Raw genomic sequence first — 72089 nt, forward strand, 5'->3', positions numbered from 1 at the left:
ATATATATTTAATACATTTATATTTATTATTATTGCATTTTGGGAATTGTATTAATTGAACAAGATTTTCAATCTCCCATGAACTATTTGATTGTATTCTCATATTTTGGGGTCAATATATGTACGATTATTTTTATTTTCCACCACCAACTTAGATGAAAAAATAAATTGTTAACAGAAAAATTAATATTAAAATGATTCATACTTCAATTGATTATATACAAGTGGTACAAGTATCATGAAGAAGTTTAAATTGTAGATACAAATGGTAGTCTAAATTTTTTTTTATATGTCTAATCAATCTTTTGTATCCCAAACACCGAAATGATGCGAAGTTAAAAGCATGTGTCTTCCATGATCCATCCTGTAGATACACCACGGAAGGTAAAAGCAAATTAGAGTAAGACTATTTTTACAGACATAAGAAACAAAACAATCAAATTATGTAGAACTCACAACCATGAAAAGAAATGAACAAATTACGTAAAACAATCAAATTATGTACAAACCCTTAACAAAACATTGAGAAAACAAAACCTGCAAAATAGACAAAAAAAATGAAACCTAAACTAAGTGATAAGTCAATATTATATTATATATTTTACCCTATTCTAAGTATTAATTTAGTAATTATTTTAGTAGAATTTTGATACTTTGCTTTATATTTTCAATATAGGACATTCGACTTCCTCTGGAGCAAAACATGACCAAACGGACGAATTTTGGAGTTATTCAAATTGGAGAACGTTCGTGTGTCTCTTGGCTTGTTTGTGTCAGAATTTGAGATTTTTCTACAAAGCGGTTATTTTCTTCCGATTAAATAAAGGAGTAGTGCGCGTTTCTGGAAAGTGACGATTCTGGGCTTAAATTGCATTTTTGGAGCCCAAGATGACCTCAAATGAGTTTGTGGTCTTCTGGAGAAGTGTTTAGAATTGTCCAAACTTTAATTCAGCTATTTTGGGCCAGTTTTGGAGCTGATTTGGGTCCAACATGTGGCTGTGCAGATTTCTAGGTGAATTTACAAAGTTAATTTAGGATTGTGTTTCCTATTTTATTTCAAGTTTTTAGGTTTTCTAGTTTTATTCGAAGACCTTTTACTAGGAGGATTTTAATTAGAGTTGTATAAATAAGCCTTTTGGCAAACCTAGGGTTTTTGGGTAGAGCGTATGCAACTTTTGGGAGAAGATTTTGGCTAGAGCTTAGAGATTTCAAGACTTATACTTTCAGGTGTTTTCATTCTTTTTCTAGTTTAATACAATTATGTTGGTTTTAATTATGAATATGCGTAACTAATCATTTTTGCTAGGGTGAGGCCATGATCCTTAGCAAGAATATGTAGTCGCTTTTTAATTTTCTTATGAATTTATGCATGCAAGTTTTGGATTGTTAATCACTGTGCTTTAAACTATCTATTTGTCTTAGTGATTCGTGACCCTTAGGATATTTAGAAAAATAATTTGATGCAATTTTGGTGGAGGGTTGTCTCTAAAATTGACTAAGGCTTCTGTGGTTAACATGTGTAACTATTTAGGATGGACGACACATCTTAGGAGTTATATGATTTTTCAAAAGGTTTTCACAAAACTTAATGAGTCTTGCATGTTTACATTCGATCAAGATGCCATAGATGGGTTGTATGTTAGATATACGTTCTATATTGGGGGTTCCAAGTAGGGCATACTTTAGGAAAACATAACCTTCAAAATTTGCATGTGTAATTCGTAAGGAATTAGAAGAACTACGTAGAATTGTTAGGGTGACGGCGGAACCCTAGTGCTTTTCCAAATTTGTTTCTCAAAACCTTTTCTCTTTGTTTTGTTTTGTTTTTAATTGGTTATTAGTTGCTTTCCCTAAATTACTTTTATTAAAATTCGTTTTAATACTTTTAAATTCAAAATCAACCTTTTCCAATTTTTACTTTCAGATAATTAACTAGGATTAGGGTTTTTCATAAATTGTTTTAAATAATCCCAGCAGAAAACGACCTTACTTGAGCTGTTTATACTACAACAACCTTGTTCTCTTGCAAGTATTTCGTGTGATTTTATCCCTACTTTGGCAGATGGTAAAATCCTTATCAAGAAATTGGCACCGTCACCAGGGATTGTTTTTAAACAATTTGTGTTAATCATAATTCTTTGTTAATTAATTCTGTTAATAAAAAAATTTTAATTTTCGTTTTTTTTTATATATTGCACATCCTGGGCAAATCCAGTTCATGGTCTGCACCAGATTTCAAAATCAGCAACTATTACAATTTAACCTAGAGCCAGAACGAATTTTACGATAAAGGTGCAAGGTGAAGATTTTAGCGTGGGAACCCTCGTTGGAGGACACTTTTTTGAAAAATCTGTTTTCTGGGTTTTTAGACAGCGAGGATACAATGGCTTTCGCCATACCAGCTGCTGGGCGTCCATTGAGGGATACATTAGCAGCCTGTGCTAATGAGTTACCAAGTTGCATTGTATATCCAAACGATACAAAGGCCTTCGCCATACCAGCTGATGGGCGTCCATTGAGGGATACATTAGCAGCTCGTGCTAATGAGTTACTAAGTTGCATTGTATATCCAAACGAGGAAGGCGACACATTCGAAATTAGACATCACATGTTGGAGATTTTGCCTACTTTTCATGGATTAGCTCATGGGGATCCTAATATGCATATCATAGAGTTTTTAATGGGGTGCAGAAATATTATAGTGAAGGGGTTTACTGCAGAGTCAATCAAACTTTGTTTGTTTCCTTATTCATTGAAGGATAAGGCAAGAACATGGCTGCTTACACTACCATCTGCCAGTATCACTTCTTGGGATCAGATGAGTAATAAATTCCTTAACAAATATTATCCAGCCTCTATAACTCTTGACATGAGGACTCAAATTTTATCTTTTGCCCAAAAACCTAATGAAGCGTTTCATGAGGCATGGGAGAGTTTTAAGAAGTTATTCAGAAAGTGTCCCCATGCAGACATTTATGGAGACACACGGATTGGGATATTCTTTAGAGGATTAAATTCAAACACCAAGAATCATGTTCATGGCTCATTAGGAGGTTCATATTCACCTAAAAATGCCTAAGAAGCCTATCAATTGTTTGACAACATGGCATCTGAATCTCAACAATGGAAGGGGATCAAACACAAAATATGGGCGTTTTTGAAATATTAATGGGGCCTCCACATGTATCTACTCAAATTGAAACGATTGAGAGAAAAAATAGAGAATTTTGATGCAAAAGTTGACATGATCTTGCAGAAAATTCAGCACCAATTCAACAAGTTGGTGTCCAGCAACCTGCAACAGCATGTTGTGCAATTTGTAGCCAACCCACACATGATTTTATGGGCTATCCACAGAGAGATGCATTATCCAGAATTTGTTGCAGAACAAGTTAATGCATTCAACAATTATCCAAGGCAAAGAAATGATGTTTATTCAAATTTTTATAATCTGGGTTGTGAGTAGCAAAGTTAAACCACCATTTCCACAACCAGTCTAGCAACCTACCACACCAGCCAAAGCTTCTTGGGAAATTGTAATTGACAAGTTGGCAGAGGCTACTCGCATCAGTTTTGAACAAAGCAATCAGAACCTGCAAAAGATACAACAGACTATGAATCAAAACATGCAGAATATGCAGGCTTCCATAACTAATTTGGAGAGGCAATTTGGGCAGCTAGCAAGCAATATCACAGAAAGAGAACAAGGAAAATTTCCCAACCAAACAATTCCAAATCCAAGAGGTGTAGAAGATTGTTGTGCAATAAAGACGTTGAGATTTGGAAAGAGTTACGGACAAAGAAAAAATTGACAGTGGGGACAAAGCTACAAAAAGTGCAGAAAAAGATGCAAAACTGTTTCTAGACAGATTTCAAACAACTCATAATCTGCCCCGGCCCAGAAATCAGAGGGTGTTTATGATCCTCCTCTTCCCTATCCTGAAAGGTTACAACCAAAGCTCAAAGATCAGCAATTAAGGGATTTCATATAGACCTTGGCTAAAGTTCAAATTAATTTTCCTTTGTTGGAGGCCATTAAAAAGATTCCTTCTCATGCCAAATTTTTGAAAGATGTTTGTGGTAAGAAAAGAAAGCTTGTTGAGTCAGAAAAAATTGTGCTAACAAAACAGTGCAGTGCGGTCTTATTGCTTAAATTGCCTTCAAAGAAGAAAGATCCAGGTAGTTTTACTATCTCTTGCACCATTGAAAATTGTGATTTTAGTAGTGCTTTAATTGATTTAGGTGCTAGTGTAAACTTAATGCCTTATTCTGTTTTTAAACGTTTAGGTGAAGGTGAGTTGAAGCCAACTTCCTGCATTATTCAATTGGCTGACCATTCAATTACCTATCCTAAAAGGGTCACTGAAGATGTAATTGTAAAGGTGGACAACTTTTTTTTGCCAGCGGATTTTATGGTTCTAGACATGGATGAGGATTTGAAAACACCTATCATTTTAGGCCACCCTTTCATGGCAACAGCCCGTACTTTTATTGACGTTGAAGCTGGAACTTTAACACTAAGGGTCCAAGATCAATCAGTGGTTTGTAATTTGTTTGAAGTAGCTAAACAGCCTACAGAAAAACAAGAATGCGTGCGTGTTGATGCATTAAATGGTTTACCTCGTGACAAATTTATGACCTGATCAACTGACCATCTGTCCATAAAGCCTCCAAATTTCATTCATGATTGCACTGGTCCAAAACCAAAGCAACAAAGAGTGCTGCATGGTGTCCAACCGAAAGACATTAAGAAAAAACATAGAATGTTGTTCCCAGGCAACCAAAATTTTAAGAAACTACAACCTGGTGAAAAGGCATGGCTGTTGATTCTAGGGAAACAAGAGTCTCGGTGGAAAGACCCTTATATGGTTAAGCAAGTTTTTCAAAACAGCAACGTGGACATTGAAACAGAGGGCAAGGGTTGTGTGCTCAAGGTTAAACAGTATTTACTAAAGCCATTCTTAAGGAAGTTTAGTTCAAGCGAGTCATTGACTCTGAAGGATCCAGCAACTTAATCACTGGCTTCTGTTCCGTCTAGCTACAGACATTAAATAAAGCGCTTATTGGGAGGCAACCCAATTTTCTAACGTTTCTTTACTTTCTGTCTCTTTTATTTCATTATTTTCAGCCTAGAAGCATTTAAATTCCTAATATGTTATATCATCACAAAAAGAAAAAAACAAAAAAAAAAAAAAAAAAAAAAAAACCAAAAAAACAAAAACAAAAACAAATTTTTTTTTTTAACTTGTTATATTTTTAATTTACCGATAGTATTTTCTACATCCTATCTCTGATTTCAACATTTGGGTTTTTGTAGATAGCAAACAAGACAAACAAGAACATCAACATCAACCATATCCGTGATTCACATAGCAGGGATGGGAGATTATACCTTTCTATTTTGCTACCCGGCCAATCTTCAGTTGAGAATAGAGCCAACTAGCACAGTCAACTGAGGAACTGGAGCTTAGCAAATGACATCAGAACCGAAGTTTGGGGGTGCCTGTGTTTTACTTACAGAACGGAGGAGTCTCAGATGATCGGCATTGGATTTACGAATTTTGGGGTCGTGGTGCGTCTCTCTCGTTGTTGATATGAGTATTCTCACAGAAAACAAATGCATGCATGTGTGAGCTCTTTAATTTTTCTAGGAAAATAATCTTAATGGACCTCAATGGCAACAAGGAAAGATTTTTACCTTTGGGATTCCAGGTTTTGCTACCGAGATCCAGTGCAAATGATGATTTCCATGAACGGGACCCGAGAGCAATGGAAGAAATGGCGAAGAGTTTCACAGATGAAGGCTAGGTTGTGTGAGGATGAGAGAGTTATGGCGATATTTTTCCTATTTTCAGAGAGCACGACACCACATTGCTGTGAACTGAGATGGAGGAGCGGCTCTGGTTCTCTATTGTAGAGAAATGAGGAAAAAGAGAGAAGGATGAGAGTAATGAAGAGAAGAACCTACGGCTTCTAAATGCACTCAGACATGAAAGAAATGAGTGAGACTTACGGCGTTTCATTTAGAATCCTAAGGAGCTCAAGCACGGATGCTTGCCACGTGTACAAATCTGGGATCTCTAATATCTATTTCGAGTTGGGTTTTTGAATTAAAGAGAGGAGAGTCGTTTGGCTTTAGGCTCGAGATGTAGGGAATCCAATGCTTTTCAGAAGTAGGTGCTCGAGTTTGGTGTGCGTGTAGTATACGTGTGCTGTCTGTATGGTTTGTGGCTTTTGTGTTATTATTAGACCTTTCTTTTGCAGGTTGGGCTCCACTCCAATTGCTACATAATAGGCCCCGTGTGCCATCTCACCGAGGCCCACATTTTGTCTTGCACAATGGATTTTAATTTCAAACTAGGTGCATTCTTTTATTTTCTTTTCTTTCTTTATTATTTATTTTGTCACTTTTCATTTCGTTTTTGTTGTTTGTCATTTGTATCTTTTAATTATTGTTAGGTTTAGTTATGTTTCGTTTTAATATTTAATTTTCTTTGTAAGGTTGTTTCTTTATTTTCTTTTCTTTTCTTTTATTTTATTTTCTTTTATTTTCCACACCTTGAGGACAATGTGTGATTTAAGTTTGAGGTGGGAATTAGAATATTTAATTTTTAATTTTTAAGTCAATAAAAAATTTTCAAATTTTAAGTTAATATCCATAGATTAATTTAAACGTTAGAACAAATGAACATGGTGAAGGTTAATCCCACAGTAGAGTCTTTTCTATTTATCGTTGCTTAGACACTAATTCATGAATTAACTTTGAAAATTTGCACATTCACATCAACATAGTTTGTGGGGAGTGAGATTTGAACACTTACTTTTAGTCTAAGTGTATTTTAATTTTTGTTCTTAGTAAAGTAAAGTTTAGTATGTGTTATGAATAAAGTAATAATTGTTCCACTCGAGGCTTTGCTTAGTAACCTGGCCAGTCCTGCCTAATCAGCAATGATTCTCGTTTCAAATGGTAGAGTTTTGGCATGGGACAAGGTGGTTAGTTGGTTTCGTAGCCTTTTCAGCTCGGGTTAATAAGTCCTTAGGGGTGTTCTACACCTAGCTCGCTACATGGGTTGGATCGAAAGCTTAAGTGAACTGACATTGCACGATCACTACTATTACTAACAAAAAAGAAAAAAGAAGGAAAAAAAAAAGATAGAGAGAAAAAAAAAATGATAGTCATGTTTCAAGTCAAGTTGTGTGAAGTGTTGAATAAAAGGACGATGGTAAGGGTTTTAGTCGAGTCTCCTTAGCTACGTTGATTCACTTTACACCAAAGGAAGTTTGTGAATTCTTTTTTAATTGATTCTAAATGGCTTAGATTCTGTAGTGGGATTAGCTGAAATTTTTGAAAAGATGTTTTGATTTTTAACGTTTTCTATGGATTGCAACTTTAAAGGTGAAATTTTTTGTCATTTAGTTTTAGTTAAGCTAGTTTGTTAGTTTTTATTTTTGTTTTTGAGTTTTGTTTTGCTTGAGGACAAGCAAAAAACTAAGTTTGAGGTTACTTTGATGAGTCAATATTATATTATATATTTTACCCTATTCTTAGTATTAATTTGGTAATTATTTTGGTAGAATTTTGATATTTTGCTTTATATTTTCAATATAGGACATACGAGTTCCTCTGGAGCAAAACATGATCAAACGGATGAATTTTGGAGTGATTCAAATTGAAGGACGTTTTTATGTCTCTTGGCTTGTTCGTGTCAAAATTTGGGACTTTTTTACCAAGCAGTTATTTTCTGGCGATTAAATAAACAAGTAGTGCGCATTGCTGGAAAGTGACGATTCTAGGTTTAAAATACGTTGTTGGAGCCCAAGATGACCTCAGACGGGTTTGTGGCCTTCTGGAGAAGTGTTCAGAATAGTTCAAACTTCAAATCCAGCTATTTTGGGTCAGTTTTGGAGCTGATTTGGGTCCAAAACGTGGCTGTGCAGATTTCTAGGCGAATTTACCAAGTTAATTTAGGATTATGTTTCCTATTTTATTTCAAGTTTTTAGGTTTCATAGTTTTATTCTAAGACCTTTTACTAGGAGGATTTTAATTAGAGTTGTATAAATAAGCCTTTTGGCAAACCTAGGGTTTTTGGGTAGAGCGTATGCAACTTTTGGGCGAAGATTTTGGCTAGAGCTTAGAGATTTCAAGACTTATACTTTCATGTGTTTTCATTCTTTTTCTAGTTTAATACAATTATGTTGATTTTAATTATGAATATGCATAACTAATCATTTTTGCTAGGGTGAGGCCATGATCCTTAGCAAGAATATGTAATCTCTTTTTAATTTTCTTATGAATTTATGCATGCAAGTTTTGGATTATTAATCATTGTGCTTTAAATTATCTATTTGTCTTAGTGAATCACGACCATTAGGATATTTAGAAAAGTAATTTGACGCAATTTTGGCGGAGGGTTGTCCCTAAAATTGACTAAGGTTTCTTGTGGTTAACATGTGTAACTACTTAGGATGGACGACACGTCTTAAGAGTTACATGGTTTTTCAAAAGGTTTTCACAAAACTTAATGAGTCTTGCATGTTCACATTCGATCTGGACACCACAGATGGGTTGCATGTTAGATATACGTTCTATATTGGGGTACGGGTTGCATATTAGATATACGATTTATATTGGGGGTTCCAAGTAGGGCATACTTTTGGAAAACCTAACCTTCAAAATATGCATGTGTAATTAATAAGGAATTAGAAGAACCATGTATGATTGTTAGGATGATGGCGGAACCCTAGTGTTTTTCCAAATTTGTTTCTCAAAATCTTTTCTCTTTGTCTTGTTTCCTTTTTAATTGGTTATTAGTTGCTTTTCCTAAATTACTTTTATTAAAATTCGTTTTTAATACTTTTAAATTCAAAAACAATCCTTTACTTTAAGATAATTAACTAGGATTAGGGTTTTTCATAAATTGTTTTAAATAATCCCAACGGAAAATGACCTTGCTTGAGCCGTTTATACTACAACAACCTTGTTCTCTTACAAGTATTTTGTGTGATTTTATCCCTATTTTGGCAGGTAGTAAAATCCCTATCATTAAGCCAATCGGGGTTTATCATGTAATTCGTCATTTGGATAACACACCTAATATTATACAAAAATAAAACAGAAAACAATGTATGAAGAACAAACCTAATGAATTTCACTTCAAATTTTTCACACCCCACCATCCAATTTACTTACAAAAAAAAACAAAAAAAAAAAAAGCAGTTTGGGAGAAAAACAAAAAATTCAATCAAACTAAATAAAGCTATTTTTTTTTCTCTGCTACAAACATTTTTAAATCGCTCTTTCGCTATCTTAGACTCATCAAAGTGAATATTGAAAGGTAGAAAATTAAGAAAAATAGAGATGAAGAGAAAACAATATTAGATCCGAAAAGGAAGGATAAAAATATGAAGGACCAAGAAAAATGGAGATGAAAAGAATATGAAGGAGCAGGAAAAATGGAAAAGAAGAATATGAAGAAACAAAAAAAAAAAAAAAAAAAAAAAAAAGGAGAGGTATGAATCAACAAGAAAATGGAGATGAGGAGAAGAATATGAAGGAACAACGAAAATAGGGATGAGGAGTTTGTGCCGTAAAGAAGATCAAGAGAAAAATTTAGGGAATGTGCATGTTGGTTATCCTAGAAATAGGGTTTTGATAACTGTCTTATTTATTTTGATTAATAATTAAAATAAATAGATAAATATAAGAAGATAAATGCTCCTAATGTAAACTATTAAATTAAAAAAAATTGAATAAGTTACTAATAACTAAATTTTGCAGATGTGGTTTTTTTGGCTCCTAAAAGTAGTAACATTAATAGCAGTAGTTATTGTTTTGCCTTTATTACAATTAATAGAGTCTATATTTATGCTCCTAATCAATATTAATAGGGACAAATTCTTATATCCACCCCTAATCCACCGCCCTTAATAATCACTATTCTTGCACCCTGGTCAAATTCCAAAAGTGCCATGATGAGTCAAACCAATATAAAACCACTCCTGAAAGTAGCAAGAGAATAACTCATGCTGAGCCAAAATGCTCCAAAACTCTTACTGCTCAACACCTTCTTTATATAGGCAAAATGTGAGTCAAAGTTCAAGCAATGAAAAAACTTGGCTACACCAACAACCTTGATGTGATATAAAATAGCACACAAACTTAAACCCTTTTTATGTAGTTGTAGTATGAATACGTAGGGATCGTTATAGGCCGGAGATTATAAAGGATGCTAATCTCTCAATTTTAAACTCTAAAACACTAAACTAGACTCAAAAATAGAAAATAAGACTCTAATGACTCAAAACAGCACAAAACAAGCAAATCGATTCAAAACAGAAACTAAGGGTGACTTTGGACAAATTCTAACTTATTTTGACTCAAAACACTAAAAGAAACAGATTTAAACATGTCATAGCTAAGTAAACACGAAATATAAAAGGGGAGATTAGTTTTGACGAATTTAAAACTTAAACAAACAAGTTACAAAAACTAAATAAAGGGTATGAATTTGGAATGAATTGATGGGTGATAGGCTAGCTAGAGGGTCCTTCTCCACACATGACACATATGCATACAAAACGATTTCCAATTATTATTCCAATAAACCATGAATGACAATGCCCCAAATTAATTGTGAACTGCACAAATTAACTCTCAGATTTTCCTAATTTCATTGAATTGGACTCAACGACGCAATCAAATTATTCTTATCAAGTTCCCTATATGAACAACATGATAGAGATACATACCAAAGATCATTAAGTTCTATGAAAATCATAAGCATTGACAAGGCATTCATAACTATGAAAAGCATGATACTCCTACCATGGATTTACTTAACACAATCATGACTAGTGACTTCCACTACTTAGAAATATAAGTTCATAACGATTAGGTGAAATTCCCTTATATTTTAGCATCAAATTCATGCATGCAAACTAAGTATCCATCCTTAATCAACATACACGAATAAGTTATCAATCAACCAGATAAGTAAATCACATTCATGTTTTACGAAACAATAAGTGGATGAAATCAATTCATATCACATATATGTTCATGGTTTTGAATTCTCCTCTAGCCAAAACGAGTTTAGCTCCTCATGTTCGCACTTAAACAAAGATAACTTAAATTAAACATTAAAAACAAAAGATAGAATACACCTAAGAACGTTCCAACAATCCAAACTTGAATGGCAGGGCACGGCTCCAAGGGTCTCCTCACCTTTCTCCTTGCAAGGCTGCGACACAAAGATGTTTGTCTCTGAAATTGGGTTATTGTGTGTGATGGATGGATGGTGCGAATTGTGGTGAGAGATGGATAAGTGGTCATTTTCTTTTGATGCGGCAAAAACATAAAAATAAAGGAAGAAAGGCACAACATTAATTAATTTTTTTGGGAAAGATTTGCACTCCAAATCCACAAGGAAAAAGGCTAATTAAAATCAGAATCCAAGAGGAAAAGGGAAAGAAAAGTGTGGCAGGATCTTAGAAGGAAAGGGAAAGAGAGTGCATGGCAAGGCATGGGTGTTCTAGAAGGAATAGGTGCGGATCCCCCTAGCAGCTGGAACTAAAGTAGTGTAGGATTAGGATTGGGCTAAGACAAAATAAGGTATTTTGGCTCATGTTCCTTCTTTCTTTGTTGAACTCCATATCTTCTTTGTCTTGAATTAATTCTTCCATCTCTTTAGCATATTCTTAGCCCTTCTTGAACTTCAAATTTGTCCATCCAACTTGCTCCATGCATGTGCTATCCATTCCAAACCCAAAACTGCTTTAAAATGCTCCGAATTGCCTTTTCTTGCCACTTTTGCCAATTGAACCTACAAACACACGAAAAATGCTTAAATCACTATAATAAATAGAAACTAACTCACTAAATGCAAGGAAATAGGCTAACAAAGTCGCATAAATATGCTCTTATCAAACCTTAGTCAACATATTAGTGAGTTGTCTTTAGTCAGAATCTTTTGGAGAATGATCTCCCATTCATCAACAACTTCACACACAAGGTGATAACACACATCTATGTGCTTAGTCCTCGCATGGTGAATCTGATACTTCTAATAAATGGCACTCTGACTATCACAATGCACCTTCACCTGCTTCTAACCAACCCCCAAATCTTTGATAAGTCCATGCATCCAAATGGCCTTTTTTTATAGCTTCAACAACTGCCATATATTCAGCCTCTGTAGTAGACAAGGCAACAGACGCCTGTAAAATGGACCTCCAACAAACTGGCCATTTAGCCATAGTAAACACATAGCATGTAGTAGACTTTTTTTTATCCAAGTCACCTGCATAATCAGAATCATCATAACCAACTTCAAAGTTACCAATACCAAGGTCGATCATCCCACTCAAAACATAAACCAACATCTCAAGTACTATAGAGATACCTCAATATCCACTTAGCTGTATGCCAATGCTCTTTACTAGGATTGAATATATTGACTCACAATAACAACTGCATAAGCAATAACTAGTCTAAAGCATACCATTACGTACATCAAACTACCAACCAAATTTGCATATGGTATACTTTTCATTTGCAGCTTCTCTTTATCAATTTTAGGACATTGTAGAGAACTTAATTTAAAATAAGAAGTCAAAAGGGTACTAACCGGTTTGGTTGAATCATGAACTCCAAATTTTCGGATTAACTTCTCAAGGTATTGCTTTTGATTAAAGCACACTAAACCTTTTTCTCTATCTCTAGTGATCTCCATGCCAATGATCTTCTTCTCTTCACCAAGATCCTTCATCTTAAACTCATTCTTCTTTTGCTTCTTCAATTTCTCAATCTCTTCGACATTCTTTGAGGCAATAACATATCATCAACATATATCAACAAATAAATGAAAGACCCATCTTGTAGCTTCTTGAAGCACACACAGTGATCATATTGACTTGTAGAATAGTTTTGGCCTCTCATAAATTTATCAAACCTAACAAACCATTGTCTTGGAGATTGCTTCAAATCATAAAGTGATTTCTTCAACTTGCAAAACAAATTCTCCTTCCCTTTCACTTTGTACCTATCTGGTTGACACATATGGATCTCTTCATTCAATTCACCATGTAGGAAAGCCGTCTTCACATAAAGTTGTAGAAGCTCAAGATCGTATTGTGCAACAAAAGCTCACATAACACATATCGAGGAGTCTTTCACAACTAGAGAAAAGATTTCATTGTGGTCAATGCCCTCCTTTTGTGCATACCCTTTGGCAACTAATCTTGCTTTGAATCTCACACTGTTTTTTTTTTCATCAACACCTTCTTTCTTGGCATATACCCGTTTGCAAATGATAGCTTTCTTACCCTTAGGCAATTTAGATAACTCCCAAGCCTTGTTCTTCAAGAGAGAATTCATCTGGTCACCCATGGCATTGCACCACTTCTCCTTTTCTTTACTCTTAGTGGCTTCCTCAAAATTGGATGGAATCTCATCAGTGATAATAGGAAGAGCAAAAGCAACATAATCACTAAGCTGATCTTGGTAATATTTCTCTTTCCTCTGTTCTTGGCAATAGACTCTTGAGGTGAAACTTTCTCTTCGTCTTGAAAAGAGTCTTTAACTTCAACTTCTTCAACATCCTCTTGGTCTTCCACTTCTTCACTTGTAGTGGCTTCGATATCAATGGAAATAGGATTTGAAGTACTAGAGGCAACTTTCTCAAGCTCCACCTGTTGGACATCTTTCACATTCTTCTCAAAGTCTCTAAACATACTTTCTAAATCAAATGTTACATCTTTGTTGATTACAAGTTTCTTCGTCTCTGGGCACCACAACTTGTAACCTTTGACACCACTACTAAAACCAAGAAAGATAACCTATTTGGCTCTAGGATCAAGTTTATTTTCAGTTACATGAAAATAAGTAGGTGAACCAAAAATACAAATATAATCATAATTAGAAGAAGGTTTTCCAGTCCATACCTCTATTGGTGTCTTACCCTCAACCGCAGCTGAGGGTAACCGGTTGATGATGTGACATGCATAAGTAACTACCTTTGCCCAAAATAACTTGCTCAAACACTATCGGGACAACATACCTCTAACCTTCTCAAGCAAGGTTTGATTCAATCTTTTTGCAACTCCATTTTGTTGTGGACTTCCTCAGACACTGATATGCCTCACAATCTCTTCCTCTTTGCAAACTTTAAAGAAAAGGTTGGATGTGTATTCTCTACCATTATCCGACCTCAAAATTTTAATCTTCCTCCCAGTCTGATTCTCAACCATTTTCTTCCAACCTAAGAAAATCCTCAACACCTCACTTTTGTGCTTTATTAAGTAGACCTAAGACCTTCTAGAATAATCATCAACAAAGGTCACAAACCTATGTTTACCACTCAAAGAGGGAGTCTTCGTAGGACTCCAAACATTTGAATGCACATAATCAAGAATGCCCTTTGTCTGATGTACTGCAGTATCAAACGTCACTCTAGTTTGCTTCCCAAAGACACAATGCTTGTAGAAATCAAGTTTACAAGTCATGGCACCTTCTAGAAGACCTTGTTTCACAAGTTTTTGTAGAGCTCTCTCACCGGTATGACCTAATCTCATATGCCATAGTCTAGTAGTATCTGAATCATACGTGCCCATATTTTCTAAAACTACCGTTGCTTCACTTGTCATAGTGCTTCCTTGCAATAAATACAAATGGCCACATCGATGAGCTTTCATCACAACAAGTGCACTATAAGTAACTTTCAGTGTGTGCCCATCTGAATGAAAGCTAAAGCCCTTGGATTCTAAAGTGCCCAAACAAATAAGATTTTTCCTCAAATTCAGTACATACCGAACATCTATCAACTCTTTAACCGTACCATCATACAACTTGGAACGAACTGTACCATTCCTTTTTGTTGTACAAGAATCATCATCTCCCATGAAAGCAGCACCACCATCAAACTCTTTCAAGCTTGAAAACCAATCCTTGTGAAGAGTCATATGATAAGTATGACTCGTATCCAACATCCACTTAGTAGTACAATCAAATGCTGAGGAAGCGGTTAAAGCAAAATTAGAAAAATCATAAGCACATTCATCCCTTTCCAAACTTTTTCTATCTTTGGAATATCTTCTAGTTTGAGACTAACTTTTTCCTACTAGAAAAAGATCTCCTATCTGATGATCTACCTTTAACAAACAAAGCCTCAAATGTATTATCACAATTGTTATCTCTATGTCTAATTTCATAATTCATCAAGGCATTTGACACATCTTCAAATTTCATAGTTTCTTTACCATGCATAATAGTGGTAACAAAATGCTCATAAGAGTCCAGCAAGGAATTCAACAATAGTAAGGCCTTAGCTTTATCCTTAGGCCATCTCCCAAAGGGCCATGTTCAGCCCAATAGCCCTGCAAGAAATTTTTTTTTTAATGAACAGTATCAGGCCATATTTTATACCATCTCTAATTGAAGGTGCCAAAAGGCCATATGCCAAAACATAACCCCCTTGACGAACAACTATCTCCAACCGAAGGTGGCTATTTTTTAGTCCCCTCAATAATTTATTATTTTAGTTGAATTAATATGGTTAGTTGAATTAAACTACCATATTAAAATAAGGTTTTCGGACATATTTTGAGTGCCACTTGTCGCTAAATGAATAAGTTTCTGGATTTTTTTATCTTTATATAATGAAAAGGATGTGAAAAATTGGTGAAGAAGATGTGTAATGAAAAGGATGTGAAAAATTGGTGAAAAAGATGTATAAAATCTCTACAAAATTATAGTTAGTATTTTAGTTCTCTATTGGTTATAACAAATTTCATGGTTTCATTTAGTACTAAAAATTTTAGGGAAGAAGGTATCTTAGTGAAAATAGCCACCCAAGGCTATTCACACTTGTTGTTTTGAGTTAAATTAAATATTCATTCACCGGAGTAAAGGATGGGAGTTGCCCTGCAATGTAGAGGGTTCGGGAGGAGGGAGGTAGGAAAACATTAGTTTAATGCAATGGTAGGTAGGTAATTAAGTGGACAAATTTGGTTATTAAATGAAAGAGTTATATTGAGAGTGGGGTAGAAACATTTCTGCCATGTGTCATCATTTGCAGGGTGCAGTTGAGCTAGCAACTGTAATTTGGGTTGGGAATCGAGTTGGCTGGCTGGCTGGCTGATTATGGCCAGCCCGCTGGCTTAGTGCATGGGGTATAGTTGGTTGGGGCCCACAAGCCATTTGGCCTAACCCTTGGTTGGAGACGGTTTTCGTGGCAAAATTGACTATTTTTTGGCCTATGGCCCTTTGGCCGGGTGGGTTGGAGATGGCCTTAATATCCTCATCTAAATTCATCAAATCAACAAACAACTTGTTAAAAGAATCAAGTGTAGCTGGGTTTCTACGCTCTTTAAGTGTAGTTGGGTCTCTATATTAGAAGCGGTAAAGCTTTTTCTTCAAGTGTAGCTGGGTCTCTACACTCTTTGTCATGTACTTGTCTTCTAGTTTCTGCCGCAACACCTTTGCCAATATCTCCCGCATCACAAAATGCTTCTGAGTTTTTGCAAGGCACATATGAATCGTAGAGCAAGCCCACAAATTTAATTTCTCTCATTCCGTCTTTGACATAGTTTCCAGCTTTTCTCCTAAAGTGGCAACTAGATCTTGTTGAGCCACCACATTCTTGATGTCACATTGCCACATTGTTTATGCCATCAAAATTTTCCATTTCAAACTTTGCATTTTGCACCGTAGTTCTTGCAAACCCTAAGTTGCTTCCAAAAGGATTCTCATCTAGCCTGTCTGACATCTTTAGCAAGACGGTACCCAAGAGCAACTAGGCTTTGATACCAATTGTTGTGATAGGATAACACCAAACCAATTGGAAATTAACTCAAGCTAACCCACAGGAAATTACCAAATGAAATGCAAGAACAAAATAGAAAAGACACGAAGATTTAACGAGGTTCCACAACAGTTAGTGTAACTAGAGTACGTCATTGGAGCAATAGGAGCTCACCTAATAATCCACTATCAAACAAATGGGAGTGTTTACACTTTAACAATCTCACAGCCTAAAATCCCAATACACCCAATCGCTATCTCTCATCAAAGAAATAAATATAGAAGGAAATATAATGATTAATTTCATATCTATGCAAAGCTTAGAGCTAATGCACAAACTATAACTTTAGAGTGAGTGCTAACAAAGAATGAAAGATCACCTTTCTTCCTCTATTCAAATTAGGGGTTGCGACACCTTTTTTCTCTTGTTTGCTGCTGCTTGAACAAAGGGGCAGTAGATGCCCTAATTAAACCTAGCCACATCACCTGGTTTTCACGTGGGCAAAATAACAAAGGCATATCCAATGGGCTGGTGAGAACAACTAAAGGCCCAATGAAACTTGATCAGAAATTCAACATATACAATATTACTCAATGAGCGTTGTTGAAGCAAAGTCGATGTCAAGGTCGTCCTTGTTTGATTTGTATTATCATTCATGTGTGTGTCTTCGTTTGTGATTATTGGTGAAATATAAGCATTTATGTAATATATTCAATTTACGTGCCATTAGTGTGAAGCTATTATCTGGCATGGGAAGGATTAGCAAAATAATTGCTAATTGAATTTTGCACAGATAATGTCTGATAGGATTTTTATTACCTGCAAAACTATGGTTAAATCACATAAAATACTTGCAAGAGAACAAGATTATTGTAGTATAATTGGCTCAAGGAAGGTTATCTTCCAAAGGAATTATTTGAAATAATTTTTGTTTAAAATCTAATACCTAAGCTCTGATACCACTAAAAGCTGTCACACTCTAATTATGCAATATGTTCAGGATTGATATGCGACATCACAAGTACCTGTTTAGTTGTCATGCCTTGCTCCCGAGACATGACTAAAAACAAACCAACGGTCTAATAGCGTAGTAAGTATTCCTTTATTTCATGGTTATGTCTAACCCTTAAGTTAGACTACCTACGTACCCTAGACACGATCAAATCATTCGTAGTTCACCTTTTTGTTAAGCTCTGGATATGTCTCAAGTAATTAACTGGCAAGAAACATAGATTTTTAGGTAACTCCCAACATGCGTGTTGCACCCATATGCTATTTCATCCCAAAACCACAGTCAACAACATATAACATTTCAATGACCCAACGATGCACAATATTAATCTTTAACAACATTGATCAACCAATCTAATCAAAATAAAAAATAAAAATAATTCATAACCCATACTTTACAAAATTATAAATAAACTAGTTGGAAAACTAGAAGGAGTCTCCCAGACATCCATCGCCATTTCTAAATCAAACAAAAAAGGCTCTCAAATCTTTCATTCATGAACATGCTGAAAACTAGGCTAGAGCATCACAGTTCGACTGAAGCATACAACTTTGATGTTTTCACATCTTAGACTACTCAAATAAACTATAACGATTCCTAGGGATCTAGTTCCAGACTAACTCAATAGAATTGAATGAAAGAGGGATCCTAGACCACTTAACGGAATCAAGACAAAACAGGGTACCAGACCACCCAATGGAACCCCAGTAGAATACTGTTCCATACCACACAACGGAATCGATATAGGAATGGATTTTAGATCACTTAATGAAATTCGAACATAAACCAATTATGGACCACTCAACGAAATTGACATGGGACGGGATTTCAGAAAACCTTGAGCATCAGAAGATTGAAGTTAAGTAGTCTAATCCTAAACAACCTTGCCGACCTCTACACGACATCACTACCGAAGTCTACCTTCTAGAAGCTTGTCCGATGAATTGGTATGCTAACTTTCTCATTTGCAATGCTTGTAGTTTTGTCTGGAAGTTTTGTCAAACTCAAGGGGAGTATCTAGAAGTATACTCACTTGACCTTAATGTACTCTTTTTCCCTACGATTATGAGCATTTTTCCCACTAGGTTTTTGCTACCTGACTAGGTTTTAACGGGCACCTACCTTGGGCTGGTCATACCTGACACACCCTGATACTGGGATGGCCACGTGTTGGCCGATAGCCAAGGGTGACGCAAGCCATTTAATTAATGAATATGCGTAGAACATGTAAAACATGCATACAATTTGCGATGAAAAGAAACAAACATAATAAAAATAATAACATTAAATATATAAAAAAATATATGAGAATGCATGACTGTGTTTAGAGCATACAACTAATTAAGATTACAACGTAAGGAATATTATAAAAAGGTACGATTACAAAAAAGGGGTCATACACCGAGAGGACTCAAACATATTGATACGGGAATGTCTTAACGCTGGGATCATTCACATGCCTCATTTCTAAGTCCTGAAAGGGGCGCAAAACAAAACATGAGTGAATGAAGTTTAATATAAATAGTACTAAAATCAATTACTCTTCAAACGTACTAACCCCCAGTTTTTTGAAAACTCATATAGCATAATAAGTAGTAGGTTTTTCGAAAACCCTAGCATGCCATAAAACCTTCATAAAACACATTATATATAGTGTGCTTAGTAGTGGTATCATAATCACCTGAATGCACATCCATTCGCCCGCCTGAAGGCACATACATTGCATGCCCGAAGGTAAATACATCGCTCACTCGAAAGCACATTCATCACCCACCTGAAGGCACATACATTGCCCGCCCGAAGGCACATTCATCACTTGCCCAAAGGCACATTGTACGAAGATCCGCTAAGTAAGCACAAAAAATCATGACATAATCTTTCCAATATACATAATCAGAGCTCAATAGCTCAAACATCATATCATAAATCCATAGGAGCATTATAGCTCAAATCATCATCATAAACCATGTTCATAAGTGTGTGTGTGTGTGTGTGTGTATGTGTATATATAGGGAAGTGTTATTGGCACTCCAAAAATCTCATTCTACACTCCTCACAAGTGTATTTTTCTTTCCTAATATAGAAAGTTTGGAGTGTAGAATGAGATTTTTGGAGTGCTAATAACAATTCCCCATATATATATATATATATATATATATATATATATATTTCAAAGAACATAAATTCGATAAAGGATATTTCATAAAGCGTAAATCCGATAACTCACAGAGCATTTCATAAAATTAAGTCATAAAATCATGTTGTTCATGTATGTATTCGTAATAATAAAATCATGCATTTTAGAAGGGGTTCACTCACAGATACTCCGTCACCGAAGAGCCGTTCAAACTAGAGAGGATGGGGTTGCCACTAACAAATGCACCTAAGCACATAAAGAACCAATTAGTAAAACCCTACTAAAACTATTGAATTTGGGAAAACAGAGTGCGGATTCGGAATTAGTGCGTCGAAATACCTTAAGAAGGGTCTCATGCAAATTTTGTAAAAAGTCAACAGTCAACGGAAAAGGCAATGGTTAACGGGTTGAGTCAATGGGTCAACCCAGTTTGTCAGAAAACCCACTGGAAACTGGGTTTAGTGGCTACAAAACTGGGCAACTTTCAAAAGGTTGTAACTCTCTCATTTCTCAACCAAATACAACCCATAATATATCAAAACGAAACTAGGGTAGTGTAGAACAAGATTGTACTTGTTTGGAGTTCAAAAAGTGGCCGGAAACTATGGAAAGTTCAAATGGTTATAACTTCTTCAATACTCAACAAAATCAAGTGATTCAAAAACAAAAATCATACTTCTCGACGAGATAAAAAGAATAGTATCTTTCTAGATGGCTAATTAGCTGTGGTTTGGCCGAAAAATGGCTCGAAAGCCGAGGCCCAACTAAGGTTCTAGGATAATTTCGAGGTTTTATCTGGTATTTTGAGCTCCTAGTGGGTCAGGGAGGATCAAGAAGGTGGTTTGATGGTGTCAAAGTTGTTGTTGTTGGTTGTGCCTTCCCAAAGAAGAAGGTTATAGATAGGGAGAGATGAGAGAGTTGTGTTAGAGAGAATACAGGGAGAGAATGAGAGAATCACAGGGAAAAGGGAAGCTGGAGGACAAGGGAACACAAATGGGTCCCAGTGGCTCACAAAACAAGACCCACTAAAGACGAAACATGAAAATATCTAAATACACTCTACATTACGAAATTTGTAAAATCTTCATTCTATTTCAAATTCGATTCCATTCACGCCCACGCATTCGTGGCAATGAGTACAATAAGAATGCGGTAAGAGAATAGGTCATACGTCTCATGACAGAAAAGTCAACATTTCTCGCCTCTAAGGGCATTTTGGTCAAAACACTATTTTCAAAATAATATACAATAAAATTATGGACGGATCCTAACAATCTACCCCCTTAAGAAAATTTCGTCCCTGGAATTTATTACCTCAAGTAAACAGGTACAGGTATTGATTTCTCATCAGTTCTTATGTTTTCCACGTCCCTTCCTCAACTGCATGGTTCCTCCACAACACCTTTACCAACATAATGACTTTGTTTCTCATCGCTCTATCCTATTAGTCGATGATTTCCACTAGCTCCTCTGCATAGTTCATATTTTGTCTCACTTCACGTATACAGCCTACTTGCCCACTTGCTTAGCAAACTCAATGAATAAGCCATTGATATTACAGTTTGCAGCCTGCAATATCGACAACTCATTGTTGTCTCGATAAACAAGTCGTAAATCCTAAGGGTGCAAAATTATAATTTTGTCCAAATGGCAAGGCAACATCATCTGAGGCACACAGTTTCCCATATTGAAATTTCACTCATTTGAATACTAGTTCGTAATACTCTTCTATCTAACAAATGTTGCCTGTAAAATCTCTCATACCATGTCTCAAATAGTGCCATACCTAAACCGGAAATAATAACTATCGTCATAAACTACTCCAATAGAGATCGATGCAAATTCTAGTCATGCTGAAACCACATAACTGATGAACACAACATGCTAAGAATAAAATGTGGTACTGGACAACAACTTAGCACCCCATGGCGTTCAAGAAGACTTCACAAGACTTGTAAGTGAAATGCACATCATGATGAGGTAAAATAGTTATGACACACCTTATAACAGAACAGTGTGATTCACAAAGCCTAAGTGAGCTGATACATTGAAAATTTCTCTCGGATTTAGCAAAAGGATATGTCGAGAAGGCTAAAAGAACACTCAAGAATTTAAGGGTCAAAACAAGTCGATTAAATCTAGGGTACAAGATAACTGTATCGAATGCGTAACTTTGATGCAAGAATACATGCAAATACCTAACTTGATTCTATGGTGGCAAGTCAAGATGGTTGAGCGCGGACTCGACTTGATTAGTAGTCTAAAGTAATCTGATAGGCGATAACTTAGACTTTTCCCCATTCCAATATTCACAACATCTCGCTACAACGATAACTTCAGGGATATTCAATCACCAGTGGTAATGATTCGCTCGATAGTGTGTTAATGGGTGATTGAAAGATTGATGGTCTAAGCTAAAACTTTCATATTTAAGTGGTTTTCCTAAACAATCTGTTTGCTTTAGAAGTAATACGAAGTGCTATACAGTAAACATGAACCCAAAGTTAACTAGAATGTCTTTTAGTACTAGAAGGTGAATTTGGGATTACGGTCGAAATCAATGTTAATCAAGACGTCAGTCCAAAAAAGTCGAGAATGAAGAATTCTACCAAGCAATCAAAAGTATAGTCTTCATGGATTGGTAAATAATATGCTAAGTGAGTTGATCAACAACTATCGAAACATCATCATAGGCTCCATGTGTACAAGGTGGTATGCACAAGAAATCTATGGTAGCATTCACCCGTTTCCATTCGCATCCCCAGCGGGTCATCAATAACCTAAATAGAACATCCATGGAATTTTTTTTCCACCTCCAAACAGGAATAGAAAGAAGTTGAGATAAGCCCGATGACTTCGATCCGCATCCATTTACTAGTAAATCAGACATTTCTTCACATATTCAGTGATATCCCATTCATACCATACTAGGAATAAAATTGATGAAAATAGTGGTACATTTTAGTACTGCCAGCATGTATGGCATACGCTAAAATGTGAGCCTCATCAAGAATTTTCCTCTCATAGCTTCAACACCCTAAGGCATAAACAATTTCTTTCTTATCAACAGAGTTCCAACTCCTCGGACTTTTAAATCCCGACTCATGCCATCCTACACTTGCTCATTCAAACACACACACTTATGATCATATCTTTGGGCTTCGTGCACGAAATCTACCGATACAAGTTTTACTTATAAGTGAATCGACAATACTCACTGTGGATCGGGAGCCAAAGTAAAGCCAATTCCTTGAAGAGAAAACAATAGTGGGACATGGAAAGCTCAGAAGGACGTAAGCTGTCTATGAGATTTCTAACTAAGAGCATCAGCTACGCCATTTGCCTAACCAAAATGATACTCAAAAGTGCAATCAAAATCATTGATGAGTTCCACCCACCTTTTATGTCTCAAACTCAACTCCTTTTGTGTGAAAACACACTACAACTTCTTTGGTCAGAAATGATGCAACACTTTTTGCTATAAAGAAAACATCACCAGATTTTATAGCAAGGGAAATTGTTACCAGCTCTAGGTCACGAATAGGATAATTCTATTGGTGAGGTCTGAGATGTCCAGGAGTATAAGCGATGGCCTTCCCATGCTACAACAAAACACAACCCCAAACGTGACAAGGATGCAAAACAAAAGGACTTAAAACTGACCACCAAAGTCAAGAAAATAGGAACGGGAGCATAAGTAAGATGCTGTCCCAAACTCCAAAAAGTTTAGTTCCCAACTTTCGGCCTACATGAATTTCTACAAAGAAATAATGTCATTAGGTTTTCAAGTAAGACAGTAACAATTGGCTCTAGGTCGTAGATATGATGGTTCATTTCATGTGGTTCCAACCATTAAGAGGCACAATGCGTTACTCGGTCACGCTGCATTAGTGTGCAGCCAACATTCAATAAAACATTACCGTAGAATTCAAAATTTATTGATGTCATCGAAAAGTGTAAGAACAATGATTAGGTAAGACAATACTTCAGTTGTTAGAAACTTTGTTCACCTTCAACATCTGACAGAAAATTGACTAGTTTCTCAACCAACAAAGAAATAGGGCTATGCTTAAAGAATTGTTAAGACCTGCTGATAAAAATTAACAAGACCAAAGATATTTCGTATTTCACAACACCTTGTGAGGATTTTCAATTTTCAATAGTAACAACCTTTTTGGAAATTGATAGGAAAAACATCTGCTAAAATAGAGTCTCCCAAGGAAAGTATCTAAGCTAAACAAAGTTACCGTTTGAGGAATTTGGTGCATAGCTGACTGTCGATGTTTAGGAAATTTGACCTCATTGTTGGAGTAGACAAGAAAGTTATCGATAAGATAATCACAAATCCGTTGGAATATGGGTGGAAAAACTAGTCGGTTAGGTTCATGAATGTCGCTGGAGCATTCATTCACTTGTTAGGAAATACAAACACCAAGAAATATTTTGAGGGTCCATACGAATACCCTCGCGGAAACACAAGTTGGAGGACATCGATTCTGTCCAACCAAACTAACAATTGCTAAACTTTGCATACAACTAGTGCTTACTCACTTTCTCCACACGAACTTCAGATGTTTCAGGCAATCCCCATATCGATAGTACTTTGCCCACCATTTCTAGGAAACGTAAGTTGTAGAGTATCATCCTTGTTTCGGATTTTCAGCTAGTCTTAACCAAACTTCCTTTCACTGAGATTTTTCTATTTCACGTCACTTCAATGTAAATCCGACTCTGCCCCCCCCCCCCCAATTCCTAGGGAATGCATGTCGCAGAGTATCGGTCCGTTTTTGAAAGTCATCCATAATTCCATTTCTTCACCGTTAAGGCACAATTTCGAAACGAATTTATGTCTTTAAATGTGATGTGACAATTCAGATAGAATAAGGTTTGTACAACTGCGCCGAAAGACACAAAATACGAAAGTCGTGACATCCAAATGATATCAAGGCTGACACACTACTAGAGTAAAAGAAGATCCTAAGTATGCTCTGAATAAGCTTTGCTTTGATACCAATTTGCCACGCCCCGATCTCGGTGTCCGAAGGACAACATGATGGCCACGTGTTGGCTGATACCCAAGGATGACGCAAACCATTTAATTAATGCATACACCGAGAATATGTAAAACAAGCATACAATATGCGACAAAAAAAAAAAAAAAAACGTAATAAAAAATAATAATGTTAAATATAAAAAAAGAAAATATATATATATATATATATATATATATATATATATATATATATATAAGAATGCACAACCGTGTTCAGAGCATACAACTAACTAAGATTATAGCGGAAGGAATATTATAAAAAGGTACAATTACAAAGAAAGGGGTCATACACTAAGATGACTAGAAGATACTGATACGGGAATGCCTCAACGTCAGGATCGATTTCACGTCTCATTTCTAAGTCATGAGGGGGCGCAAAACAAAACATAAGTGGACCAAGTTTAATATAAATAGTACTAAAATCAATTACTCTTCAAATGTACTAACCCCCAGTTTTAGAAAAATAATATAGCATAATAAGTAGTAGGCTTTCTAAAAACCCTAGCATGCCATAAAACCTTCATAAAACCACATACATCGCCTGTCCCGCCCAAAGGCACATTGTATGAATACCCGCTAAGTAAGCATAGAAAATTATGAACATAATATTTCCAAAATATATAATCAGAGCTCGATAGCTCAAACATCATATCATAAATCCATAGGAGCATTCTAGCTCAAATAATAATCAAAAACCATTTTCATAAGTGTGTATATATTCATAAATATTTCAAATAATGTAAATTTGATAAAGCATGATATTTCATACAGCATAAATTCAATAACTAAAAGAATGTTTCAAAAAGCGTAGTAATAAAATCATGCTTTTCATGTTTGCATTTGTAGTAATAAAATCATGCATTTTAGAAGGGGTCCACTCACAAATACTCTGCCACTAACAAACGTGCCTAAGCACATAAAAGGAGCAATTAGTAAAACCTTACTAAAACAATTGACATTGGATAAATAGAGTGCGGATTTGGAATCAGGGCATCAAAATACCTTAGGAAGAGTCTAAGGCAAATTTCGTAAGAAGTCAACAAAAAGTCAATGATCAATGGTGAACGGGTCAACCTGATTCGTCGGAAAACCCACCGGAAACTGGGTTTAGTGGCTGAAAAACTAGGCAACTTTTAAAAGGCTATAACTCTATGATTTCTCAACCAAATTTGACCCATAATATGCCATCCTACACTTGCTCATTCAAACTCGTAACTTATGATCATATCTTTGAGCTTCGTACACGAAATCTATTGATACAAGTTTGACTTATAAGTGAATCGACAATACTCACCATGGATCGGGAGCTAAAGTAAAGCCAATTCCTCGAAGAGAAAACAATAGTGGGACATGGAAAGCTTAGAAGGAGGTAAGCTGTCCATGGGATTTCTAACTAAGAGCATCAGCTACGACATTTGCCTAACCAAAATGATACTCAAAAGTGCAATCAAAATCACTGATGAGTTCCATCCACCTTTTATGTCTCAAACTCAACTCCTTTTGTGTGAAAACACACTACACCTTCGTTGGCCAGAAATCATGCAACAGTTCTTGCCGTAAAGAAAACGTCACCAGATTTTAGAGCAAGGGAAATTGTTCCCAGTTTTTGGTCACGAATAAGATAATTCTCTTCGTGAGGTTTGAGATGTCCAGGAGCATAAGCGATGACCTTCCCATGCTACAATAGAACACAACCCCAAATGTGACAAGGATGCAAAACAAAAGGACTTAAAACTCACCACTAAAGTCAAGAAAGCAGGGACAGGAGCATAAGTAAGATGATGTCCCAAACTCAAAAAAGTTTAGTTCTCAACTTTCGGCCTACATGAATTTCTACAAAGAAATGATGTCATTAGGTTTTCAAGTAAGACGGTAACCATTGGTTCAAGGTCGTAGATATGGTGGTTCATTTCATGCGGTTCCAACCGTTAAGAAGCACAATGCATTACTCGGTCGCGCTGCATTAGCGTGCAGCCAAACATTCAATAAAACCTCACCGTAGAATTCAAAATTTATTGATGTCATCGAAAAGTGTAAGAACAATGAGTAGGTGAGACAATACTTAAGTTGTCAGAAACTTTGTTCACCTTCAACATCTCAAAGAAAATTGACTAGTTTCTCAGCCAAAAAGGAAATAGTGTTATGCTTAAAGAATCGTTAAGACCTGCCGATAAAAATTAACAAGACCAAAGCTATTTCGTATTTCACAACACCTTGTGAGGATTTTCAATTTTCAACAGTCACAATCTTTTTGGAAATTGATAAGAAAAACGTCTGCTACAATAGAGTCACCTAAGGAAAGTATCTAATCTAAACAAAGTTACCGTTTGAGGAATTTGGTGCATAGCTGATTGTTGATGTTTAGGAAATTTGACCTCGTTGTTGGAGTAGACAAGAAGGTTATCGATAAGATAATCACAAATCCGTCTGAATATGGGTGGAAAAACTGGTCGGTTAGGTTCATGAATGTCGCTAGAGCATTTATTCACTTGTTAGGAAATACAAACACCAAGAAATCTTCTGAGGGTCGATATGAATACCCTCGTGGAAACAACAAGTTGGAGGACATCGATTCGGTCCAACCAAACTAACAATTGCTAAACTTCGCCTACAACTGGTGCTTACTCACTTTCTCCACATGAACTTCAGATGTTTCAAGCAATCCCTATATAGACACGACTTTGCCCACCATTCCTAGGAAACGTAAGTTGTATAGTATCAACCTTGTTTCACATCTTCAGTTGGTCTTAACCCGACTTCCTTTCACTGAGATTTTTCTATTTCACGTCACTTCAATGTAAATTCGACTCTGCCCGCCATTCCTAGGGAATGCATGTCGCAGAGTATCAGTCCGTTGTTGAAAGTCATCCATAATTCCATTTCATCACCGTTGATGCACAATTTGGACACGAATTTATGTACTTTAAATATGATGTGACAATTCAGATAGAATAAGGTTTGTGCAACTGCGCCGAAAGGTACCAAATACGAAAGCCATGACATCCAATCTACCACGCCCCAAATCTTTGCTAAGTATGCTCTAAATAAACTTTGCTTTGATGCCAATCTACCACGTCCCAATCTCGGTGTTCGAAGGACAACTGGATGGCCATGTGTTGGCCAATACCCGAGGGTGACAAAGGCATTTAATTAATGCATACACCGAGAACATGTGATACAAGCATACAATTTGTGACAAAAAAAAAACCAAACATAATAAAAAATAATAACGTTAAATATATATAAAAAAAAATATGAGAATGCATGACCGTGTTCAGAGCATACAACTAATCAAGATTAAAGCGGAAGGAATATTATAAAAAGGTATGATTACAAAGAAAGGGGTCTTACACCAAGATGACTAGAAGATACTGATACGGGAATGCTTCAACGTCAGGATCGATTGCATGAATACCCGCCCGTCCAAAGGCACATTCATCACCCGCCCAAAAGCACATTGTATGAATACCCGCTAAGTAAGCACATAAAATTATGAACATAATATTTCCAAAATATATAATTAGAGCTCAATAGCTCAAATATCATATCATAAATCCATAGGAGCGTACTAGCTCAAATCATAATCAAAAACCATTTTCATAAGTATATATATACACACACACACACAACACACACACACACATATAAATATTTCAAAGAACGTAAATTTGATAAAGCATGATATTTCATAAAGCGTAAATTCAATAACTAAAAGACCGTTTCAAAAAACGTAGTCATGAAATCATTCTTTTCATGTATGCATTTGTAGTAATAAAATCATGCATTTTAGAAGGGGTCCACTCACAAATACTCGGTCATTGAAGAGCCGTTCAAACTAGAGAAGACGGGGTCGCCACTAATGAACGTGCCTATGTACTTAAAAGGACCAATTAGTAAAACCCTACTAAAACAATTGACTTTGGAAAAACAGAGTGCAAATTGTGAATTAGGGCATCAAAATACCCTAAGAAGGGTCTCGGGCAAATTTCATAAGAAGTTAACGAAAAAGTCAACGGTTAACAAAAACTCAACGGCCAATGGTGAACGGGTTAACCTGATTCATCGAAAAACCCACTGGAAACTGGGTTTAGTGGCTGAAAAACTGGGCAACTTTTAATTGGCTATAACTTTATGATTTCTCAACCAAATTTGATCCATAATATATCAAAATGAAGCTAGGGAAGTGTAGAACAATCTTATAGTTGTTAGAGTTCAAAAAGTGGTCGGAGATGGCCGGGAAATGCCTGCAAAGCGTCTGAGGTCGCCAGAAACTGGGGAAAATTCAAAGGGTTATAACTTCTTCAATACTAAACGAAATCGAGTGATTCAAAAACAAAAATCTTACTTCTCGATGGGATGAAGTGAATAGTACATTTCGATGGCTAACTCGCTGTTGTTTGATTGAAAAATGGCTCAAAAGCCGCAGCCCGACTTTGGTTCTTAGATAACTTCAAGGTTTTGTTTGGTATTTCGAGCTTCCAGTGAGTCGAGGAGGATCGAGAGGGTGGTTTCATGGTGTCAAAGCTATTGTTGTTGTTGGTTGTACCTTCTCGGAGAGGAAGGTTTTGGAGAGTGAGAGATGAAAGAGTTGCGGTAGAGAGAGAGATTTGAGAGAATAAAGGGAGAGAATGAGAGAGTCACGTGGAAAAAAGGGAGTCGGAGGACAAGGGAACATAAGTGGGTCCCAGTGGCTCACAAAACAAGACCCACTAAAAACAAAACGTGAAAATACTGAAATACACTCAAAGTTATGAAATTCGTAAAATTTCGTTCTAGCTCCAAATTAAATTCCGTTGCCGCCCATGCATTCGAGGCAATGAGTACAATAAGAATACACTAAGAGAATGGGTCATACGTCACACAACACAAGAGTTAACATTTCTTGCCTCTAAGGGCATTTTGGTCAAAACACTATTTTCGAAATAAAATACAGTACACTTACGGATGGGTCCTAAAGATACCCTTGTGAGCGCTCTAATTGCGTTTAGAAGACGAATAGTTTTGACTTAATGCAACCCTCACTTTTCTCATTTGACTATGGGTTTTTATCCCACCTTGGGTTTTTTCCATAGCGAGGTTTTGTGAGTTCTACCACATATGCATTCTTCTGTTTGTTTTGAGACTTGCATTTGCTACTTGTGCCAACTGCACGAGATGACTTTATGAACTGCTTCTACATTTGCCTGAAGATTTGATGCGTCATCTACTTGAGTATTTTCACACTCAAGGGGGAGTGTTGTGATATACATTCTAATACATGTGTAATTGTGTAAATCCTAAGTAGAGATAGATTAGGAATCCTTCTAAATCTAGAAGATCTTTCCAATTAAACTTTGTATTACTTAGAGAGCAAGTTTCTCTCCTCCTTATTACTATAAATCAAGGTCTAGGGAATAACACAAACTCAAGCCTATTCTCTCACTCTTGCCGCACCCTCTATTCTCTCAATTAAATATAGGCCACACCAATCTTGGCCTATAGGTTTGTTATCTTTCATATTATTAATCAAAATTCGAGTGCTTTTCTCAATTCTCTAGTATTCCAGAATTCTATTTAAGGGTAACTGTTCGTGATCCCTTAACCTACTACTTTCGCTTTGTCAAAAAACAACATATGAGATTTTACCTATGTTCTCTTCCATGCATATTGAAACTTTTGGTTTAGTAATTTGTTCTTTGTATGAATATCAGGTGTTTGAATTCGCCGATAAGGATAGTGGGTCTTACAACGACAGTATTGGTGAAGGACCGTGTGCGATTTCAGTGGGTACATGGTATATAACTATTTGATCACGGGACCTTAATTTGTTTTCCAAATTTAATTTACATGTCCAAAAAAATATATACTTGGTGTTAAACAATTTTTTTTTTTTGGGCATAAATTTGGTGGTGACTAATAATAAATTATTGCAGGATGAATTGCTCTGGGAAGCTGCGTAGTTGTACAAGGTAACCAATTAAGGCACCGTATTATGTTGGAAATTATGTATTATAATATGAAAATTGTAATATATAATTTTAATAATTGAATGAAAAATAGTCTTAACCATATTTCTTAGAAAGGTTACGTTCTTTAGGTGCTCCTTGCTAAATGATGTATAATTATAAATGAAAAGTTAAATCTCTTTAATAAGTAGTATTTGGGTTCTATATAAACCCATGAAACCATTGGTATTATATGATAGAAAATTAGAGTTAATTTTTACTCTTGAGAAATAGGGTTCCCCACTTTGTTGTTCTAATTCTTCGTTTGTCAAATTCCGAGTAGTGTTTTGAGAGTACGGAATATATGAAGTTCAATAAAATCCAAAGATTGAAGTGCTTCAACTTTGGATTATAGATTGTTGAATCCAAGGAGATGGATGCCTACCGAACTACAAGCACAAGAGTATGAGCGAAATTCTGTCTTTAGGTCATTGCATTTATGCAAGCCTCAATCTCCAAGTTTGTTAGTGTTTTCTATCTAGTTATATTTATTAATCTCATACATAATGATGTTGTGAATTTCTTTATGATTATTGTTTTTGGAATTTTTATGTTATTTTCATATTTTCTAATATCGCTCCAACATATTATTGGGACTATGTCAAAACTAACTTACACTACTTGGAGTCCACTGTAATAAGAAACGTAAATGGCGATCCGTACTTAGCTGGTGCTGTCACTGAATTTGGAAGGGATTCGAAACATTCTGGAATTAACATACTTGTTTCTGAGTTCAGTTTTCAGTTCACAATAACACCATTTTCTTCATCTCTTCTCTTTTGATGAACCTACGTTACGTTATCAATCCAGCTGAATTTTCTTCTTTTATTTACTTTATTTGCAGTGGGAGATGACTGATCCCAACATTTCTAGTCTCTTTACCAAGGCAGACGAGTTAATATGCTCTATATTGCCTGAATCACCTGCTCCAAAATCAGTAACATATTCACCAGGCAGTTCCCTAAAACTGTCCTAGCTATATATGTAATTAGCTATCCAAAATGTGAGTCAATATCGTAAAGTATTCAAAATTTGTTAACGACAGGAAATATTAGTCACACTCTTACTTTGTCACTGTGCATTTATTTATGTGCATGTTTTAAAATAGTAAACTGCTGATTTTGAAGTGCACGATAATAAACTAAGAGTGTGAATATATATAAAGTTTTCTAACATCTACATAAAAGATCGGTGTGTATTTTCACTATCTTCATATATTTTCTATCTTATATATGGTGGGCCATTGTTCTGACCTGGAGGAAGTAACCTGCAACATTCAACATCCTTATCAGTTCTTCTTTTAGTTTATGCTGGCTACATGAAAGCTGCCAACTGAACTGTGGCAAAAATGTTGTTATCACTCCAGATATGCCGAAGAATTTCACCGAAGACAGCTAGAAAAACCAATCTGAATCTTAGGCTAAGTAAGCCAAGTAAGCCAAGTGAGAGAGGGGCTTTGGCTCAGTGCTGGCGATGGGTAAGGGAGGGGGTGGGGGTAGGTGGGGACTGGAAACTGGAAACCGAGGAGTTGTTCCGGCTAGGTTTTCTTAATTTTATTATTTTCTTTTATTTATTTATTATAAGTTAAAAAGTTAACAGAGTTAAATTGAAGTTACGTATGACTATACGTGTCTAAAAAAGAAAGAAAGAGACATGAAGGAGACACCATTTTCAGGACAATAGACCTGGAACCCATATATATATGTCTCCATGTAAAATAACATAAATAGTGTCACGTTATAATGTATTTAAGAATACTGATGTTGTCAGACTATAAATGTGAACTATTAACTACGTTCATCTTTGTCAGAATGTCCGGTCTAGACACAGCCTAACAACATATTTGTTTGTCTTAACATTACATGTATATACGAACAAACCTATTAAATTTTTAATTGTTACATTATAACTTGTGGCTGAAATTTAATTGGTAATGTTAATGCAGGTTGACTATATACTTTGAAGCAACCCATTGGGGATGTCATAAATGGAGGGATTTGGGCAAACCCTCTCTCGGAAAATACACCACCGGGGATCAGTGATACCTTCTATGGAACAAGCACCCACAACACATGCAGTGCCATGAAGGATACTTGTATTTAAAAGCTTGATCTAGCCACTCAGTACTACGGTTTAATAGTATTCTTCTTCACTTGAAAGTGAAAGGTTTTAGGTTTGAATCTCGTGGATGGTGAATTCGATACAAAATTAGGCTGCACGAATTTCCCCTTCCCTGAGTGTAAAAATATTGATATACTAAAAAAAGCACTGATCCAAACCCTAATTTATTAATAGGTGCCATTGTGGGAGGGCCTGCTGAGAATGATACATTTCGAGAGACTCGATATAACGTTCCACAATTGGAGCCAACTATACATATCAATGCACCTTTTGTAGGCGTATTGGCTTACTTCAAAGTTTGAATTTTCCTATTCTGTGTAGAACAATTTGGTGGAAGTGACTATTAGCCCTCCTAACCAATTCGTCGTTGAAAAGATCAGGAATATGAATTGATGTTGTTCCTTATCATTTGGCAAAGTTTATTGGAGCCTACATAAAGAATGTGACCCTTTAAAATTATTATTTACCTTCTAGTAAAGAAATTATTGATCCTTTCTTCTAGCTTTTCCTTATGCATTTTGTTTTAACTGTGTCTCATGAGCGTGTTTATTCTATATATATATATATATATATATGAGCTTGTAGCTAGTAAAAGCATATTAATTCCTCCGCTTGAGGTTCTGTGGTTGTTCTGTCCTTCAGACTATTGTTTGTATAAAAAATAAAAATTTAGAGTTTAAGAATTTCCTAACTTATGCAGCATATCATGATGCTTGTAACTTAATTAGTTAATAAAAAATATTATTAATTCTTGCATCCAAAGTTCCAAGTTTGATTCTTTCTGGTATCTCGCTTGTATAAGAAAAGGCTTCACTTTAAAGAAAACTAAATAAACAGAAAAGGAAAGAAAACAGATCCCTACTTAATTATACTTGGTATAAACTACCATGCAGATAATGCCATCCACCTCAGCTTTGGTATTTATGGTATGGTTCTTGCATGTGATTTTAAATCTATGATGACTTAATCCAATAAAGACATTACCAGCCAAGTTTAACGTTAATTGTATTTAATAAGCAACTGCCATAATGTGAAGAAGGCTACAGGGTCCTTGCTTGCATGTTTAGATTTACCAACCGCCACACTAACTTCATTACACATGGCAAATGGGCATGCAAAGACCAGCACTATATACATGTGAGCGTGCGTGCTAGAAATGCAATACCGTTCCAGTTTTCTCAGACTATCAATATACAGTCATGGCTAAGTTTCAGAACTTGCTTCCATGGATAGTGCTCGTCACTCTTTTGGTTCCAACCATGGGCAACAAAACCTCCATTGGCGAGAAAGCCGCAAGCAACGATTGGGAAGACGCTCACGCAACGTTTTATGGTGACATGGGTGGTTCAGAAACCATGAGTAAGTAAAGTATATTTCAATATATACATGGGTTACTTATAACCTTGCTATCTCTCACAGTAGTACTAAATCCACTCGGTGGTGTACATAATATGAGAGGAATGTATATATAAATGGCGCATACAAAATTTTTGTTTTCGATAGATTGATAATTTTAACTTGATCTATTTCTTGGACTTTAAACAGAAGGGGCATGTGGATTGATCTCTTTCGACAAGGCTATGGCTTGGAGACAACAGCCCTAAGCACAGTACTATTCAACAACGGGCTGACTTGCGGTGCGTGTTTCGAGGTAATGTGCGTCGATGATCCACAATGGTGCCTTCCTAATGTTGGGACTATCAAAATAACAGCTACCAATTTTTGTCCGCCAAACTGGGACCCAGCTGCTGACCACTGGTGCAATCCACCACAAAAACACTTTGACTTGTCCATGCCTATGTTCACAAAGATTGCACAGGCCAAAGCTGGGATAATACCCATCAAGTACAGAAGAGTCCCATGCTCCAAACAAGGAGGGGTTAAATTTGAGTTCCATGGAAACCCTAACTGGCTTGCTGTGTTGGTCTTCAATGTCGGAGGCGCCGGAGATGTGACGAGTGTCAGAATCAGAGGCTCTAACACTGATTGGCTTCAGATGTCAAGAAACTGGGGCCAAATTTGGCAGACGGGAAGCAAGATGGTAGGGCAAGGCTTGTCATTCCAGGTTACTACTAGTGATGGGAAAACACTTGAGTTTGATAATGTTGCACCCAAGAATTGGCAATTTGGCCAAACCTTTGAGGGGGGAAGTAATTTTTAGTCTCATATATTAGGAGTTTCTTTGCAGCCTTTGCCATATGTGGAAATTTTTGATGATCCATCTTGTAATGCATATGGTTTGTAATAATAATAGTAACAATTTGGATAATCCAGCCATTGGATTGTGTTCGGATTCATATCAATGTGCATGCTGTTTTCACCTTAGTTGTTTTAACCCTTCAACAACTTAATGTTGAGAGAGAGAGAGAGAGAGAGAGAGAATTGAATATATTAAGATATCATTTAGAAGTTTATACATATGTAACTGACTGCATAGCGTCTTGCTCTTTAACTACACAAAATTACATCAAGTTCATACCAACTCTCACTGCATACGAGGAGTGGAGATGGTGTCTCCAGTCGCACAAATTACTGACATATTCTTCTGCAGAGTAGTCTTCCGTTCAAAACTCACTTTGATATGAAGCCCCTGTCAAATTGGCAGCTTGTATATACCCACCTAGTTCAGTGAAAAACATTCGCTGCACCCGATAAGTTAGAGCAGATATTCCCAAACATTCAAGAAAGAAGTACCACGGGGTAGTACCCTACAATTGGTTCAGAAGAAATTCTGATCCATCATCAGCCTTCTCATCATCATCCTCATTAACGTTAGTTTTATCATTAACATCTTCATCCGCTAAGCCAAGAAGTGATACATATAACTTATTTCTAAGCTGTCCTGACTGACTCAGAAGTCCCATGAAAACCTCTTTGCTTACCGAATCAGCTTCTTGCTCACAGAGTTCAAGGAAGGCAGAAACATTTACAGGCTTTGGTCTCCAACTATTTGATCCCTCAGCAGAAAAAGCTTCTTTCCAGCAGGATAATGCCTCAGAAATTCTCTTCTCTGCAATATGCCCTTCAGCAAGGGCCTCCCATGTACTTGAATTGGGTTTTCCTCCTACATCAACCATGTGATCATAGAAACTTTGGGCATTAACAAAATCCCCTTCTTTAATATAAAATGTTATGAAAAGATTTGCAATTCTAGGGTCATATGTTGACTTAACCGTCAGCCATTCCTCATAAAGCTTTTCAGCCCCTTCAATGTCACCTAATCTGAGTAGAGAAGACATGATAGCATGGTAACCCAAATTCGGAATACTGGGAAAACTTGCTTTGTATACATTCCACACCCGATAAGCCTCCTCTTTCTTGCCAACACTGCCATAAAGACTTAAGAGATAATGATAAGGTATCCGATCCCGACCTGTGATTCTACTCTCAACCTTCCTTAGGCAAGCTTCAGCCTTGTCAAGCTGCCCCATCTTGATGTACATTGTAGCCATTGTGCTGAATGTGGTCCAGTTGGGAATAATGGTTCTGTCCACTTTCATCTTTTCAAAAACCTCTTCCATCCGTTCTGCAGATCCTTGGGATCCACGAGACGATAACCAGATATTGTAGGAGTATATATCTAGCTGAATGTTTTTCTCTAGCATTTCAGAAATAATCGAATCAACTTTATCATAGTCTTTGAGATTCATATAGAGTGTCATCATCACATTAAATGGAAGAGATTGCAATGCATGTCCTTTAGTTCTCATTTTATCCAGTAATGCTTCTGCCTTCTCTTTCATTCTTGCCCGAACATAGGCATTGAGTAGAGCGCCATATATTCTCCTGTCCTTTAATGTATCTGGCACGCTCAGGAAGTAATTTTCAGCACTAGCAACTCCCCGAACTTTAGCAACTAAATCTAGTTGAATTGCAGCATCACTAGTGGATATTCTAAACCTCTCTCCTCTGTTGCTCATCCAATCATACACCTGCAGGGTGCATGAAAAATACGGCAAATCAGGTAAATTTAGTACTTAACAACTTGTACCCTCAGACTTCTCCATTTCATTCAGCGATAAAATCTTAATCTCTCTTGTTTGGGTTCAAATGAATCAAAACCTTCCATACAGTGCTAGAGCCCTTATGATATACATAAATTTAGTATGCAAGTTATATTTTCATTTGCAGATAATGGCTTATCAGGAAAACTGAAGGTTTGCACTAGAAGGTGACGAGAGAAGTTTTAAGAGTCGGCCTGTTACATTCACTAAACAATTACAAACGAAAATTACTAAAAGTTTCAGGCCATATTCATTGTTCTAAGAGTCGGCCTGTAATGAAAACATATTTTCCAGACATTTTCCATTTCGCAACCACGATATACTTGGGGATTTGTTATCTTATAACATACATTCTAACATAAGAAATCGCCAGACATATCAACATCTAAAAATCTCAATGTTCTTTCAGCTAACAGACTCAAAATAGGCCTTTAAACCGCTAGTGGTAACTGGTTGCTTATCATTTTAGGCCAAGAGTTTCCGAATACTGATATTACATCCTAGAGAAACATATGAACTGCATTACCTATATCAATGCATGATCGTACCAAAACAAGAGAAACAAAACTTCCAGACCAATCAATTTAAACAGTAAATTTGACTTTTCACTAATCTATCAATGAAAGTACACTCAGAAACACCAAATTAAAAAAAACCCAATACAGAATTTACCCAGGAGCATAAAAACACAAGATTAAACTGAAGCATTTCCCCACAAAACCATGAAATACCCAATAACCAGAACACCCTAAAACCACAAAATAACTGCACAAGATAAGATTTTTCAGTTAAATATTTCACTTTTATTTGTACCTCAAGAGCTCGATCATAGCGCTTGTACTTCCTCAATTCCTTGATCACTCTACAAAGCTCCCACTTGGTGAGCTTCCTGCCCTCCTTCTCCCACTGGTTCAACACGTCTGCAGACCGGACTTGGGGATCCTCCGTGAGCGATATTTTCCGGTAAATGGCGTTCCATTTGACCATGGGCCTCCGCTCGTAGTCCACAGTGCCATAGTTGTGGACTTGGGATATGGAGCATGAGATGGTGGGGAGTTTTTGGAAATTTATGAAAGTGGGGAGGGTCAGAGTTGGGATTTTGTACGGGAAGGCGAGGGAGTAGGCGAGAGCGGAGGAGAGAGTGGCGTTGTGGTGGTGGTGGACGGAAGTTTGGGGAAGCATTTTGTTTAGTGGAGGAGGAGGAGGGTTTATTGGAAATGGGAAGAGAGAGATGGGTTGGTTTGCGTAACAGAGAGATGGGTTGCGTTGGAAGATAAAGTTTGTGAAATTACTTCAGGGCCCTATTAATACGTATTTTCTTCTTGGCTTTCTAGTTAAAGTGATGATTTAGATTTGCATTACTCATTTTGATCTTTGCGATTGAAATCATTAAGTTTGTCCACTGTAAATTATTTTGGTCATTCTATAAAAAATATGTCAACAACATCGTTAAATTGTCACTTAAGTGATCAGTGACCACCTTTTTCAGGATATTTTGTCAAACCATACCCTCATATTTAGCTAAATAGTTTATGAGATTGTCATAACTCTTTACTTAGTCTCTGACAATGAAAATCAATTGAAATCTTCTAAATTTTTCCATCGTATATCATTTTGATAATTCCATAAAAATAAAAAAGATGAAGAAACTCCACCAAAATTTGACCAATAAGTGCCTAAAATACTAATTAAATTAAAAAACAAATGTGTACTAATGAGATGCAATGAGCGTTTGGGCCACTGAATACTCATTCTTAAGAGGTCGAGTAGCATGTTAGTTATTATCTGTCAAAATGTGTGAAGATCGTGAAACACCACCAATGTTTGACCCAATAAGTGTCTAAAACACTCCTTAAAAAATGCGCACAACTGAGATGCAATGAGCATTTGAACTTTTGAATACTTATTTTTAGAGGTCTAGTAGCATATTAGATGTGTTTACTTGTAAAAATGTGAAGGTGGTGAAACTTCACCAAAATCTTCTCATTAAATGAAAGGGTTGGTTTGACAAAAATACTCTTTAAAAGATAGTCTTGTGGTTGCTCACGTGAAATTTTAACGAGGATATTAACAAATTTTTCACAGAATGACCACAATGATTTACGATGGACAAACTCAAGTATTACTTCTATCAATTTTCATTGTTAGGGACCAAAATGAGAAATGTCAATTTCAGATGTTATTTTGGCTAAAAGGATTTGGCTTGACAAAAATATTCTTTAAAAGGTGGTCACATGGTTGCTCACATAACAATTTAACAATAATGTTGACAGATTTGTGGCGAGAGGACCAAAATCATTTACGGTTTACAAACTCAGGGACCACTTCTGTCACATCCCAGCCCGGGCTCCAAGTGTCGGCTAGCACAACTCGATTCGGAGTCCAAATGGACTTTCCGGGTCGGGGTGTGTCAACTTCTATCAGTTTTCAATCTCATGAACCAATGAGTTATGCTAATTTTAAGGACCATTATGACTAAAAAGCCTTTCTTCTTTATGCATCTAAACAATCTTTTTATTTTTTTTATTTTTTTAGTGCAAACAATAAAGCTAGATTCACCCACATTATTAAGCACAAAATTCGTCTAAAATAATCGTTTTTTTTTTTATGAATGAAAAGAGAATTTTGAATTTTGACTATCTTTCAGTATTGAGAAGAGAGGTTTCATACATAGGTAATTAGAGCCAAGTTTGATTTTGGTAGATGACGAGATTCAAACATAAAAAATACTAGACCGTTTTATTAATTTGCATATCTAGAATAATGTTATACAAAATTGATTTCGCTTTAATAACCCAACCATTTGCCACCCCAAGAACCAAGAGCTTTTTCTATGTTAAGGACGTCATAAATTTTTCTAAAAGCTAGGTTTTTCTGTATTTTTAGGGTTTTCTATATTTTAGATTTTTCTTCGAAAATCATCACATAAAAAATTCCCAAGACAAATCGGTCATCTTAAATTTTTGAGAAACTATATTTTATTGGATAACTAAAATGAAACTATGGATAATCAAACTGTTAAGAAAAATGCGAGCAACCTTCTTATTTGGACCTTTTCATTCTATCTTTTTGCCTATCGTTATTTTGCAATGGTGCTTAATGATTAAAACCGTCTACTTTCTAGATCACTCTTTAAAGATCATCTATGCAAAATATTAACTAAACCAGAAATCTCTTAGTCATCTAATAGTTATACAATAAATAGACGAACGATGTTTCTCACTTAAACACCAAAATTTTAACAATGTTAATTAAACGGTTAAATGATATCTGATTGTTGGTTGACTTTTTTGTGGAGTTAATCTTTAAAGGGTGATATAAAAAGTAGATGATTCCGATCATCAAGTAAGATTGCAAGATGAGGAGCTGAGAACGTAGAACAAGAAAGTTCAAATGAGAAGGTTGCCAACATCTCAATAGCAAAATAATTTCTTGTTTAACCCAGTTTTTGCAAGAGTATATATGAAAAATTAAATTGAACAGTTTTGATCATTGGATTATAACGAACAAAATAGGTATTGTCTTAAATAAATATCTCTTACCATAATCTTTTGTTACAAGCGAATATTGGCGGAGGGGAATTTGAAGGAAGGACATCGGGTGTAAAGATAAACACTCTTATTAGCTATAGAGCTACAACTTTCTTGATCAAACTCAAGTACTACTATTAAAATCCTCAAAATTATCAAACTGAATCGGACAACTTGGATTCATCGGTTGTTGTGAGGGGAACGAATTCACCAAAACCACCAGCCTCCTCAACAAAAACATCATCTCTAACCCTAAAAACTGCATGAACCAAAATAACTGGTATCACACTTGCCAAAGTCACAAACAAATGTACGGCTGCATCCGTGAGTATGAGCTCAATCATCGTCCCGATGGCCAACAAGGCCAGCACCACCAGCCTCTCGACGGTCTTTTGCAGCAGTAGAGATTCAGGTACTACCCTTAACAGCACGAGGTACAGGCATCCCACGGCAGTCATTACCGTCAAGAAAATTAGGGAATCCTTGCGCTGAGGCACTAGGGTTATGGAGAGTATTGTCAATATGAAGAGTGTGTAATACAAACCGAAATAACTGAAGTTTCTGACGATTCGAACTGCAGTTGCTTCTGGGGTTGCGGGGATGTTGTAGAGGCAGAAGAGCTTGCAGTCGTTGCGCTTTTTTCCGGTTGAGTCCTTCCGCTGATTGAGATCACCAGTGGCAGTTGGTGGAGGTGGTGGTGTTGAGGTGGTGGACGGCCTTTGCACGGTGCCATAGCTAGCCATCTTCTGACCAAGAAATTTGTCGTGTCTGAATAGAATTGAAGGGATTACAAAGAAGTGATACTTGCTGATGTTTTGGATCGAGTAATATATAAGACGAAAGCTTTGAAGGGGTAAAATACATATGTTTATATATGTGTATTAGTATACACACATAGAGAAAATTTGACATTTCTTTTGTCCAATTTGACTAGAAAATTTGAGTTAAAACAAACGCTTGGCGTGACTCGTTCAACACGTTCTGGACGGCACTTTTGACATTTCTTTTGTCCAAGTTTGACTAGAAAATTTGAGTTAAAACAAATGCTTGGCGTGACTCGTTCAACACGTTCTCTTGTGTTTTTTTTCCTTTTTTTTTTTTTGTCATTTTTATTGATAAGAATGAAGAAAACAATTGGGAATGAAACACAATGATATACAATTTAGAGTCTGTTTAATGGCTATTTGATTTTCAGTTTTTAGTTTTCAATTTTTGTGTTTGAGTTGTGAATTATAAATGAGAAAGGGGAGCAGAAGAACGGTGGTGAGGAAGGGAAAATAAATAAAAACGAATAAATGAAAACACAATCTTAAAGTAAAACAAGTTACAATAAGCACTTGTACAATTTCTTATGCGCTTCTTTTAGATCTCTCAACATCCTTCCTCAACTCCCTCTTCAAGATGCTTTACCCATATGTCAACTATAAAAACTAATACAAAAAACCAAATATATAAAACGCGTTTGATAACTATTTGGTTTTCTTATACTTGCCCTAGCCCTATATTATAATTATAAGGATCCTCTTTGGATCTTCTTTGTGTTGATCCTAGGGATCCTCACATTCTAGCCGCTTATCGTACATCGTGCAACCAGTTTTCATTAGATACTATTTGTGTTTAATTTTAAATAAAAAAATTTAAATAATTTATGGTCGCACGATGTATGCTAAACAATTAGAATGTGAGAATCCTTAGATTCCCACAATTTGAATCCGGAAATCCCTCTTGACCTAGACTTCACTGTTTACTGAGAGTCAAGTAAGCAATTTCCCTCTTTGTTTATTACGTTGCTTTCTGTCAAAGTCTCATTCATTACGTAAACCAAATTTCACGCACAATTGAAACTCTCGATGGAGATTTACCAGCCATGTTGTTGGACTTTGGATTTTCCTTCAAGTAGACTTGGTCCATGGCCTTAATTTGCCCACAACATCCTTGACTAGGAGAAAAACTTTGGTGAGGTCGTCTATGTTACGTAACAATGCCGAAATGCAAAACTGGTGGTGCAGTCCATAACGGTTCGCTATGAAATGTAATCACCATCGAATAAACTTCTGGCGGTATGTAAATTAGGTTAAATTTAACACATTGCATAAGGTAAAAAAAAAAAAAAAAAAAAAAAAAAAAAATGTTCTAGTGAGATCATACAATCAAATTACATCAAATCAGTTTAAGGAGCATTCCTGACGAGTCCATTTTATATTACATATTTTCCCCCGAATCTTAGTTTATTTTGTTATTATTTGGGACAAAATTTGATACTTTGAAGTGTATTTTCGATATAGGACTTTTGATTTTCTCTGGGGCAAAACATGATCAAATGGATAAATTTTGGAGTAATTCCAATTGGAGGACATTTGTGGGTCGCTGAGCTTGATCGTGTCAAAATATCAGATTTTTCCACTAAGCGGTTGTTTTCTGGCGATGGAATAAAGGAACAATGCACGGTGCTGGAAAAGTGATGTTTTAGGCTTGACTGCGAGTTTTGGAGCCCAAGATGACCTATTTTGGATTCGGGCCTTTTTGGAGATGTGTTTAGGTTGTTCCAATCTTTAAAACAATCATGGGCCGAATTTGGAGGAGTTTTAGGGTTAAAACGTGGCTGGACCGATGCAATGCAGTTTCTCCTAGCTTAATGGGATTTTGTTTATAGTTTATTTTAGGAAAAATTAGGTTCACATCCTTCCTTTTGTTACTCCTTTGATTAAAACCTTATTCATTTTCATTTTTTGATCAAGGTCCTTGATATTAATAGCATCATTAATTATTTCAACAATTAAATACTTTTTATTTCAAAATATATTCATTTAATGTTAAAAATGTTACAATTAGTATATTTATATTTATGGTTAAATGTTTTATCATATATTTTTAGTTTTAGTTTGTACCCATTTTTAATTTGCAACCATTTTTTAATTTGTACCAATTTTCTTTTCAGTTTTAATTTGTACCAATTTTCTTTTTAGTTTTAATTTGTACCCATATATTAATTTCTTTTTGTGCCCATATTTTATAAAGTTTTATTTGTATTTGTACCCATATTTATTTATTTATTTGTACCCATTTTTAATTTTGCTAAATGTACCCATGCTAATTATATGTACCATTCATGTAATTTTTTTCAAAATTTTAATCTTAAAATGTACTCATTCTTAAATATACCAATTTGTTATATGTAAAATGTACCCATATATATATATGTGTGTGTATATATATATATATATATATGTATGTATATATATGTGACATCCCACATCACCCAGGGGTGTGATCCTTAAATGTATATTCTCATCCTTACCTAGCACGAGGCCTTTTGGGAGCTCACCGGCTTCGGGTTCCATGGGAACTCCAAAGTTAAGCGAGAAGGGGGCTAGAGCAATCCCATGATGGGTGACCCACTAGGAAGTTGCTCGTGAGTTCCCAAAAACAAAACCGTGAGGGAATGGTAAGCCCAAAGCGGACAATATCGTGCTACGATGGTGGAGCGGGCTCGGGAAGTGATCCGCCCCAGGCCCGGATGTGACAATTTGGTATCAGAGCCTAACCTTGGTCGTGGTGTGCCGACGAGGACGTCGGGCCCCTAAGGGGGGTGGATTGTGACATCCCACATCACCCAGGGGTGTGATCCTTAAATGTATATTCTCATCCTTACCTAGCACGAGGCCTTTTGGGAGCTCACCGGTTTCGGTTCCATGGGAACTCTGAAGTTAAGCGAGAAGGGGGTTAGAGCAATCCCATGATGGGTCACCCATCATGGGATTGCTATAGCACATTTTGTCGTGCAATATTTAATGAACATTTAAAAAAAAAAGGCGCCTACATTTTAATTTGGGAAATTTGAAAGACCTGTAGCGACAAAGTTATCCCATTCATCGCGCAATACGGTATTGTGCAATTATTCATCCTCATTCATCGCCCAATGTTTAATGAACATTTAAAAAAGGCGCCCATATTTTGAATATGGGAAATTTTGAAGACCTTGGGCGACGAACTGAAATTGTGCGTTGCGCAAACCACCAAGTGCGACAAATGCGTCCCTTGCGTCACACAAACCTATCTTAAGCGACAAATTTTCTTGTTTTCGTCGTGCTATTACGTTATGCGCGACAACTTTCTAGTGTTCGTCACTTTGAATTGACTTTAATTTGTTTTTTTTTAAATCCTTTATCCAATTACAAATTTAATAAATTAAAATTTATTTATATGCAAAAAATTAAATACACTTAATTGCATTGCATACAGGTCAAAAGTCTTTAATCCTCATCCTCGGTACAATAAATATCACTATCTTCACTTTGATCACTTTCAGTCTCCTATTCATCCTCACCCAGTGGTACATCAACACATCATCCACACACTTAGGTGGATTGTATCTTAGGAGACTTCCAAGATCAATTGTAATTGAGTCTATAAGAATTTCGATTCGAGGACCTCCAACTACCTGAAATGGTTCTTGGATAATATTAGTATTCCGAAGTGTTTCTGCACCAATTTGTGTCGAAGTTTCGAGGAGTTGGTCGGCAAAGTTGTCATCACATCGTTGTCATCAGGATCTCGATCCGGAGTATCATACACCCCTTTGTGATCAATCCTCTGAACAATTTTCCATCCCTTCCCGGCCTTTGGATCATCGATGTAGAAAATTTGCTTGGCCATAGTTGCCAAAATGTACGGGTCTTCACTGTACCAACATCGAGTAGTGTTCACTGATAGTAAACCATCATCTTGTTTAACACTCCCATTCCTACTAGGGTCTGTATCAAACCAACAACACTTAAAAATGATGACTTGGCAACGGTCTTTGTAAAGAAATTGGACCACACTTGTTAGTTTTCCATAGAAATCATTGTCTGCAATATCTCCCGCTTTTAGGACATGTACACCGCTGTTTTGAGTACAAAGCTTGTCATCACGCTCAGCTCCCAAGAATTTTATGTCGTTCACATGATGCCCTGAGTAAAGTTCCGTGCTTAGAGTTCCTATAACCATGTTGTATAATTCATAAGTATACACAGAAGAATTGGTTTCCTTCAGTTTTTTTCACCTATTTGTACCAAAAAATTGACATGTTGGTTTTACCAAAATTTAAGAAAACTGACATGCAATTACATTTTAGGACAAAACCAACAAAAAAAAACCTAAACAACTTACTTGTTCGCGAAACCAACGAGTAAACAAGTCACGGTGCTTCACGACATATAAATGCAAAGGATGTTCCTGCTTCATCAACTCTTCATGCTCATCTAGGTACTCAATTATCTCATCACAATTGTTAAGCACAAAAAATGAGCTACTTGCATGTCCCTTTCAATGAAAAATCACCTTGTATTGGTTCGCCAAATGGTCATGTGATTTTGGCAAACACATATAGTTTTTACCTTCACACACCACCGTCATTATTATGGTGTGGACAATTGAACGCCATCTTAATGTCTTGTAAGTACATAGTACAAAACATATTCGTCTCAAATGCCACCCAAGCCTCCACAATTGATCATTTGGGCTTCACCCTATTCCTTACTCTATTCTTTAACTCACCCAATAGTATGCAAAAATAAAATTGTGATGATTCAATTAAGTTTATAACTTTTGATTGGATACATATATTGATAGTTGACAGGTACGGCAAGTAATGCCTCATCTAGCAAGTGAATCATCACATGGATCATGCTTGTTAAGAAAGAAAGAGGAAATAGTTGTTCAAACTTGCGTAGAACTTTGACAATGTCAGTGCTTAACTATTATACATCAGACTTTCACAACGTCCTAGCAAATTATTGAGTAAAAAATCTCGCCAACAATACAATTGGCTTCACCACATCTTCTGGCAATAGGTGTCGAATACCAATCAAGAGCAAGCGTTGCAGCATAACATGACAATCGTGAGTCTTAAGCCTAGAAAATTTTCCCCAATCTACGTTTGCACATCTTCTAATATTTGAAGCATACCTATATGGAAACTTTACAGAGGATAGAAACTTTAAAAACCCTTTCTTGTTCTAGGGTTTTACTGAAAAAGAAGCTAGCCCCTTTTTGGCTATCTCACCCTTCTTCGTCATCCATAAATATGGCCTTATTCCCATTCACTCCAAATCGATGAGAGCTTTGATCATGTCTTTCGTCATTCCCTCGATGTCTAATATAGTCCTAACCAATGTATCAAACACGGCTTTCTTAACATGCATAACATCAAGGTTGTGGCGCAGCTTCAATTTGGACTAATACAGTAGCTCAAACAACATACTCTTATGTGTATAGTTTAGATGAATGTCTGGTTTGGTCTTATTTACCAATTTTCCAAACGGACCAAAATCTGAACAATTCAAGTGCGCTAAAATATTTTCTCCAGACCATTCTCTAGGTCTTGGCTGAATCTCTGTTCTGTCGAAGAATGATGTCTCGTTCTGACGCCACTCATGGTCCCACGACAACCACCTACGATGCCCTAGGTAACAAACTTTCTCGGCATGCCAAGATGTTATATCCTCCTTGCAAATTGGCATGCCAAATAACCCTTAGTACTTCACCCGAACATCATAGTAGACACAGGAAAATCGTTTATAATCCACATTACTGTTGTTCACAAGGTGAACATCTGCCCAGTTGCTTTATCGTATGTCGAAACTACGTTTTCCTATAAATCTTTTAGTTCATCAACCAATGGCTACAAATAAACATCGATAGACTTGCCCGGATCCTCAGTTATCAACATAGTCATCATCATATATTCTTTCTTCATGCATTTCCAAGATGGCAAATTGTACGAAATTGTGAAGATTGGCAAAGTGCTATGGTTTTGGTTTAATACCCTGAACGGATTAAATTCATCTATGGCTAGCCCTAATCTTACATTTCGCAACTCTTGTGCAAAATCAAGGTATAAACGATCAAACTATTTCCATGCCTCACCATTAGTTGGATGCCTCATCAAATCATCATTGACTTGTCTATCCATATGCCATGTCATGTCACTAGCAGGTTGCGTCGACATATACAAACGCTGAAGCCTGGGCTTTATTGGAAGATAATGCATAACTTTTTGTGGAATCTTCATCATTCTATTTTGAGATGTCATTTTAAACCTCGACCTTTTGCATATAGGGCATTTATCTAGCGCTTCATTCTCTTTATAGAACAATACACAATTATTTTTACACACATGAATTTTTTCATAGCCCAATCTAAAACCATTCAACACCTTTGCACTTTCGTGATATTTAGGCAAACAATTGTCCTTTGGAAGCATCCTCTGGAAAAGGCCCAAAAAATAATTAAAGCACTGATTGGACATACGAAATTTTATTTTTCTATGCATCAGCTCCACAATAGTCGTCAGTACCGAAAAATCCTTGCAACCTAAGTATAATTCTTGTTTGGCATTTTTTAACAGTTTTTCATAATTTTTAAAGGCTCCACTATCCATGCTTTGAGGGACGTCATCTCCCCTTTCATGATCAAAATTGGTCAAGGCGTCTGGAAAAGCATCATCTAGGATATCCATAATTTGTTCGTTTGGATTAACATAAGATTCAATTGCCTCAACTAATGAGGTCACATGTGAATATGAAGGATGTACTAATCATTCCCTATGATGATTCCAAGTGGTATACGTCTCCATTATACCATGTCGTACTAAATGGTATCGAACATTTTCATAATACTCAACCATTGAATTGTTATGGTTCATACATAGACACCGGATTAGATGTGAACCATAGTTGTGTGCCATTGCGAAATGAATGAACTGATTTATTCCATCCAAGTATTCGTCTACACATTTATTAGGATTCTGTATCCACTGTCTGTCCATATCATTTGCCCAAAATACAAAATCCCAATGGTTACAAACACTTCAATTATAACATGCCATCTTATACCTCAGGTAAGGGTCCTATCCCATTCAGGAATGCATGGCTACATGTCATATTTTATGGCTCTATTAGATTAAATTTCGACTTTGAAAAAATTTGGCAACATATCCCTGCAGTTCTTCAAGTGCAGCACTTATGTACTAAATACGTACGCAACACTCGAAGCACACACAGACATGCTACCAAATTTCTCCTTATCGAAATTTAATCCGTGAACTCCGAACTACGAAACATAATTGTGCATTCCTAAACCTGTCAAAAAATTGGGACAATTCAAGAATTAATTGGACCGCAATCATGCTTTTGCATCCATGTGCGAAATGTAACTAATTCTCAAACGGGAAACTAAGTTTTCATGAAAATAACGTACGAAGTTAATACTTAACTTTGTACAAAAAGGTTTGCATACAAATAAATTGCATCACATAAATGCTAAAAAACAAATAAATAATCTACATTTAATGTTGATGAAATTGTCGAATAAAATATACCTGCTAATGCATTCCTCGATAGTCGTTAAAAAAACACCTACACACAACAAATTTAATTTTGTTAGTTTCATTGTGTAATTTCAAAAAAAAAAAAAAAAAAAATATTGAAAACAAATTTGCTTACCAAATGATATATAGGTGTTGAAGAACAGGAGCACGTGATCGAGTGATCGAGCTAAGGGAAAGGAGAGACAATGAACTGAGGGATGAGAGGCAGAGCTGCAATGAATTTGCAGTTTCTACCTCTTTGCGTTTGGGAAGTTAAATTAAATTTCACACACTTGCACATATCCAACTTCTGAATTCCCATCAATTCTTCATAATTGATTCGGTACTGGCTTGTTGAGGGCATAAAGTTATACTTTTGCACCATCTTTCAATTAGGTTTTTGACTTAAAATCAGTATGCATCACAAGGTATTTTGTTGTTTGTATTGTATTTCAGGATGAAAGTAAGGGCTTCAAGAAATCATCTTATTTTGAATATTTTAAGAGCCTAAAATTGATAGTTTGAAGCCCAACTTGCCCAAGACCAGACCATAGCCCGTAAATGGCCCAAGATCCATTAGAAAAAGGCCCTAACATAACAGCCAACTTGCGAGCTTTGCCCCGAAGTGCTCAAAACGAATTAAAAAATGGCCATATATGGTTGGAAAGCCCCAGATGTCTTCTTTCTCATGGTCTTTATAGCTTGTGATTTAGAGGTTTCTACAAGAAATTATGATAGAATAAAGAGGAGCTGTTTAGGTACAAATTCTGATAACAGCTAGTTTTCATTTACTCCTACACTAAAAGCTAGTTGTAATAAGCTGTAAATAAGAGTCAATTCAAGGTGTAAATGTGTCAGATGTTAGAAAACTCCTAAGCCTTTTAATAGGAGACAAATACACAACATCATAAAGGGAGAGGAGAAAAAAACAAAAAAGACAAAATCTGGAGAGAGCAGGATTCTTCAACCTTGAGCAATTTCTAAGGTTTAGCCTTCCTAACTTTTTATGTATTTTGTTTTGTTTTTAATTTAGATTATGGATACTTAGGGCTACTTTGAAGCCTTAGACATGAATGAATTAATGTTATGATGCAATTTTAGTTTATCAATTTCATTAGAATCAGTATTCTATCTTCAATTGTTTCAAGCACATATTTTCAAGCTTAGCTACCTTGTTTATGCTTGCTTTCTATTGAGAATGATAAGGATGACTGCCATATCTTCTTTCATTCGTTAGCGACATGTGGTTAGGTTAAGAACTAGTCATGTAAACTGATTTCATAAAAATCTAGGATAAATGCCATGTTCTAGGGTTCATGTGATGTTCGTAATCCTCTTCATTCTTAATGAGTTTCTAGGTGCTAAATCTGAGTACATGCCATGCTAGGTTGCACCCACAAATATAAGTTTGATGTGCATGCCATGCATCTAACATGCGAAGAAAGTAAGGATTCATACAATTTAGTTATATGCCATGCTAAATCTGTGACCATCTAAGTTGTCCATTGAAATTGATAAGTTAAAATATCATATCATTGATTCATGACTGTTTAAGGGTAGCCTTAGCTCGTTTTAAGTCATAATTAAGTCATAAAAATGTTTCTAACCTATTTCATGTCTTAGGTTTGTTTCTAGATAGTTCCAATTTTTCCCTTTTCTTTCTGTCCTTGTTTCTTTGCTAAAACTTACTCAAACCCCCCATTCTAAGCCATATGAGTCGTTAACTAATGCTAATATGTAAGGGTCAAAGGTTTTACTCCATTGTTTATTAGTCTCTATGGTTTCGACCCTTGTTGGTCCCTATACGATCGCTTATGATTTGTGCACTTGCAAGGATAAGATTTGTGTAAATTGGAGAGCCTAGTTAAGTTGTCTAATTTATCCAACAAGTTTTTGGCACCGTTGCCGGGGATTGTGTTTAAACATTTTTGTAATTCTTTTTTAGTTTTGCTAACTAACTTAATTTATTTTGTTTGCAGTTGTATGTCTTTTAACCCATTCAAGCAGTCCATCGACTTAGTGCAGCTACAAAAGGTGGTTCAGTCAAGTTATGGTAAGAGGCGTGCACTTAAACATGTGAGGATTCTCAAAACTGAATCTTTGCCAGGCTTTCCTTGCCACTCAAAATCACATACACTTAAGTCAGCCTCATCCTGACCTAAGGCTAAATTAGAAGAAGACGAGATGGCCATGGAAAACAATAATAACAACAACAATGATGATGAGGTTAATCGTGCTTTGGAGGAGTATGCAATTCCCAAGATCAGTGAAGAGTCTTCATGCATTCATTATCCCGAAAACACCGTGGAGAACTTCGAACTCAAATCCAGTATGATCCATCTTTTACCTAAATTTAATGGTGTGGCTGGTGAGGATCCTCATTTGCATATCAAGGAGTTTGTAGAGGTGTGCAATATTATTAAGATCCAGGGCATAACCCCTCAAGAGATATGTCTTAGGATTTTTCCCTTTTCATTAAGGGAGAAGGGTAAGGCATGGCTTCACACTCTTCTATCCTTATCCATTGAAACTTGGGATGTCAAAGCTTCCAAGTTTCTACAACAATTTTTCCCAGCTCAACGCATTAACAAGCTTAGGCGCGAAATCATGTCAATTGTGCAAAATGATGGAGAGTTATTCCATGAGTATTAGGACTATTTCGAAACTCTATTGCATTATTGCCCTCATCACAACTTAGAACAATGGTTGCTCATGCAATATTTCTATGAAGGATTACTTGATTCTGATCGTATAATGATGGATGCTATTGCTGGTGGTTTGATGAACAAGACGGATGATCAAGCCAAGACCATGTTTGAGTACATTGCCTCAAATACAAAGCAATTTAGTTTCAGAAATCGACAAACCAAGAAGGTTTATGAGGTTAGTACAATTAATGATAACTTTCAAAGTTCTGAATTAACTAACCTTGTTAAGCAACTTTTATCCCAAAAGTAAGTTGTGGCTGTTTGTCAAATGTGTTCCATGCAGGGACATTCATCTCAGGCATGTCCTCAAGTGCAAAGGTTTCATGAAGAAGCAAACATGGTAAGAGGATTTCAAGGAAATCAGAGACCTAAGAATGATTTGTTTACTCCAACTTACAACCCAGGATGGAGGAATTATCCTAATTTCAGATGGGGAAATATCAACAATGTGCAAAATCTACCACCTCCCTAAGCTGCACCAAGCAAACCTCTTGAAGACATCATGAGTACATTGGCTGGACAAGTGAGTTCTTTAGCTTAAAGTACTCAAGACCTCAAGGTTTTAACCCAAGCTTTCATGAACAAGATTGATCGTTCAATTACAAACTTAGAAACTCAAGTTGGATAGATTGCAGCAGTCTTAAACCAAAGAAAATTGGGTAAGCTTCCTAATCAAGTTGTTGTAAATCCAAAAGATTTGAACAATGCACAAGTGAATGTGATCAATTTGAGGAGTGAAAATGAGCTTAAAAGTACCAATGAGCCTCAACAATTTGATGAACTTGTGGCTGTCTAAGAAAAGGAAGAAAAAGACTATCAACAACATCGTAAGGAGTCTAAATCAACTCCTCATGATGAGATCCAGCCAAGTTGAATGTTCCTAAGGTAAAATCTTAACCTAATGAGTTGAATTCTTACCCTTAAGGTGGAAGAATATACTCCACCTATGCCTTACACCTATAGATTTGTCAATTCGAAGAATGAGAGTTTCTAGAGATAATCAAGAATCTATAAATTACAATTTTCTTTTTTAAGGCAATCAAGCATATTCCAGGTTATTCAAAGTTCATAAATGAATTGTGCACAAATAAAAGGATGGTGGAACTTAATGTTGTAGTGGCATTTGGTGAGAAAGTGTCATCAGTTTTGCAAAGAAAGTTTCCACCAAAGGAGAAAGATCCCAAAAGCTTTACCATTCCATGCCAAATCAGTCTAATGAGGTTTGATAAATGTGTATGTGATTTAGGTGCTTCGATTAACTTAATGCCTTATTCTATTTATAAAGCACTTCAATTAGATGATCTCAAGCCAACTCATATGGTGATTCAACTAGTGGATCGTTCTCTTACTCATCCTCGAGAAATTATGGAAGATGTGATTGTCCAAATCGGTGACATAGTTTTATCAACAGATTTTTACATTTTGGACATGGAAGAGAGCCCTCTACCAAACCATCTTCCTCTCATCTTTGGTCAACCATTTTTAGCCACTGCTCGTGCCATCATTGATTGTTATTCCGGAAAGCTTACCATGACTGTTCTAAGAGAAACAAGAACTTTTCAAATCCTTGAAGCCATGAGGTACCCTAGTGACATTCATGAAGAGATTTCTATTGATTTATGCTTAACATTGCAAGCACCAGTTGAAACATAAGGTTGGGATAATCCACTAGAGAGAGAACTCACTTTAACTGAAAGTGAGGATGATGCATATGATGAAGCAAGAACTGAGATACTTGTTGCCTTATAAGACATGTCATTTTACACACCTTTAAGGTGGCCATGTTTTGAGCCTCTCCATAGCTTAACAGATAAGTCAATTCACTTTATGATTCAAACTCCATGGTTAGAACTCAAACCTATCCCTAAACATCTTAAATATGCTTATCTTGGTAATAAGAATACTCTTCCTGTCATTATAAATGCCCATTTAAGTGATGTTAAGACAAAAAAGATAGTAAGACTTCTAAGAAAGAATAAGAAAGTTATTGATTGGACAATAGCTGATATCAAAGGAATTAGCCCCACAAAATGCATGCACTGGATTCTTCTGGAGGATGGAGCCAAGCCAACCAGAGAAGCTCAAAGACACTTAAATCCACCTATGAAGAAGGTGGTGAAGAAGGAGATTTTGAAGCTGCTAGATGTAGGAATTATTAACCCAATTTCTGACTCAAAATGGGTAAGTTCGATACATGTGGTCCCTAAGACATCCGACATCATAGTTGTCAAGAATAAGCATAATGACATGGTGCCAACATGAGTGCAAACAGGTTGGAAGGTGTGCACTAACTATCACAAGCTTAATGCAACAGCTCATAGGTATCATTTTCCTTCAACTTTTATTGATCAAATGCTTGATCTTCTTGTAGGTCATAGCCATTATTATTTTTTGGACGGTTATTCTAGATATTACCAAATCGCGATAGCCCTTAAGGACCAAGAAAATACCACATTCACATGCCCATTTGGCACATTTGCCTATAGACGGATGTCATTTGGATTGTGCAACGTCCTTGCAACATTTCAGCGATGCATGATGAGCATATTCTTGAACATGGTTGGGGACATCATTGCGGTTTTTATGGATGATGTTTTCATTTTTGGTGACTCTTTTGATGTATGTCTTCACAATCTTTCTTTAGTGTTGCAAAGGTGCAAGGAATGCAATTTGGTGCTTTACTAGGAGAAATGTCATTTCATGGTGCAACAAGGCATTGTTTTAGGCTATGTGATCTCTATTCGTGGGATTGAAGTAGACAAAGCCAAGGTGGACATAGTGAACAGGTTGCCACCCCCTACATCAGTGAAGGAAATTCGATCCTTTTTTAGACATGCTGGATTTTACCGTAGGTTCATCAAGGACTTTTGTCAAATTTCAAGGCCTTTAAGCAACTTGTTGGCTAAAGATGCTCCATTTAAGTTCAATAGCATATGCCATGAAGCTTTTGAGAAGCTCAAAAGACTCCTTACTACTGACCTTATCATCATGCCACCAGATTGGAGCATTCCATTTGAGTTTATGTGTGATGCCTCAAAATATGCAGTAGGAGCTGTTTTAAGGCAACGTGTGAACAAGCTTCCCTATGTCATTTACTATGCTATCCATACTTTAAATGATGCACAACTTAATTATTCAACAACTGAAAAAGAGTTATTTGCTATTAATTTTGGTCTAGAAAAGTTTAGATTTTATCTAATTGGTACTAAAATGATTATCTGTTCTGATCATGCAGCTTTGAAATATCTCCTTACCAAAAAGGATGCCAATCCAAGGTTGATTCGTTGGATGCTTCTACTACAAAAGTTTGATGTGGAGATTCGAGATACAAAAGGTTTAGAAAATGTTGTGGCATATCATCTTAGCCCTTTAATGCATTCATCTAATGAAGAAAAAGATTACTTGCCATTAAAAGAAAACTTCCCAGATGAGCAGCTATTTGCCCTTGACACTGCAGATCCTTGGTTCGCAGACATTATCAATTACTTAGCCACCAAGCAGGTTTCTAGCACATTCAATCGATTCCAAAAAGACAAGCTAGTAAAACAAGCTAAGTATTACATTTGGGATGATCCATTTTTATGGAAATATTGCCGAGACCTAATCATGAGAAAGTGTGTACCTGAATCTGAATTTCATTCTATTTTAACATTCTGTCATGATTCACCTTATGGAGGTCATTTTGGAGTAAAGAAAATAGCTCTTAAAGTTCTTCAAAGTGGTTTCTATTGGCCTAGTTTGTTCAAAGATGCTTATAAGTTTGTTGCTATATGTGATCGCTGCCAACGTACAGGTAACTTAGGTTCTCGTGATCAAATGCCCTTAAACCTAATTCTAGTTGTTGAAATTTTTTATGTTTGGGGCATTAATTTCATAGGACATTTTCCTAATTCTCATGGTTGTTTATACATATTGCTTGCTGTTGAATATGTTTCGAAGTGGGTTGAGGCAATCCCACTAGGACTAATGACTCTAAATTGGTTCTTAGTTTCCTTAAAGAATACATATTTGCTAGATTTGGAACCCCCACAACTATAATCAGTGACGAAGGTACACACTTTTGCAACTGATCGTTTGAGGCTTTACTAAAACGTTATGGAGCCACGCATAAGGTTTCCACACCATACCACCCTCAAATGAGCGGACAAGCTGAAATCTTTAACCGTGAAGTCAAACAACTCCTTGAGAAGATTGTAGGCCCTACTCGAAAAGATTGGTTGCTGCACTTGCATGATGCATTATGGGCTTATAAAACGGCATAAAAGACTCTTATAGGCATGTCACCCTTCCGACTTGTCTATGGAAAACCGCCATCTTCTGTGGAGCTAAAACATAGAGCTTATTGGGCAATAAAAAAAGCTCAATTTTGATCTAAATGAGGCAAGCCATTTGAGGAAGTTTCAACTCAGTGAGCTTAACCAGTTAAAGAATGATGCATATAAGAGTTCTTGAATTTACAAAGAAAGGACCAAAGCATATCATGACAAAGCAATCCATAGGAAGTTGTTTGAGATTGGGCAGAAGGTTATTTTATTCAATTCACGCCTTAGGCTCTTCCCTGGTAAGCTTCGTTCCCATTGGTATGGTTCGTTCTTGTCACTAATGTTTATCCTCATGGTGCATTGGACATTCAAAACATCTAAATAGGAGACACTTTCAAAGTGAATGGCCATCGTCTTAAGCCATACTATGATGCTTATAACCCAATTCTTGAGGTTACTGAGACTCTCCATCCTCCACCATCATCAGCCACTTAACCTTTACATCATTTCTTGCCTAGACATAAAATAAAGTGCTTGTTGGGAGGTAACCCAACTAGGTTTTTTCTATCCTTTATTTTTATTTTTTGTTTTCTGTTAGTAGTTATACTATGCCAAACTTTGCATTGCTTTTCATTTCATTCATTTGTAATTATTAAGGATAATGATTTGTTTAGGTTTGGGGGTGTGTGGTATTGAACTTTTAGTCTGTTTGAGTCATAATTAGAGCTATTTGCAATTAAATAATGGTAATGCACATGTTTAACTTAGTCTTGCAATCATAACTTTAGCTATGCTTTGAAAGTTGTTGTATCTGCTGTATAATACCACTGCTCATAGTTTTGAGAATACTTGTGAAAAGTTACTAGTTTAAGCCTTAGAAGAAGGATAATGGAGACTACCTTTTATGCAATTTTGTGCCTATTTGCTTCTTTTAGATGGATTAAAATGTTTCTACTCATCCTTTTCTTTCAAATTCATTTCAAATGATCTCATTATTCATTTTTTATTGAATACTAAGAGTTATTCTCTTTTGTGGATACTTGTGCTTATTATCACCCATGAATGAACTCATTGAGATGATGTTAGGCTATGCATGTTTTAACTAGTAAACGGCCTAATTCCCTACCTTTGTTGTGTGAGCCATTACCCATTTTGAAGCCAAACACATCCATATCTTTCATCACCCATACTAAACTCTACCCATTTTTCCCATAATAGCCATTCCCTATAGCTTTGGGAATACCGAAGTGATGAAGACAAATATAATGCTCGAACTTTAAACTAAGAAAGTGGCGTGTACCGAGGTAACATGGGCTGGAATTGCAAAATAAAAATAATAATAATAAAAGGGACAAAGAAAACATTTTAAGAAGAAAAAAAGAAGAAGAGGAAGAATAAGATGCAATTTCTAAATCCATGTATTATCACGCATGGGTCATGGATGCTGAGAACAAGTAAAGAAGATCAATTCAAGAGGAGGGCATGCTGGTTTTGCAAGGAAGTCACTTTGGTATATCTCAAGTTCTAGTATTCCTTATCTATCCTTTCATAACCCCTACCCTAAAAACCTTACATTACAACCTTATGAAAGACCTATATGATCTTTGAGGATTTATTCATGGGTGCTAGTAAGTATGTGTGTTATCCTATTCTTAGCATTTGATTCCTTTCATGAGATCTATCTAGAAAGTTCTTTTGTTTCTAATTGAATTATATGTGAGAATATTTTGCTTTCCATTACATAACCTCACTCACATATATTTGTTGAAAGCAAGCCTTTGGAATCAAGTGAAAGAGTGAATCTTTAAGATTAGAGTTGAGACAAATCTTATCTTCCTTGCTTGAGCTTGTAACTTAGTAATAGTTTGGATTTGAGCTAGAGCACCTCACTAATATGCAGATTTGATTGCTGGAAAGGTAAAGTCAAAGTTAGGAACATAAGGCATAGTTGAGCTTTGATTCTTATCTTGTTTCAAATGTGCTCTAATCGTTGTTTTGTAGGTTGTTTAGGACGTTTATGGGTACTGTCATTGTTGAACCCTTAGTAGACACAACTCCTTCTACTAGGGATGCCTAGAGGTTTAAAGGCTTGATGCATAAGCTAAATGCATTCGTCTCACCAACGGAATTGATCTTAGATCAACTTATGTTTCTCTTTTGTGTTGTTTTTGTTTCTTTTAGTTTTGGTTTACTCAAGGACTAGCAAACTCTAAGCTTGGAGGTATTTGTTGAGTGCATAAAGGCACATTTTTACACCGTCTTTTACTTAGGCTTTGACTTAAAATCGATATGCATCACAAGGTATTTTGTTGTTTGTATTATATTTCAAGATGAAAGTAAGGGCTTGAAGAAATCATCTAATTTTAAATATTTTAAGAGCCTAGGATGGATAGTTTGAAGCCTAACTTACCGAAGACCAGACCACAGCCCACAAGTGGCCCAAGTTCCACCAGAAAAGGCCCTTGCAAAATAGCCAAATTGCAAGCTTGGGCCCAAAGTGCTCAAGATGAATTAAAAATTGGGCCATTTATGGTTGGAAAGCCCTGAATGTCTTGCTTCTCATGGTCTTTACAACTTGTGATTCAGAGGTTTCTACAAGAAATAATGATAAAATAAAGGGGAGCTGTTCAGTTACAAATTCTAATAACAACTAGTTTTCAATTACTCCCACACTAAAAGCTGGTTGGAATGATAAGGATAACTGCCATATCTTCTTTCATTCATTAGCAACATGTGGTTAGGTTAAGAACTAGTCATGTAAACTGATTTCATGAAAATCTAGGATAAATGCCATGTTTTGGGGTTCATGTGATGTTCGTAATCTTCTTCGTTCTTAATGAGTTTCTAGGTGCTAAATCTGAGTACATGGCATGGTAGGTTGCACCCACAAATATGAGTTTAATGCACATGCCATGCATCTAACATGCAAACAAAGTGAGGATTCAGACAATTTAGTTATATGTCATGCTAGATCTGTGAACATCTAAGCTATGCATTGAAATTGATAAGTTAAAATATCATATCATTGATTCATGACTGTTTAGGGGTAGGCCTTAGCTCATTTTCAGTCATAATTAATTCATAAAAACGTTTCTAATCTATTTCATGTCTTAGGTTTGTTTCTAGATAGTTCCAATTTTTCCCTTTTCTTTCTGTCCTTGTTTCTTTGCTAAAACCCCCCATTCTAAGTCATAGGAATCATTAACTAATGCTAATATGTAAGTGTCAAAGGTTTTTACTAATTGTTTATTAGTCTCTGTGGGTTCGACCCTTGCTGGTCCCTATACTATCGCTTATGATTTGTGCACTTGCAAGGATAAGATTTGTGTAAATTGGAGAGCCTAGTTAAGTTGTCTAATTTATCCATCACGCCTCCCTCTAAAACTGTATCGGAGGGTGCAACTCTTTTTTTTTCTTATCTACTAAAAAATTTATATTAAAAATAATAATGCAAAGTATAAAATGTATAGAAAACACAATTAATTTAGTAGGTATTACCTTTTCTAGAACTCTCGCCCTTCATCCTCTTCGATGAACAAGCACCTGAGTCAGCCATCGTGCTTAAATTTGCATAACAATTGGAATTGTAATCCGGAAAAAAGGTTTGAGAAATATGGAAACCGAAACTAGTTATTTATAAGAACCTTGGCCACCTTGCACGACTAAAGCTTCGTTGCGCAAAGCTTGATTCTCTGATTCAATGGCGTTGAATCCTCTAGCCCAGAAAATTGACTGTAACAACCCGTCCCCAATTATTATGATTTTTATAATTTTAAAAAGTGAATTTACGAAGATGTCCTTCGAGACAATGTGTTGACTTTTGTTGACTGTCGTGTCGTGTCACATAAGGTTCATTTTCTTGGCGTATCCTCATAGTACTCGTCGCTACGGACATATGGGCGCAAACGGATCGTGATTTGAAATTATAACAAAGGAGATATCAACGTTTAAAGTTGGGGACATTTTAGTAAATTGGTTATTTTCTAGAAAGCTCCAGATTTTTAGAGCTTAATCTGGACAGTCACGTGTGTGGCCTAGATTTAAAGATAGAAAAGTTGGGCGGTGGAGATGAAATATAAAGGAGAGAAAGGAGGGGGAACCGGCGAATGAGGAAGAGAGTGAAAAAGGAAGTGACCAATGGGGGAAACAAGAAAGGTGGGGAAAGGAAAGAGAGGGGATGCACTGGATCACCCTAATCTGGTTATACCCAGCCAACCCTCGCGACCCAGTTTTAACCCGGGGCTAATTCTGATGGTTTTCCGTCATTTTTTCTGAAATTAGTAGTAATCCATCCCTGCCACACTACTCATTGACCCTCCCTCTACCAATTCCACCCCAAAGATGCAAGAAATTGGACCCGATTCTGTGAAGAACCGAATAGGTAGGTCCGACTGTCATAAGCGGCGATCCGTCATTCCCGAAGGTGATTCCTTCAACCACCACCACCATTAGACTCCCCTTAAGCCTTTGAACAAAGCCCAATCAGTTTTAGAGGCGGTGGCGGAACATCGAGGAAGGAGAATTGAAGCTTACCCTTTCTAGGGTTCCGGCGAGTTTGAGTTAAATTGGAGCCTTTCCCGGCCAAATTAGCCTTAGTCACATGTATGAAGGTTGCTCCACATGTATGAAATTTGCATTAGTATAGATATGCATATTATTGCATGATGTTTTGGACGCCCAGGTAAGCTTCAAGTGAGTACATATTGATGATAATGATTGTAAAGTGTATAGTATTGTTTAAATGCATTTAGTGCTCATTATCCTGCACCCCAGTGTTAGTGCTCTGCCCGAGACTAGGGCCAGCCTTCATATGATCATTCACCTCCAGCACCGCACGCTCACCTTGGATCTAAGATAGGTGTTAGCCTGTCGTACAGACCATATTAGGTGGTTCCGACTCGTAGATGACTTGCGATATTTTGTACAGCCTTCATGTGATCGTAGCACTTGAGTGTACTTATTTACACCCAGCCTGTCATACAGACCATATTAGGTGATTCCGACTCGTGTGCAGGAATTGGTTAATGAGTTACAGGCTCAGCCGTATAGGTCACGTTAGGTGACTCCAGCAGGCATATCATTTTACATTGATGTGTTTCACCTGGCTTACTTATTTTATTTCTGAGATACTTGACATGGCATATACTTGGTTTTCACTACTCTCAAGCATGATTTCTATATACGTATGTATTATTATTTTCTAGAAAATTATACGGGTTTTACGGCAAGGGGTTATAGCATTTTCAAAAGGTTTTTATTAAAAACTTTATTTTCAGGCCCACTCACCCTTGTTTTGCGCCCCTCTAGGTTTTAGTTGCTGAAAGTTCGTATAGACGAGGATTTGTGGCGAATCTCAGTATAGGTGGCTACCTCTGAGGGTATGATCCTTACCCATACTACTGTACTTTACTTATGCTCTGACGCCGCGTGTGAAATGGGCTCGTTCCCGCTCACAGCGCACTCTTGTCTTTAAGCACATTTAGGTTTTTAAATTTATTCACATTTTCCACATCACTATACTTTATGGCTTCGTCACCTTCCAGGTGTCGGCCAACACAACTCAATTCGGAGTCCTAGTGGACATTCCGGGTCGTGGTGTGTCAGTTTGGTATCAGAGCATAAGTTGGGTAGTATTGTGTTCATCACACACGTGAAGTAAGCATTCTCGGTTTTTAAGCCTAATGTTTGAATCTTGCCACCTTGTCGAGTATGAAAAATGTGTCAGCTTTTCCTAAGTTTTGGGTAGTTTTGTCGACTTGTTGACATTTTATAAAAACAATTTGGCGAATGCCCTTAGACTTAAAGCGAAGAAATCCCCTGCCAAGGAAAGTTGTAGATTTGAGGCAAATTGATGGTTTAAAGCAGGGCTAAAGTTTTGGTAACTATGTATTATTGAAGACTTTACCAACCAATTCCATCCTTATCCTCTGTCCATCAATATTAAACTTTTCAAGATTGGAAATCCGAAATAGTTTTGATTCCTTGGTAGTATCCATTAGAATACCACCTATTAGAATTCCTGCGAAGTCTACTTTTGTCAAGACTCTAGAAATGTCTCATGTGACAATGGAACTAAAGTGGTAGCACTCGACAGAATAACATCTTGGGAAAATCACTTTTGGCCCCTGATAGCTCTAATACTTTTGTGATGTTACTTTTCGATCATCAAGAAACCTTGTTAGCTCATTCTTAAATTCTACCTTTCTACTCTTAGCTTGAGACAACCATATAATTGTTTCGTTTTTCAGTATAATTCATCATTTTTGAAATTGTCTGACTCTTTGATATCTTAGTCCGCATCAGCTCTGTTCGTACCCTCAGTTTCACCTCCTGGTATTAAAGGTATTTTAGTTGATTTTGATTCACTATTTATTCCCCATATCATTTCTGATGTTGATAGATTGTCGAGGAGGATCACTTAGATGTTAAAACTTTCAGTTTAGACCATCAATCCTTAAATCACCCAATCAGCATTATATCGAGCAAATTGTCACCATCGGTGCTTTATTATTCCTGGAGCTATCGTTGTAACAAACTATTGTGAATTTTGAGTCAAGAAAAAATCTAAGTTTCCATCCGTCAACCCTCCTTAAACTATTGTTCAAGTTGAGTTATCTTCCAACCCTTTCGTTGCTAGCACATGATTAAGTTAAATATTTACACGTGTTCATACATCAAAATTGTATATTCAATCCAGATATCTTGTACTTTAGATTTCATGGACTTGTTTTGACTCTCAAATTCTTGAGTATTCTTTTAGTCTTCTCGACATGCTTTCTCGCTCAATCATTAAGGAATTCACAATAGATCGACTTGGTAAATATGTGCGCCAGCTTCGTATTGATGCTAACAGGAACCATTAGAGTATAATCTTCTTGCGAGTTTACTAGATTTACTAAGAAGAATTCCAAGTGGCTTTGAGGATTGAGTAGTAATTCAGCATGATATTGGTCAAGGTATGAGCATAAGTTATGAGCTTGGTGGTCGTGACGTTAATTTTCAAGTGTGGTGCAATACTGCAACTGTCATTCAAAGAATGTTGTCAGAGATATGGTTTCTCTAATTTAAATTTGCAGATCTTACACCTTTCAATTTGGAGAGCAACTCTAGTGATTAGTCACGAAGCAATATGTGTTTTTCTCTACGTATATTTCCCTTGCTTCATTACAGGGCCTTATTTTGTGGGAACGTGGACGTCGAAACACTTCTAGCAGCTGGTTTGGTGCGCTCTAGGATAGTACAATATCGCGATCGAGGCATGAATCGGACGATCTCGGCATATCTGCACATAAGGAGCAAAACGATATTGAGACAACAATGGGTGATCGGCATTACAGGCTATAAACTATAATATCGATGGCTTAATTGTTGGGTTCACTAAGCAAGTGGGCAAGGTGGCTCATCTACGACAACATTTATTAGTTAGTTATCATTTGGACTCATCCTCGAAGTTCGTGACATGACTAATGCTTGGCTAGGTCCATTTTCATTTTGGGTTTTGATTTTCCGTGCAAATATTTTTAAATTATTTTATTTTTGCCATTACAAATTTTGGGTGAGTCACTTTCATTTTCGATCTTCAACTCCATACAAGTATTTCAATCGTACGTTTCTATATATCTATTTCTTGTTGCTATCTTATTATACATGTATCTATGTTTTTTACCTTATGTTACTACCTAATAATTGGTATTTTCAACCTTACGGGTTATACTAGTATTATACTACTATGTTATTGAGGAAGGAAGAAAGTATGAGCTTGGAGGCATGAAAGAGGAATAATTGCAATCCGATCGCAACAGAATGGCATTCTCTTTTATGCAACCGCTCTAACTTGATTTCTTTCTTATGTTTATATTAATATCTTCCTCCCTGTTTTCGAGTATCTTATTTATAACAAGTTATTTTAAATTTCGGGGACCAAATTTTCTCAAGGGGGATAGATTGTAACAACCCATCCCGAATTATTATTATTTTTATAATTTAAAAAAGTTAATTTACGAAGATGTCCTTTGAGACAAAGCGTTGACTTTGTTGATTGCCGTGTCGTGTCATGTAAGGTTCATTTTCTTGGCATATCCTTGTAGTACGCATCGCTACGGACATGTGGGTGCAAACATATCATGATTTGGAGTTATAACGAAGGAGATATTAATGTTTAAAGTCGGCGTCATTTTAGTAAATTGGTTATTTTCTAGAAAGCTTCAGATTTTTGGAGCTTAATCTGGACAACCACGTGTGTGGCCCTGATTTAAAGAAAGAAAAGTTGGGCGATGGAGATGAAATATAAAGGAGAGAAATGAGGGGGGAACCGGAAAATGAGGAAGAAAGTGAAAAGGGAAGTGACCAATGGTGGAGACAACAAAGGAGGGGAAAGGAAAGAGAGGGGATGCATTGGATCACCCTAATATGGTTATACCCAGCTAAGCCGCACGACCCGGTTTTAACCCGGTGCTAATTCCGGTGGTTTTCCATCATTTTTCTGGCAAATAGCAGTAATCCATCCCTATGACACCACTCGTTGACACTCCCTCTACCAATTCCACCCCAAAGATGGAAGAAATTGGACCCGATTCTATGAAGAACCTAGTGGGTAGGTCCAGCTGTCTTAGGCGGTGATCCATCATTCCCAAAGGTGATTCCTTCAACCACCACGACCATTAGACTCCCCTTGAGCCCTAAAACAAAGCCCAATCAGTTTTAGGGGCGGCGGAACATCGAGGAAGGAGAATTGAAGCTCACCATTTCTAGGATTCTGACGGGTTTAAGTTAAATTGGAGCCTTTCTCGGCCAAATTGGCTTTAGTCACATGTATGAAAGTTGCTCCACTCATTGAGATCTTCATTCCTGTAAAATTTGGTAATTTTTAGAAATAGTTGAATTTTCCGACGAGTCGGGGTGGCCAACCGCAACCTGCGGTGACGCGTGGCCAATGGGCCGTCGATGCTATTTTACACTAAATTGATGTCCTGATCTTAGATTTGATATCCATATGATGTGATTTGAGTATTGTGAATCTAGTTTGATTAAGGTGCGTTACTTGATAATTATATGAATCGATGATCCGACCGTTGGATCGTCACCAAACCTTGATAGGATATAGTAAGTAATATTTAAGCATATTAGAAACTTACAGATCAGGAATCCGACGTACAGCTCTTCCTGAATAGGATATGTAAGTTATGTATTCTATTGATAAGAATTCTAAGACATGATTTGATAATTGTTCTAGGTGCCAATCGTTCATGACGCCATAATGTTTATGTTAGGGAGTTGTAGTGCAGACTCCAGGTGAGTGGGCTTTTGGTTTTCTATATATACGTATATATGTTTTGTATTTTCTCAGAAATTGTTTTAAATGGATTTACGTTTTTAAATGCCATATCAATTGCATTACATTTTAGTATTTGCATTAGTATAGATATGCATATTATTGCGGGATGCTACGGATGCCCGGTAAGATTTAGATGACTGCATATTGATGATAGTGATTGCAGAGTGTATGGTTATGTTTAAATTCATTTAGTGTTCATTATCCTACACCCCGATGTTAGTGCTCCGGCCGAGGCCAGAGCCAACCTTCACGTGATCGTTCATCTCTCACACCGCATGCTCACCTTAGATCCAAGGTAGGTGCCAGCCTGTCGTATAAACCACATAAGGTGGTTCCGACTCGCAAGTCACTTGCAATATTTCGTACAGCCTTCACGTGATCGTAGTACTTGAGCGTACTTATTTACACCTAACCTGTCGTACATACAACATTAGATGGTTCCGACTCGTGTGTAGGAATTGGTTAATGAGCTATAGGTTCAGCCGTACAGGTCATGTTAGGTGACTCCGACTGCCATATCATTTTACATTGACTTATTGCACCTGGCTTACTTATTTTATTGCTGAGATACTTGACATGGCATACACTCAGTTTTCACTACTCTCGAGCATGATTTCTATATACGTATGTATTATTATTTTCTGGGAAATTATACTAGTTTTACGGTGAGGGGTTATAATATTTTCCAAAGGTTTTAATTAAAAACTTTATTTCCAGGTCCACTCACCCTTGTTTTGCGCCCCTCCAAGTTTTAGCTGCTGAAAGTTCGTATGACACACCCCGACCCAGATCAGGGCGTGCTGGCCATCACACGAAGGTGACGTAGCCATGTGCACGTGCGGAAGCTAATAAGATAGTAATATAAAGTACGAATAATTAAAAACTAACTAGCATACAAGGTACTAACAACAAGTGCTAGCGTGTGAGTCACAAATTCGGAGCAAGTCTACAGCAGTCCAAAAGAAAAGATACGATAATAGTACACCCGAAGGTGACCCTACAATGATGGGTGTCTGTCAGAAATGCCGGAAAAGCCCTCTGGGAAACCACCAGAACTGCTACTCAATTAGAACCTGGAGGGGCGCAAAACAAAAGTGTGAGTGGGCAAAAACAAAGCTTTCGAAAACCGTTTATAAAAATACTTCCTAACCCCTCGCCGTAAAACCTGTATACTTCCCAGAAAATATATATATGCATAATACATATGCCAAACATGCTCAAATATATGCCATGCCGAAATCTCATAATAATATGCAAGTGCTCAGGTATAAACATATCAATATCATGTAACCTGGCAGCCGGAGTCACCTAACGTGACCTGTACGGCTGCATCTAGAGCTCAAATCTCAATCTCAATATCTGAACCTGCCCACGAGTCGGAACCACCTAAAGTGGTCTGTACGACAGGCCTGGGTGTAATACATATGTACGCTCTAGTGTTACGATCACGTGAAGGCTGTGCGAATAATCGCGGGTCACCTACGAGTCGGAACCACCTAAAGTGGTCTGTACGACAGGACTGTGCACCTAACTTGGATCCAAGCTGAGCGTGTGGTGCGGGAGGTGAACATCACGTGAAGGACTGTGCCCTACTCTGGGCGGGAGCACTAACACCGGGGGTGCAGGTTATGAGCTCTCTAAGCATCTCAAACTGCTACTGAATATAAACATGAATACCACTTACCTGGCACTTACCTGTGCGTCCACAGCACCCAATATGCATATGTATATGTATACCACTACTAATGTATGCAATGATGCATAAATGATAATAATATGGTGCATGGCATAAAACAATTAACCCTTTTCAAGCAATTTCTGGGAAAATAAATGTATATAGGTATATACGGAAAACCAAAAGCCCACTCACTGGTATGTGGAAGGGTCGTAGCCCCCCTGCCTCGCGTGTGCACGCTCGTCCTCGGGGTACGTGTCACCTATATGCGAAATAGCTATAAAAACGTTAACTTTAAAACACATAACCAACTTCTCGTAATAACTTCTCACACATTGCTCAAAATGGACAAATGAATATACCAACGTGCTCTACAAAACCTTAGGATCACAACCATATTTTTAGAAAAATTTTCCTCCGTTGCACGCACCGGCCACGTGCAGGCACGTGCCTAGCACGCTGACGGCATCAACTGACGCCGTTAGGAATATTCCGTCAGTTTTGACAGATTCCGTTAATGGCGTCAGGAATATTCCGTCACCTTCTCCGGCGAGGCTCCGGCGCCGTCGCCGGAGCCGGAAAACTGGAAAAACTTCCAACCGTGTTTTCTCACTCGTTTTTCAACCATTTTGCATGATTCTTGAACCAAATTGAACCTTAAGACTAGTAGAACAACGTTAGACCACTTTTAAAGCCTAAAAACCACGCGATCATACCTGTCTCCAAACTTAAAAAACCGGCCAACTTCGAACCAGGTGATTCCAACGTCCACTTCCGTCCAACTAAATACTCCGAGGCTCCTTGGGACACCACCAAGCTATCTATGAACTTAGAAATCCCAAAAACATGCTACAATAAGTTTGCATGAATAGTACACAAATCGGAATACCTCGAATCGACGTGAAAACAATGAGAACTTTACCTGAAAATGGTACGTCTGTGCTCCTCTCAGCCTCACGAGTTTGAAGGTGAAGTTGGTTCCCTCGATCTGCTAAGGTTTGAGGGTTATTGGTGTGTGTCCGTACGTTTATGGTGGATGAGAAGGGAAAAGGGAGCTCGGGGGAGAGAGAGACAGACAGGGAAAAGAGACAGAGAGAGACAGTGAAGGTGAAAGTGTGTGTGTGGCCCAGCACCTGCCAACACCACACCAAATGACCAAAAACATGACGAAACAAACTAGGGGCAAAAATGTAATTCCACACGTACGTTTTGATATTTCCGGGACGGGACGTAACAACCTACCCACCTTAATAGAATTTCATCCCGAAATTCAAAATAACCAAGCAGCAACCCCTAGTGGTCAAAGAACAATCTAGGATACAAATCCCTCATCCGATCTTCTGTCTCCCACGTAGCTTCCTCGACTGAATGATTCATCCACAAAACTTTCACTAAGTTCACCGTCTTATTCCTCAGAACCTTCTCTTTCCAATCGATGATCGTCACCGGTTCCTCGTCATACGTCAAATCTGGATTAATCTCTAACGGTTGAGGAGGTATCACGTGAGACGGATCAGCAACATAATGTCGGAGCATAGACACGTGAAAAACGTTATGCACTCTAGCCAACTCCGGTGGCAACTTCAACCTGTAAGCTACCTCACCAACACGCTCCGTGACCACGTATGGTCCGATGTACCTGGGACTCAACTTCCCCTTCTTTCCAAACCGCACGACACCTCTCCACGGTGAAAGTTTCAGAAATACCCAATCTCCGACCTCGTACACTCTGTCCGTAGCATTCCGATCCGCTAAACTCTTATGCCTGTCCTGAGCTGCTTTCAGGTTAGACTTAATTACCTGAACATTCTGAGTAGTCTCCTCAACAATCTCCGGACCCACTAAAACTCTCTCACCAACCTCTGACCAACACAACGGAGTGCGACAAGATCTACCATACAATGCCTCAAATGGCGCCATGCCGATACTCGAATGAAAACTGTTGTTGTATGCAAATTCCATCAAATCTAACCGCTGGTGCCAAGCATCACCAAACTGCAACACCGAAGCTCGCAACATATCCTCCAAGGTCTGAATAGTCCTCTCTGACTGTCCGTCCGTCTGTGGATGATACGCTGTACTGTAAAGTAGTCTCGTGCCCAAAGCTTCCTGAAAAGCCACCCAAAACTTCGATGTAAATCGCGGATCACGATCCGAGATAATACTCACAGGGACACCATGGTACTTCACAACCTTCGAGATAAACAACTCCGCTAACCGGCCCAAAGAATACTTCTCTCTCACTGGAATAAAATGTGCCGACTTAGTGAGCCGATCAACGATCACCCAAATGCCGTCAAAGCCATTATGTGTACGCGGGAGCTTGTACACAAAATCCATGGTGATATTTTCCCATTTCCACTCTGGAACGGGAAGCGGCTGCAACAACCCAAACGGCTTCTTCCTTTCTGCTTTAACCTGCTGACAAACAGCACACCTGCTCACATACTCGGCTATCTCCCTCTTCATACCCGGCCAATAATAAAATAGTCGAATGGTATGATACATTTTAGTAGCTCCCGGATGCATGGCATAAGCCGAGATATGTGCTTCATCAAGAATTTCCTTCTTTAAATCTACATTATTAGGCACGAACATCCTACCCTCTAGCATCAACATGCCGTCCGAATCACGAACTCTGAGGTCTCGCCTCCTTCCTTGCTCTCGGGCTTGAATTAATTCTTGAGTCTCCCGATCAGCTACCTGAGCTTCGAGCACACGATCAACCAAAATTGGCCTAACTTGAAAATTAGCAAGTAACGCCACATCTCGGTCTTCTGCTTCTAACCTCACTCCTGTCGCACGCAAATCCGCCAAAAGAGGAATACGACTAGCGTACAACGCATTAATACGGCCCTGAGACTTCCTGCTAAGCGCATCAGCCACTACGTTCGCACGACCAGGGTGATAATCAATCGTGCAATCGTAATCGCTGAGCAACTCCATCCACCTCCGTTGACGAAGGTTAAGTTCCTTCTGAGTAAAAAGATACTGAAGACTCTTGTGATCTGTAAAGATCCTACACTTCTCCCCGTAAAGATAGTGTCTCCACAACTTCAACGCAAAGATGATGACAGCCAACTCCAAATCATGTGTAGGGTAATTCAACTCATGAGGTTTCAACTGCCGTGAAGCATAAGCAATCACCCTACCATGTTGCATCAATACACATCCCAAACCATTCAAGGAAGCATCGCTATAAACCTCGAAATCACCACTATCGTCCGGGAGTGCCAAAACAGGTGCATGAGTGAGACAATGCTTCAACTGCTGGAAACTCCGTTCACACTTATCATCCCACTCAAATTTAACATCTTTCCTCGTTAATCTCGTCAGTGGCAAGGCAATCACCGAAAAATCCTTAACGAATCTCCGATAATACCCAGCCAACCCAAGGAAACTTCTCACCTCAGAGACGGTTCGCGGTTGCTCCCAACTCTCCACAGCTGCAACCTTCGGAGGGTCCACCAAAATACCCTGACCAGAAATGATGTGCCCCAAAAACGCAACTTGGTCTAACCAGAACTGGCACTTGCTAAACTTAGCATACAATTGGTGTTCCCTCAACCTCTTCAACACCAAAGTAAGATGTCGAACATGCTCCGCTTTCGACTTAGAATACACCAGAATATCGTCAATGAAGACAATAACGAATCTATCCAAGTATGGCTGGAATACCCGGTTCATTAAATCCATAAAAGCAGCTGGTGCATTCGTCAACCCAAATGGCATAACCAGAAACTCGTAATGGCCGTAACGAGTCCGGAACGCCGTCTTAGGAACATCATCCCTACTAATCTTCAGCTGATAGTATCCAGACCTCAAGTCAATCTTGGAGAACACACAAGCACCTCGAAGTTGATCAAACAAATCATCAATACGAGGCAATGGATAACAGTTTTTAATCGTCACCCGATTCAATTGCCTGTAATCGATACACAGCCTCAAAGTTCCGTTTTTCTTCCTCACGAACAAAACCGGAGCGCCCCAAGGCGAAGTACTAGGCTAAATGAACCCCTTATCCACTAACTCTTGCAACTGAACTTTCAATTCCCGTAACTCAGCGGGAGCCATACGATAAGGAGTCAAAGAAATAGGATTAGTACCTGGAAGCAACTCAATAGAAAATTCCATGTCTCGATCTGGGGGTAAACCAGGTAAATCCTCGGGGAAAACATCAGGAAAGTGTCTGACCACTCTCACATCTTCAACTCTGTTAGGAACGGCCTCATCTAACACCACATGTGCGAGGTATCCCTGACAACCTTTAGACAACAGCCTTTTCGCTCGCAAAGCCGAAATAACGCCATGTCTCACCCCACTCTGCTCACCCACAAAAGTAACCACAGGCAGTCCAGGACGGTGAAACGTAACTACTTTCCCGTAACAATCAATATTGGCACGATAGAAATGCAACCAATCCGTGCCCAGAATCACATCAAAGTCAACAATATCTAACGGGATAAGATCAGCTGATAAAACAACACCCCCGACTATCACTGGACATCCTAGGTACACACAATCTACAACACATCTCTCTCCTCTAGGCATAGCGAACTCTAAATCATACCCTAGAGGTGTGGGGCGAGGTTGCGTCACTTGACCAAATGTATGAGAAATTACGGAATGTGTAGCTCCACAATCAATTAAGATTCTAGCAAAACAACCAAGAATGTTTAACGTACCCATAATCAGATCCGGGTTGTTCTGAGCATCCTGCAGAGAAATATTGTGAAGACGTCCCTGGCCCTGCTGTCGTCCGCCTCGACCTCGGCTCGCCTGAACACCGCAACCCTAAGCACCACGCCCCTGACTGGGCTGACCCGACTGTCTCGAAGACCCTGCACTGCTGGTAGCAATCTCACCCTGCTGATAGTGTCCTCCCTGATACCACTGAGAACCACCCGCTGGAGCTGGAGGATATGGCATATAGCTGCCATGATACGGAGGATAACCTCCCTGGGAATACGGGTCCTAGCGATACTGATATTGTCCTGGGGCATAGGGAACAGCATCACCCTGGTAGTGGTAGGCACCACCTCTACCTGCCTGACCGTAACTACTCGGACCCTGAATCTGCTGGAGCGATGCAGGTGGTGGCATAAAAGTCTGCTGCGGC

General features: G+C 37.3%; 3 protein-coding genes, 1 long non-coding RNA gene and 1 pseudogene across 4 annotated transcripts; 1 reads left to right on the forward strand and 4 right to left on the reverse strand.

The window, feature by feature from the left end:
* Nucleotides 1–2866: 2866 nt before the first annotated feature.
* Nucleotides 2867–2971, reverse strand: LOC137724024 (small nucleolar RNA R71; annotated as a pseudogene).
* A 437-nt stretch (nucleotides 2972–3408) lies between these two features.
* LOC148698485 (uncharacterized) lies at nucleotides 3409–6000 on the reverse strand. Its single transcript, XR_015955508.1, has 3 exons — nucleotides 5393–6000; nucleotides 4621–4721; nucleotides 3409–3593 (listed from the first exon to the last, which is right to left on the reverse strand). It is a non-coding gene; the product is annotated as an uncharacterized LOC148698485 (long non-coding RNA).
* Nucleotides 6001–34652: 28652 nt separating this feature from the next.
* Nucleotides 34653–35404, forward strand: LOC148698486 (expansin-A25-like). The gene has a single exon (XM_088683774.1). It carries the CDS (start codon nucleotides 34660–34662, stop codon nucleotides 35266–35268), a length of 609 nt encoding a protein of 202 aa, XP_088539900.1. The 5' UTR covers nucleotides 34653–34659; the 3' UTR covers nucleotides 35269–35404.
* Nucleotides 35405–35480: 76 nt separating this feature from the next.
* Nucleotides 35481–38392, reverse strand: LOC148698487 (pentatricopeptide repeat-containing protein At1g02150-like). Its single transcript, XM_088683771.1, has 2 exons — nucleotides 37925–38392; nucleotides 35481–37039 (listed from the first exon to the last, which is right to left on the reverse strand). Exons 1-2 carry the CDS (start codon nucleotides 38291–38293, stop codon nucleotides 35816–35818), a joined length of 1593 nt encoding a protein of 530 aa, XP_088539897.1. The 5' UTR covers nucleotides 38294–38392; the 3' UTR covers nucleotides 35481–35815.
* A 2216-nt stretch (nucleotides 38393–40608) lies between these two features.
* LOC148698488 (PRA1 family protein F4-like) lies at nucleotides 40609–41512 on the reverse strand. Its single transcript, XM_088683782.1, has one exon. It carries the CDS (start codon nucleotides 41382–41384, stop codon nucleotides 40797–40799), a length of 588 nt encoding a protein of 195 aa, XP_088539908.1. The 5' UTR covers nucleotides 41385–41512; the 3' UTR covers nucleotides 40609–40796.
* Between the last annotated feature and the right edge of the window lie 30577 nt (nucleotides 41513–72089).

Source organism: Pyrus communis, chromosome 2 (assembly GCF_041283825.1).
Source record: "Pyrus communis isolate YQ-2024b chromosome 2, ASM4128382v1, whole genome shotgun sequence".
NCBI lineage: Eukaryota > Viridiplantae > Streptophyta > Magnoliopsida > Rosales > Rosaceae > Pyrus > Pyrus communis.

Excerpts from the sequence above, each read along its gene's own strand:
- LOC148698487 (XM_088683771.1), bottom strand. The coding sequence starts at position 38,293 with ATGCTTCCCCAAACTTCCGTCCACCACCACCACAACGCCACTCTCTCC. Across the intron at positions 37,040-37,924 it reads GCTATGATCGAGCTCTTGAG|GTGTATGATTGGATGAGCAA; the intron begins GTACAAATAAAA and ends TGCACCCTGCAG.
- LOC148698486 (XM_088683774.1), top strand. The coding sequence starts at position 34,660 with ATGTGGATTGATCTCTTTCGACAAGGCTATGGCTTGGAGACAACAGCC.
- LOC148698488 (XM_088683782.1), bottom strand. The coding sequence starts at position 41,384 with ATGGCTAGCTATGGCACCGTGCAAAGGCCGTCCACCACCTCAACACCA.